We start from the raw sequence: 58,436 nt of genomic DNA on the forward strand, positions 1-58,436 counted from the left end.
AGCCCAATATGTGAGCTTTGTGGGCTGAAGTTGTGCTTCTAATATGGGTTTGGGTTTTATTGCATCACGAACTTTTTTGGAAGCCCAAAAGTTTTGTTTCTTCAAAAATATAGGAAAAATTGCAAAAAAAAGATTTCAAAAATTGAAAAGTTACATACAAAGACCTGTTCAGTGTTCCCAAAATTTTTTGTTATTTGCTTATCAATTTTTATCATATAATGGGTCTCTATTTCCAATTTTTATATTTTTAAGGTCTTTTTATTGTGATTTTCCCAAAATTATATGTAGGCCAAAAAAAAAAAACCTTTAAAAATATACACATACTTGTCTTTTAAAACAAAATTCCTCACCATCAATGATCAACATATGTCTGCCACTTGTTTTTTTTTTAAAAAATGTTTGTATGATTCTAAAATTGAAAATATTTCATGAAAAATGATAGGACGTGAAGCATCACAATATAAGAGAAATTTTGTAAGTATGATATGATCATGTAACAATATAAGCAAATAAAAATAAGTCGAAATGGATACATATTATTGAATCTCACTACGTATAGTTAAAAATCACTTGCTCTGATAACATAGGGTGCTTAGTATCATAAACTGTCAAGAGGTGCACTTTTGCTTTTGAAATATTAAAAAGGGAGCAATATTGTCCCTTCCTAAATAATATTTTGACTGTTAATTAATTGATGAAAAAAATTATGGACAAAGCCCCAAAAAATTACAGATAAGTACTCTAGAAAAATTAACACTATCTCTGGTCTTTAATATAAGACCTAATTGACTAATTTGAGAAAATTGAGGAAGTTAGGTTTGTTATTTAGAGTAAATAAATGTTGCTTTTCTTTAAACATCATTATTAATCATGTGTTTGAATTACTCATTGATAGTAATTCCTTAACATATGCAATTATTATAAGAATTACTTGAGGACAAAATTGATAAATGATAGAGACAAAATGTATTGGGGTCTTATATTTATGATTAAATTGAGAGTCAAACTAGCTCTCATATTAAGAAGCGAAGGTAGTATCAATTAAGTCTCAAAAATTAAAAATGTAGGGACTAATAATGTTATTTCTTATAGGGTAATATCGTTGATAATCACCCAACAACTTTTAGCATTTATCTGTAATTTTTAAGACTTAATTGGCATTCACTTCCTTATACGATACTTATGTGTAATTTTGGAGTCTGTTCTCCTGGTCAGCTAACACTCAAAACAATGGATGTTTAACCGGGTATAACATAGCACCCTTTCTAATATTTTATGTAAGATATTCCACTATTTGATAATTTAGGATTCCCATTGTTCTTGAGAGAATATTGAGAGAAAAAACACCATGTAACCCTTAGTTAAATAAATAACTAAATAGACAGAATGAGACCCTAACCTAGACTTGGTAATTGAAATATCTAAAAGATTCTAATATAATTCAGATATTATTCAAAATAAAATAAAATAAAATACTAAAACACATAAATGGGGAAGGTATTTGTTCAAGATCAGAGAAAATTAAATTCAAATTATTCTCATTGAAAAAGAAAAAAAATTAAGATGCATAAAACGATAGACAGAAGTTTGGTGAGTGGTCCTAGTCAGTCTTACGTGTCAACGCTCACCGTGGTACTCGTCATTTGTTAAACAAAGCAATTGGATCCTTTTTTTATTGGATGTCCATGTACCCTAGGCCAGCCAAATGGCCTTGAAAGGGGAAAAAAAGAAAAAGAAAAGAAAGAGGGTATTTGAAACATTTATGAATAAGGATATTCTGTGATTCAAATGGTATCTAACCAATATATGAGTTTGATGTGGATAACTTCTAACGATTCTTTTGTCGACTGGCATTTTGGCTTGTATAGTTTTAAAAGTGATGGATTCGATCGTCATTGTGTTAGAGACATATATAGTAATAGGGTTTTTAATGTACAAATTAAAGACGTGTATAGCAATGGTACAAAAAGATATTTTCAAAATACTGAAGTATTATTACTGTAATAAGTTGTGTGTTTCTGTTAACATGCATCCTGTTAAAAGATTCCCCGAAATATCAATTCTCGAAATTTCCTAAAGCCTTTACTACTAAAATGTTTACTTTTTTTTATTATTTATTTTACTTTTTTTAAACTTTCAATTTGGTCATAAATATAACATCTAAATCTGCTTTATTTTTCATATTTATTTATTTTTTTAAAATAATCCTTGAAATAGTTGCACATATCAAAGATTTTATCAAATGATAGTTTTAGTTAATGCACATAATTAGCAAAGGTATTTTAGGAGAGACAACATCTATTTATTATAAATAACTAACTTAACAAGGTAAACATTATATTGCTTCCTTTGTCACCGTACGTCAACCTTGCATTATTTTCCCCTTTTATGTCCAAACACTCTGGATAAATTTCTCATTGGCTAATAAAACATCCTTTTCAATACAGACATCCCCGAGGTTACATCTTATATACTCTTCCAATTTCCTAATTTATATTTATGTATTAATAACTTGTTTGGAGTATAGTTGTCATAACCAATATATATTATGTTGTTTCTGTTTCCTGAGAAGAACCACGGTTTCGGTCTCGGCAAACGTCCCTTCAAACATGTAAAATATGGGATACGATGATCAGACTTCGCTGACTAATATCTTTTTTTTTTTTTCCAAAAAAATTATAGTACAGATCGAGATCCACTGAAAAAAAAAAAGAGGTATGCTTCGTCTAAACAGATAATATACTCTCGAAGAATATGTTAATTTTCTTTCCAATTATATTGTTCCTTTGTATCAAGACAAGGACAGCAATTTTTTTAACCAAATGACAAGGAAATTAAAGCAATTAATTAACTTAAATTGTTAATTGTGATCATTGCTTTAAAAATATTACCAGTAGTCAACTTTTAAAATGTCTGGTTGTCATAAGAATTGCTTAAATATAGTCATATGAAGTGTTAATTAGCATTAATAATGTGTTAAAATAAATGTTCAATTTGCTGTCAAGAACATTCCACAACCGATATATATCATGTGCGGGAAGTATTATTATTGTTTACGAAACCTATATAATTTATCACAAAACGATAAGAACTAGACAACAAACACTAGTTTTATATTATCATTGGTAAGAACCACACCCAAAAGAAATTGAAAATGGTTGATGAATTCAAAGATGCAAAAGTGAGACAACGAAAAACTAATTCTTCAGATGACGAAGAAATAGCTATCTATAAAAGCAAGATTTGAAGAGGTGGATAATTATTCACACAGAAACACACAAAAGATGAGTAATATCGCTCGAAGATGGAGACTCCTAAGTGGGAAAAACCATTGGGAGGGTCTTCTAAACCCTCTCGACATCGATCTACGAAGGTACCTTATTCACTATGGACAAATGACACAAGCCACGTACGATACTTTTATCTCAGAAAAAGCTTCCAAGTTTGCAGGAGCAAGCAAGTACGCAAAGAAGAACTTGTTTGCAAGGGTTGGTTTGGAGAATGGGAATCCCTTCAAGTATAATGTAACAAAGTATCTATATGCGACATCACAAATCGCTGTTCCTGAAGCTTTTGTGGTAAAGCCATTGCCAGATGATTGTTGGTGCAAGGAATCAAACTGGATAGGGTACGTTGCTGTGGCCACAGATGAAGGCAAAGCAGTGTTAGGAAGGAGAGATATTGTGATTGCTTGGAGAGGAACAATAAAAACGTTGGAGTGGATTAATGATTTCCAGTTTCTGTTGGTTCCTGCTCCTATAGTGTTTGGTGGTAAGGGTTTGGGAGATCCTAAAGTTCATCAAGGTTGGTATTCTATGTACACTTCAACTCATCCGAAATCTCAATTCAATCCGACCAGTGCAAGAGACCAGGTATTTGTTTTCTTCTTTATTTCTTCTGTTTTTGTAGCAAACTACTTAGTGAATTACATTAGATTCTGACTAATAATCTGGTTGCAACGAAAGATAGTTCTTCAAAAGCGTTTTCTATTTTTGCATTCACACAAGCTACTCAAACCTGAATTATTATGCTTAAGAGGAATCTAATCCCCTTCATTAGGAGCAGCACCGAGTTTGTGGTGTTTGTTTTCTTTTGAATTGTGAAACTTGATTAATGTTAGTCTCATTGTCTGTCAGCTGATTCAATTTCCAGTTCAGATCCATTGAACTTATGTTAGGGGAAAAGCAAATTCAGTAAAATACACACAAATTCAACCCCTTCCAATTCATAGGATTTAGATTCGGCCATCTCCGTAATTTTAAATTTTGCAGTTTAAAAAGTTACAATTGATCTTTATAAGGATTTATGATTTCTCAAAACTGTTCATAATATTCCGTGTTACTTCTTACTTTCCTTATATGCATATATTATTCACACCGTCACAAGGGACAAAAGTTGAAGTTAGTTATTCACAATTCACACGAATATCGCACAAAATGAAACATGTGATCATACTAATATGGAAATCCCTTCATATGGAGATCCAAAATAACAAATCTTACAGATTACGAGGCCCAGAGAAAACACCTTGATGATGCTAATGAATTCTTTATGAGCAGGTCCTTAGTGAGATAAGAAGGCTTGTAGATTTATACAGAGATGAAGAAATCAGCATAACTGTAGTTGGACACAGTTTAGGAGGGGCACTCGCAACCCTAAACGCAGTGGACATAACTCGAAATGGCTATAACAAGCCAACAAATGCACCAGAAAGATCATGTCCAGTCACAGCCTTTCTATATGCATGCCCTCGAGTTGGAGAACTCATCTTCAAGAAGGCTTTCACTGAGTTGAAAGATCTGAGAGCCTTAAGGGTTGAGAACATTCTTGATATTGTTCCAAAGTATCCGGTTTTTCCTTACTTAGAAGTTGGTGAAGAACTGAAGATGAATAATCAGAAATCTCCGTACTTGAAGAGTCCAGGAACTATCAGTACTTGGCATAACTTGGAGTGTTACTTGCATGGCGTTGCAGGAACACAGGGACTTAATAAAGAGTTTAAGTTAGAGGTGAATCGTGATATTGCACTTGCGAACAAAAGCGATAATTCTTTGAAAGATGAAAATCTTGTTCCTGTTTCATGGTGGACTGAGAAGAACAAGGGATGGTTCAGCAAGAAGATGGTTCGTGGGAGTTGATGGATCATGAGAAGGATGCCTTCTGATTCGTCAAAGGTTAAAGAAATCAAACAAGAAAGCGTGGTTTCGTATTTGAAAGTTTTATAATTCTGATATTGTTCCAATAAATTATCGACAATGCATGTGATTTTTCTTTATTTTTAAATTTTAGAATCCATTTATATTGGAACCCAGAATGGTTCTTTATGTTGGAATAAAATACTCTATCCATATCGCATGTGGGTTCATTTAATACGGCATTATATTGATATTAATGCATCTTTTCGTTTTGTCTTTCATTAATGGACAAGTTCCATATATAATGTGGCTTACATGTTTATTTGAGCTTATTGGTTCCACAATGCATCCTTCTGTATTCATTTGACTTTTGCGTGCATTAATTATATATTAAAAGGTGGCTTCAGAATGGAAAGAATGGGTTTGTCTTCTAGTGAACGTAACCAGCAAGGATATACCGGTTCACCGACGTGGAACCTCTCCTCTCCCTTGCGGTCCTCTTACCATTGTCTTCTCTAATCTTCACCCTCCATTTGATCTTACGGTCATGACGCACCGGTGTTATTACAGGTGAGATTATAAATCAGTGACTTAGTTCTCACTTTTAAAAGAATTTTTTGTGCTACCAGACCATCAAATCTATCTCATAAATATATGCAATTTTTTATCAATAACAAAATTTTTGATGATTTAATTTGTCTCAGTTATAAATTTGGTTAGTTTAATTTGTGAATCTTTCCCTCTTCTTTCTCATCATCCTTTTCCAAATTCATTCTTTCTCTCTCCTCATTCTTCCTTCCGCCATTCTTTTTCGTTTTTCTAGAAACATAAATTGCAAGATTACAGCAGACCAAAGTCCTCAAGCATATATAATGGGTTTGAACTAAAAATCCACCCACATGTAGAGTTTCCTCAAAATTTTTAAAGCTCCCTGGCGCCATTTTAAATTTGTTGCTTCTTATAACTAGTTCATTGAAGGATGGAATATGAACAAAATTCCCGGATGCTCTACGACGTTTCATAAGCATGACAGAAGGCAGAAACCAGATGCAAAGATCAAGAGAAATGCAGTGAGGCACAAACTAGAAGGAGTCAATAGCTCTCACAATCTCGAGACTAATTAATGGAGCAGTAAGAAATGCAGTGATAGACCTTCAGAGTTAAATATGGTGATAACGAGAGAGGACAAGGTGAAAAAAAGAAGTAAAATACTACCTCCGGTTCTAAATATAAGAGCTAATTGACTAATTTGAGTAGATTAAAAAAATAAGTTAAGTTAGTTATTTGTAATAAATAGGTGTTGTCTTTCCTAAAATATCCTTGCTAATTAAGTTTATTGGCTAGAACTATTATGATTAGAAGGACTATCTTGGAAAAGAAATAGATAAATATAAGAGACAAAGTAGATTGGGGTTTTATATTTAGGATTAAAATAAAAATCAAATGAGATTTTATATTAAGTATCGGAGGTAGTTGTTAATTCTAGAAAAACATACGCGAAAGGAAGTATGAAGAGAGAGAGAGCAAATCTGATGAAGGATTAATGAAAGAGACGTGCCAAAATAAAATGGAGGGAAAGTTTGAGAGAGGTTTATTGGAAAATGGGAGAGAATATGAGAGTGCGTAGCAGAGTTTTTTTTTCCATAAAATATTCTAAATTGAAAAAAAAGCCACATGAGCTCACATGTAGGCTTACACCCACGGAGTAAGTAGTCTTATTTATTTTGACACTTGACATAGTACTTGCAGGTAATTACTACCCTTGATATATTGAGTATAAATGGGGGCTTGCTTAAGTATTCTCGACGTACGTACAAAGGGGAATAAATAATATGAAGCTTATTTGAACCCAAAAAAAGTCGTTAATTAATTTCAATTCTAAATTCTTACATCTTTTAACATCTTGAACTAGATTTTAGAAAACGAGTCGTCCTTTTAATTTTAATTTGCTCAACTTAGTTGAATATGGGATGTCTTTTGCTTCGCCATATTTATAATACAAATCTTATGAGAACAATCCTTTCTTATTATCATGCTTTGGGTGGTATGCTTCTCGTTGCTCCAATTCTGCAGGGCCAATAGGTTTATAATTTTGTCTCATACAATATATAGGATATGATCATCAGACTTCCCAAAGGTTAGGGTCTTTTGAAGCAATTTTATAGTTCAGAGCCATCAAAAAGAGCGTATTGATCTGCATCGTCTGAGCAAATAACTTGCTGTTGAAGATATATAGAGTTTGTTAACAAAATATTATATTATCTCTTGTTTTTAATATAAGAGCTAGATAACTAGTTTGGAGATACTAAAAAAATTAGTTAAGTTGATTATTTGTCAACAATGTGTGTTGCTCTCCCTAAGTAAACTGTCATCTTTAATAATGTCCATTGTAAGATTGGAATTATTTCTTGGTAGGAACCCCTTACCATCAATCAATAGTGATATTTCAAGAAAAGAGGGGAGAAAAAGCAGATTAAGTTCTTTTATATATATATATATATATATATATATTATATGTTAAGGACTAGAGGCAGTATTATCAACTTCAATTGTTTATTATGACCATTATTGCTTTAATATTGCCAGGAGCCAACTTTTACAATTTCTAATTGTCATCAGAATTACTTTAATATATATCTAGAATTGTGTTAGAATTAACTCTTAATAAATGTCCAATTTGGTCTCAAGATTTTAAGACTGAGAACTTGGAACATTTCTCACATACGGGACGTAGCATGTGAGGAAACCATTATTGCTTACGAAACCTATAGTTTATCTCAAAATGATAAGTGCTAAACATTAAACACTAGTTTTATATTATCATTGATCAGATTCAGACCCAAAAGATAATGTATTATATATTGTTAAAAATAGAATATTGATAAAATATGACAAATTAATTATTTGTAAGAAATATGCTTTGTACCAAAGCAAATCTCTTAAGTAGCTCTTATGTTTAGAAGTGGAGGGGGTATATTATAATCACCAATTAAAAAAACTGTTAATAATGATCATTGCTTTAATATTAATTATCGGGAGTCTTCTTTTACAACTTCTCTAATTTTATTAGATTTCTTCAATAACGTGTTTATAAATGTTTAATTTGCTGTCAAAATTTAAGACTGATAATTGGAACATTTCAAAAACGGCATGCAGCATGCGTGGAAATCATTAATTTTAATTATTTCTTATGAAAACTATAATTTACCTCAAAATGATGATAAGAACTAAACAATAAACACTAGTTTTATATTATCGTCGATCAGATTAACACCCAAAAGAAATCGACCTAAAGGGTTGATGAATTCAAAGAGGCAAAAGTCAGACAACTGAAAATTAATTATGCAAATGGAGATCAACAAGCTATTGGTTGAAGTGATAAGCAGCCTCACTTCTATAAGGAGGAGAACACAAGTTTGAATCCTGAGAAGCACACTTATTGGGAGAGACGGAAACCCTTTGCACTCTAAGCCTAGAAAGAAAAATCCTTGACCAAATTAAAAATAAAAATTTTGCACATGGAGAGACAACTACATCTACAAAGCAAATAGCATTGCTTGAAGATGGAGACTCCTAAGCTGAAAAGACCATTAGGAAGATCTTCTATAGTGTTTGGTGGTAAGGGTTTGGGAGATGCTAAAGTGCATCAAGGTTGGTATTCTATGCATGCTGCAAATCATCCTCAATCTCAATTCAATCCTATGAGTGCAAGAAACGAGGTATTTCTGAGTCATATTGGATGTTGACTAATTTAATTTGTTTAAGTTGTTGAAGCACAAACTCAGCCCAAATACAATAAGCCCAATAACACATCCTCAAAACCCAATCATTCATAATTCTTCTAGATTCATCTATTCTAGGGCTACGTGTCCTGTTATCTTTTTAACTTTTTCACTGCTTGTATCACGGTACACTTGTATAAATATGTAGCACTGTAGCGTCTTTATCAATGAAGATGAATTTAGTTTTTCCTTCAATGCTCTTTCTGCATTTATTTTCTTCGATGATGATTTCCCTGCCTTTTACTGTCATTATGGTATTAGAGCGGGCAAAAATTCATCACCACATATAGCACAAAAAATCTCTTCCGGTTCTGCGTAGTTTTTAACCATGAGCACTAATTCAGCTGGTTCTTTATCTTCTTTATCTCCTTCTTTACCTTCATCCCTTGCTCATTTTATTTCTATAAAATTAACAAATGAAAACTACACTATATGGTGAGCCTAGATGATTCCATATCTTCATGGGCAGATTTTCTCTTATTGATGGTACCTATCCTCAACCTTCAGCTAAGCTTTTTGATGGAGCTCCAAATCCTGAATATTCTAAGTGGTTTCACCAAGATCAGCTAGCACTTTCTGTTTTAATTTCTTAATTGTCTGAATCTATGATTGGTCAAGTTATTAGAAACAAGACAGCCAAAACAATGTGGCTTGCTCTTGAACGACTCTTTGCACAAAAATCTCAAGCAAGACTCCTACATCTGCATAATCAGCTCACATCTTTAAAAAAGGGATGAGAATCAATTTCTGATTATTTTAAAAAGGCAACGTTGATTTCTGATGCTTTGAACAGTGCTGGTGATCTTGTTTTTGATGCTAAATTTGTCAATTGCCTATTGAACGGTCTTGGATCTGATTTTGAATCTATAGTTGCCTCTCTCACCACTTAGATGCTAGCTTAACTCGTAAAGATGTCCTCAGTTATCTATTAATTCATAAGGCCAAAATTACAGAATACATCTCCCCTGCCACCCCTGATTTATCTGCTAATATGACCGTAACACAAAATCAATTTCACAGAGGTGGTGGCTCCCAGTTTTATCGTGGTCGAGGATGAGGGGGCCGTTTTACTAGAGGCCGAGGACGATTCAATTCTTATAGAGGGGGAGGACGATTTGGAGGCAGAAACTATAACTATGCCAATTTCATACCTCATCCAAGTTCCAATTAGACCAATGACTCAATTTGCCAAGTATGCCAGAAACCTGGTCATACTGTACTTACCTGTGCAAATAGGTGAAATCTCTCTTATCAGGCCCCTCCACCACGATCACTTATTGAAGCTCATCACTCAGCCGTTTTGAACATTCCTGAGAATACCTGGTACTTTGATACAGGAGCAACAAATCATATGACCTCTGATTTTTCTCAGCTCAACCTGAACGCAGCACCATATAGAGGAAATGAGCAAGTTCATATCAGTGATGGCTCTCCCTTACCTATTGCTCATTATGGATCAGGCACTTTTTATACACCTAATGGAGATTTTCTCTTATCTGATTTATTACATGTTCCCTTTATTTCCAAAAATTTACTCTTTGTCTCTCGTTTTTGTCATGATAATTCTGTTTTCTTTGAATTTTACTCTACTCATTTTGTCATGAAGGATCTCACAACCAAGCAAATTCTTCTGCAAGGCCCAGCTAAATATCAACTCTACCCTTCTCGCATCTCATCTCCCACAGCCTTTTTTGGAGTCAAAGCAACAGTTGATCAGTGGCATGCTCGATTGGGACATCTAGCTTATCGCATAGTTCACCATGTCTTATCTAAATATGGTCTACCAAAATTTTCCAGTTCTTCCACTTCTTGTTCTGCTTGTAACAAATCAAAAAGTCATGTATTGCCCCATCCCCCCACTCACCATCGTTCTCCCCATCCCCTGTTTCTTGTTTTTAGTGATGTATGGGGCCCTGCCCCAGTTTTATCCATTTCTGGCTATCGATATTATATTTCCTTTGTTGATGATTTCACTAAATTCACTTGGTTTTATCCTCTTAAACTTAAATCAGATGTGCTTCACGCCTTTATTACCTTTCAAAAGTAAGTCCAAAATTTATTTAATACCACCATAAAGTTTTTGCAAACTGATGGTGGTGGTGAATTTTAAAGCCTTCATAAATATCTTCAATCATCGAGTATTATTCATCGCATTTCATGTCCTTGCTCTCATGAACAAAATGGTTCTGTTGAAAGAAAACATAGGCATATTGTTGAATCTGGTTTAGCTTTACTCCAACAAGCTTCTTTACCTCCAAAATTCTGGACTTATGCTTTCTCCTCTGCTGTATATCTTATTAATCGTCTCCTATCTGTCTCTCTTAATTACAAATCTCCTTTTCAGCTTCTTTTTAATTATAATCCTGATTATTCCTTTCTCAAAATTTTTGGATGTGCTTGTTGGCCCAACCTTCGACCATATGCTCGCAATAAGCTAGATGCTCGATCGACTCTTTGTATTTTCATTGGTTATGCTATAGAATATCATGGTTATCTCTGCTTTGAACCCAAAAGTAGTTGTGTCTTCATCTCTAGAGATGTTGTGTTTGATGAGAGTATTTTTCTTGCCATTACCCACTTTGTTGAACCCAAGCCCAACATTCCTTCTTCCTCAGCCCAAATAATTTCCTTACCCTCCCTTCGCCACTCTCAGACCAATTTTCCAGGCCCAGTTACTGTTACTCCTTCATTGCCCCAACCCTTAGCTCCAAACCCATCTTCTTCGGATTCCCTACCCACTTCCCAACCTGATAGACCTTCCTCTTTGCCTTCTCTACCTGCTTTGTCCTCCTCTAACACATCTTCGTCCCTATCACCTCTTTCTCCTCTGCCCAAATTGTCCCCCATGTCTATCACCTCTGCTCGCTCTCTCTCATCTCCAACAGTGCCTGATCATTGCCATTGAATGGTCACAAGAGCTCAAACCAATTCCCTCAAGCTGAAGACATATCATGATGGTACTATTCACTGGCCTCTACCTAGAGCGTTGCAAACTACTGTTGACGGGATTCCCGAAGCGCCGACCTCTATTTCTGTTGCTCTCAAATATCCGCAATGGCGTCAAGCAATAGAGGTGGAACTCGCTGCCCTTCTACAAAATCAGACGTGGACTTTAGTTCCTCTTCTATCTCCCTCTCCCAATATTATCGGCTGCAAATGGGTATTTCGGACCAAGTACAAAACTGATGGCTCTATTGATTGCTACAAAGCTCGTCTGGTGGCTAAGGGATTTCATCAAGCACCAGGTATTGATTTTCATGACACGTTCTCTCCAGTCATTAAACCTGCCACTATTCAATTGTTACTCTCTCTGGCTGGACTATTAAACAAATTGATATTAAAAATTCCTTTCTTCATGGACATCTTGAAGAGGAAGTGTATATGGTCCAACCTTCGGGGTTTAAAAATTTCCAGTATCCAAATCATGTCTGCAAGTTGCATCGATTTATTTATGGTCTCAAACAAGCTCCTAGGGCCTGGTTTTCGAAGCTTAGCTCCTCTTTGACTTCCCTTGGCTTTGTCTCTTCCAAAGCCGATACATCTCTTTTTTCTAAGATCTCTGTTTCCTTTGTTCTTCATGTTTTAATTTATGTGGATGATATTCTAATTATGGGCTCTAGCAGCACAGGGGTTAACAATCTTATTTCGACTCTTGGCACATATTTTCCTGTTAAGGACCTTGGCTGTCTGAGTTATTTCCTTGGTGTTGAAGCAACATTTACTACTAATGGCCTTTTTCTTTCACAACGGAAATACATTGTTGATTTGTTAAAAAAGGTGCAATATGATAAACTGTAAGCCAGCTGAAACTCCTATGAGTGCCAAAGAAAAATTATCTGCTATTGTTGGTCAGTCCTTTGAAGATGGTTATCTGTACCGTTCTGTTGTTGGTAGCTTGCAATACTTATCCTTTACTAGACCAGATATTTCCTTTGCTGTGAACAAAGTATGTCAGTTTCTTCATAATCCTTTGGACACTCATTGGATTGCAGTCAAGCGTATTCTGCGCCATCTCAAAAATACATTAGATTATGGCATGGTCATTAGAAAAAGTCTCACTTCATCCTTGGTTGCTTTTTCTGATGATTTAACTGCTTACTCTGATGCTGACTGGGGTGGATGTATTGATGATAGAAGATCCATTGGTGGTCATTGTGTCTTTTTTGGACCAAATCTTATATCATAGAGCTCAAGAAAATAGCTAACTATTGCTAGATCTTCTACAGAGGCTGAGTATAAATCTCTTGCTATCGCCACTTGTGATCTTATTTGGCTTCAGTCTCTTCTTGGTAAATTAGGTATTTATCTATCTAAACCACCTGTTTTGTGCTGTGATAATATTGGTGCAACCTATTTGGCTACTAATCCTATTTTACATTCAAGAACCAAGCATGTCGACCTGGATTATCACTTTGTTCGGGGACGTGTGGCCTCCAAATTACTGACAATTACAGTTTTATCTTCCCAGTATCAGTTGGCGGATTTGTTCACCAAACCTCTTGATGGGCCCAGACTCAAGTTCTTGCGTTCAAGCCTCATTGTTGGTCCTGCATAGTTCAGCTTGAGGGGGGCTGTTGAAGCACAAACTCAGCCCAAATACAATAAGCCCAATAACACAGCCTCAAAACCCAATCATTCATAATTCTTCCAGATTCATCTATTCTAGGGCTACCTGTCCTGTTATCTTTTTAACTTTTTCACTGCTTGTATCACAGTACACTTGTATAAATATGTAGCATTGTAGCGTCTTTATCAATGAAGATGAATTCAGTTTTTCCTTCAATGCTCTTTCTGCATTTATTTTCTTCGATGATGATTTCCCTGCCTTCTACCGTCATTATAAGTCATGTCAGGCCCTAACTGTTGCATAAGTCTTCTAAAGTTGGTGACACAATTATTGCATAGAATAGAGAAGATACAATAGAGAAAAGAAAATAAAAAAAATGTGATCATAGTAATGGAAAACTTGTGGGGCATACTTTATATTATTAATTAAAGCTACACGTAAGCACATAGAAATCCTACAATATCATATTAACAGTGGACGACTGAAATACCTCTTGCCATTGCTTAGATAACTTGAAGCAGAGCAATTAATCAACAAGGTTCACGATACACAACTGAAATTAGAGAGACACAAGGAATATTCTGACCAGTGTGTAGGCATGGTAATGACTATAGAAGAAAGAGCATAAGGGAAATAGGTTTTCTAAATATGCCATATGCTCACCCAATCTGTCATCACTTATTACCACCAGGTTATTAATTAATTTAACAAATAATTAAAAGCGAGCAAAACTGTAAACCTAGACTCAATCAAACTAACTAATAGATCACACTCAGGATATTTTAATATTTAAATTATTATAACTAAATATTGGAATATCTAACATAACAACTTAAATATTTCACTATAACAAATAAAATAATATCAACAAAATATCTAATAAAACAGCTTCTGAAGGAATTAAAATCCCTTCGTGTGTAGAGATCTGATATCTATCTGAGAGCCTATGGGGATTCAAAACCTCTCCATTTCCTTACTGTCCATTTCCCCTCCACTCCCTAATCTTGATCGTTCATCAAATTGAGTGGCTCATGTTTTCACAACACACTACAAACTCTTTCTCTCTCTCTCTTCCTGCCTCTTCTATTTCAATTCAGCTTCGCCCCCTTCTATTTCATTCTGCAACAGCCAATAGAGGTCTTAGTAAATTAAAAAATTAGGATCTTCATATTTGCATTAGATTTCAGCATTCGTTTTCAATTAAGCTTCGCCTCATTCAGATCTCATTCTGCAACAGGGGCGAAGCTGAGTTGGAAAAGAAGGGGAGACCGAACGAGGGGAGGGGGAGTTTTGAAGTGTGTTTTAAAAACATGAAACATTTCTAACTTTTCACTTAATAAGATCTCTGTTGCAAAATGAAATGGAAGGGGGAGAAGCTGAAGTGAAATAGGAGTGGCGGTGGGAGAGAGGAGAGGGAGTTTGTAGTGTGCTGCCAAAATATGAGCCATTGGATTTGATGAACGGTCCGGATTAGGGAAGTGGAGGGGAAATGGACAGTAAGGGAATGGAGAGCTTCTGAGTCTGAGCCTACGAGACCCAAAGTAAACATCTTGATGATATAGCAATTACTGTTCTACGTGCAGGTCCTAAGTAAGATAAGAAGGCTTGTAGATTTATACAAAGATGGAGAAATCAGCGTAACTGTAATAGGCCACAGTTTAGGAGGTGCACTTGCAACTTTACGCGCAGTGGACGTAGCTTGAAATGGCCATAACAAGCCAACAAACGCAGCAGAAAGATCATGTCCTGTTACAGCCTTTTGTTGGGTGCCCTCGAGTTGGAGAACTCATCTTCAAGAAGGTTGTCACTGAATTTGAAAGATCTGAGAGCCTTAAGGGTTGAGAATATTGACAAACTCAATTATTTTTATATATTTTGGTATCTTTTATATGAGTTTTGTTAGCTTAATTGGTCCCTTTTTGCCTTAATTGATTTATTTTATTTTATTTTGAATTATTATTTTATAGGGGCAAAATTGTCATATTTTGGTTTAATTGTGAGTAATTGGTTTTTTGAGGACAATTAATGCTACCTTATTTTTGAATTTTGTTTGCAGGTTTTTGGAAGAATTAAAAATAAAAATAAAAAAAGAAAAAAAAGAAAAAAAAATATAACAATAATAAAAGGGGAGAGCAAAACGCAACGTTTTGCCCTCCCCCAACCTAATATTCAATAATCACTCACGCACAAGGGACCGGGGGAGAGAGACGCGAGCGGCGCTGAAATAAGGAGATGAGCGCTGGTTGAAAACGGGGGACACGCAGAGAGAGCGAGCTGGGTGGCGGCGGTGAAAAATAAAATAAAATAAAAAGAAACACACACACCCACGAGCTGAAGGAGGCACAGTGGGAGAGAGCGAAGGCACTATTCGGGTCATCATCTTCTTCATCTTGACGGGGCTGGATGAGACAGCAAACAGAGTGAGGAGACGTGAACCAGATTAGCGAACAGAACAAAGAGCTTGAACGGCGAAATGATACCTCCAGCTTTCATCTTCCATTGGCTCCTTCACTTCTGCTATGGTTGAGATTATTGAAGCATACGGTGGAGCTTCAGTGATGCAGGACTTAGCTAAATCCTTCCAATTCTCTAGAGCAATGGCTATGGCTTGAATTTAGAGCTTCAAAGGGGAGTTTCAACTCTTCCAATCTTTACTTCTTTCATTATAATTGTGATTTCTAGGTCTTAGAATGAATTTTATAATGTTTGAATGGGCTGTGATGGTTTATATTTGTATTGAGATTGGTTGTAGTTGTTGGAATCTTTGATTAGCATTTAACATTATGCTGTGATTAGCTTTAATTTCTTTACATTGTACTGGGTCAGACTATGTTTTGAAATTATTGTGAACATTCAGTGGTAATTCAAGGTGGCTTGGTTATTGGACTAAAAATGTTAATTGCTTTTCTTTGATTTTCTTTTTAGCTAATTGTGCTGAAACAGTTTAATTGTGAATAATTAATATGCAAGGTGGCTTGGTGTTGATTATTCTAATTAAACCGAGTCTAAGGGGTAGCCCTTAGAGTCTTTTGAATTTAGCTAACTCCCAAATTAATTGAAGTAATGATAGCCTTAATCATTGTGTTAGAGGATTGCTTTTCCATTTGCTGTCACTTGTTTACTCACTTTGCTTATTTTATTCATATCCATTTTATAAACTAAAAATCCAAAAATTATTTACTTATTTTGCATCCTTTTAAATTTTGCCAATTAGTCAGTTAAAAAGAAAATCAATCCCTTTTCAAGTCAATTCTTTATTTTTGATACTTAGTTTGCTTAGGATTTCAAATAAAGGCTCCTTAAAGTGAAACGACTCGAGTTTTGCACTATATTGCATTGCTTGGATTTATTTTTGATTGGGAACCCCAAGGCGAATGACAAAGGCTCTCATCAAATATTCATGATATTGTTTCAAAGTATCCCTTAGTGTAGTTAGAATCTCACAATTCGCGATTTAAATCGTGCGATTCAAAGACAAAATAGATAATGGGACATTCGAATCTCTTATTGTATTTTTGTGTGGCCTAAGTCATGCGATTCACACCAAAACCATGCGCTTTAGGAAGTGTTAAGTTGCACTGGATTTAACTACATGACCTCACACATTAAAAAACTTTTTATTTTTATTTTTTCTGATTTTATTTTGGTCATTTTTAGGGAGTAATCTGCTGTATAAATACTCCCTAATGCATTTATCACTTTCAGCTTATCAAATATCAATCAAAACCCTAATTTTTTATGCCTTAACTAATTTTGGAGACTATTTGTCATTGAAATTTGATATGTATTGGCTTTTTTGATTTTTTTTTTGGGAGGTGTATCTACAAACTTTTAATGTTCTCTTATATGAAATTACTCATATGTCATCATTAATAATTATTCATGAATCTTACAATTCACGATATGTTTTGATTCAAGATCCAAAAAATAGACTTTCTGATTCACAATTTGTATCTTGATTTAATGACCTACTATCCCCTTTTGCCCTATTTAGAAGTTGGTGAAGAACTGAAGATGAATACATAGAAATATCTGTATTTGAAGAGTCCAGGAACAATCAATACCACTTAGCATAACTTGCAGTGTCACTTGCATGGTGTTGCTGGAAAAAAGGGACTTGATGGAGAGTTTAAATTGGTGGTGAATCGTGATATTGTCCTTGCCAACAAGCATTTTGATTCTTTGAAAAATGAAAATCATGTTCCTGCATCGTGGTGGGTTCAGAAGAACATGGGAATGGTTCAGCAAGAAGATGGTTCGTGGGAGCTCAAGAATCATGAGGAGGATGTGAAATAATGCCATTAATTTGTCGCCTTAGGGTTACTCCAAAATTAACCGAATTAATACAATATAATGCATGATCAGGGTCGTTTTTCTTTGAGGAGCTGAAAATAAAATTAAATCCTAGCAAATAAATACAAACAACCTAAACTACAAAAAGGATTTTGATTTGATGAATTGCTAACTAAATGCCAAGAATTAAATTGAAATTAAAAGACTTGTTTTTGATGTTTTTGCATGAAAATGATTTTAAAGCAAATGATGGTAAATGACTTGAAATAAAACACACAAGTAGACGATGACTATAATCAATTCTCCAATTCACCAGTGCAGGCAATCCTCACTTCAACAGATATGGAAGTTAAAACAATGAATTAAGAATTATAATTAGGCCTTTAATCTAACAATTGAGCCATCTCGAATTGCTACAAAATATTTTACAAAATCCCAACTTACTCACTACAACCAGAATAGTAAAATGGAATTAAGGATGCTAAAAACAAATGCTTAATTATAACTCTTAAATCCAAAATCATAGAATTAAAACTAGCAAGAGACAACATAATCTAAGATTCTAAATAGTAATTGAAATTGAAACTATCAAATACTAAATAAATCCAGCCACAATAATATGCAAACATAATTAGATTAAGCAATATAAATTTCCCATTAATTAGAAAAATTATCCTAAGACCTAGGAATTGTTAAACAACTATTGGGCAGGAAATTATAGTAGCCAAAACTCTCCTATGAAGACCCAAGCTCCTGCTATTGCTCTTGAATCAGAGGACCATGAGGATTTACTCATGGACAGCCATGAAAAATGCTGCTACCAGCAACCTTCCACGTCCAGCCATGAAGAACGACAGAGAAGATGATGACAATGATGAAGAAACGATACTGGTGACGGTGATTAGTGGGAAAGAACTAGAGAGGTGGTGGTGAATGGATTTTAACAATGATGGAAGAAATGGCAATGGTGGTGGATTCGAATATTTGGATTCATGGGAGATGATGGAATTGGCCGAGAGTGAGGAGTATGGAGAATAAAGAACGATTGAAGGCGCCCGTCACACTCCTCTGGTCTCTCATGCTATCGCCCTCTGGTCCCCCACTCTCTCTCCCTTTGTTCGCTCACGCCTTCCTCCGGTCCTTCATTTTGTCAAGAAGAAGACGATGATGGTGAATGAACATGTGTCTGGGGCAGGTAGTAAAACGCGCTGTTTTACTACCTTTGGTCCTTTTTTAATTCTCCCAAAAACCTACAATCAAAATTTAAAAATAAGGTAGCATTAATTGTCCTTAAAATCAATTAATCACAATTAAACCAAAATATGATAATTTTGCCCCTATAAAACGATAATTCAAAAAAAAAATATTAAATCAATTAATAATCAAATAATGTAAAAAGAACTAATTAAGTTGACAAAAACCCATAAAAATATCAAAATATATAAAAATAAATGAGTTTGTCAGATGCCTTTTGATTCATCAAGGTTAAAGAAATCAAAAAGTTGTTATGATTCTGTGTGTTCAATTAGAAGATCAACAACGCGTGTGATCTAATTTTTCTTGCTAATTGTGTAATAATCCATTTATATCGATCGGATCCCAAGATGATTCTGTGATTTGGAGTAAAATATCTATACTGCATCAGTTTCTGTTCGTGCCAAATTTACGCAAGTTTGAGAAATCCAATGTCCAATCATACTGTTCATAATGAGGATATAAGTGTAATAGCTCATATGTGTTTTTCTTAACATGTGACACGAGTGATTTAATTTTCTTTTTAACGGACAATTAACTAAGCTCTTTGGAAGATGATCTTTCCGTGTTTTGATCAGCTTGATTCTTCATACTTTTTGTATTCTTCAATTTGATTATTTGGAGAGGGATCCTTCTCTATTTTCCAGAAAAGCTTTCGCATTCCTTTTCCTTTTCTATTCTCAGGCATTTCACTTGTTTCCTATTTTGAGATCTCAATGTCCAATTTTTCTTTTTCTTATCTGTGTCAATTATTCGTTGAATATTTCTAATCCACGTTTCACTCAAGATTTCTTGCATAAACAATTTCCTTAATAGTTAAGAGATTTTTTTTTAATTTCCTTCAATACCCAATCACCAAGTCAACTACCATGTTACTCGAAATAATTGTGCGATAATTTGTTATCATCAAAATAAATAATTCATTGGCTAGGAGTTTGATCTCAACAGAATTTACTCAAAACCAGCTTTTGTCGTTTATTTATACAATAATGATATACTGAAATTCAATTATCAACTTGCTCTGTGAAATGAAATCTATAAAAAAGATTTAATCAAGTGTTGAACTAGATATATAAAGAGATGATTGCTTGCTATATATAGTAGAGCTATAATAGAAAACTTCAAATTAAATAAATAAAGTAGTATACGTCCTTACTTCATTTCCTGCAGCACTAAAGTTGCGAAAATTAAATTTGGAATATTTATAATATTGACATTATCATCGTGCCCGACTTGCATTAAAAAAAAAATCCATAAATGTACTCACCCAAAAAAGGAAAAAAAAAAATCCTTGAATGAACCTTACACGGCTTTAATAGGGATATGATGAGTAGGACAATTATGAATTAATTAAGGTTACATATCACAGCACATGCATAAGATGCTTGTATCTAGAACCGGCCTTAAAAAGAAAATATTTCATGGAAAACGATAGGACACACACACACCGGAGAAAACGATGGGATATCAAACACAATACAATAGAAAATTTTGTAAATATAATATGATCTTGTATTATAAGCAACTAAAAGTCTGTCAAAATATATATAATATAATGGATATGTTATTGAATATTTTCCCAACATTTATAATTGCTCAGTAAAATTTGGGGAAAATTAGGGAAAAAAATCCCCATTAAAAATTTTATTGACGAGCGGACCTAAATCAAAGTAGCGGTACTATGTGTGAATAAAATTTGTGGGTGCTAATATAGTTTTTTTGTATAAAAATTTATTAGGTCGTTCTTACCTATAAATTTTTCAATAAGAGAGTTTTTCCTAATTTTTCGTAAAATCTATAGTCCAGTTTGATCCCTCTTGGTTAAAATACAAGTCTTTAAAGATCTCACCATGCATATAAGAAATACAATTAATATACTCAAATTTATTCTTGGTTCATTTTAAAATTGATAAAAAAATAAAGAAAAAGTGCATCAATAAATGCTCCGTCAAACTATTAAAGGAACATAAAAAAGAAAATTCTATAGTTCCGGGATTCAGCATTTTTTATATGATATTTGGATTTGGATGATGGCAATAATTCATTCTATATCATTGTTGTTCAATGTTAAAGTCCTTAATTTGATTAAAAATTAACTAATATATCACCTCATGTCCTTAATATAAGAGCTAGTAGATTAAGAAAATTAGTTAGGTTAATTATTTGTAATAGGGTTAATACGAATTCTGATCCCTCAAATTTGGACCCGATTTGGTATTAGTCCCTGAAATTTAAAACGTGTGGTATTGGTTCCTCAAATTATGTTCGTTTCAGACCGTTGGTCCCTAGCATCTTGGCACCATTAAATTGTACTAATATGGCATTAACACTGTTAACTAGAGCCGGTAATATGGGGCTCAACCCACCAACCCGCCAACAAGTGGCGGGTTGGGTTGATAAAAATTAGGACCATTTTAAAATGGAAGTTTTGAGCCCATAACCGCCAAGCCCAAACCCGCGGCGGGCTAACCCGCAGGGTTGGCGGGCCAACCCGTTTAACCATTTTTTTTTTTTGGCAAATTTTTCCCTTTGCCTCTTAGTCTCTACACTCTTAGCCTAGTCCACAGTGCAATAGTGAGCAGTCCATGTCCAATAATCTAACACGGCAACACCAACACGGTCCCATTTTCACATTTTGCTTGCGTGTCGCACTCCTTCCAGACTCCCAACTCTCCCAAACCCAGTCTCCCAATCGCCCTCGGCCAGTCCTAACTCCCAAGTTCCAAGTCCCAAGCCCCAAGCTCTCTGCTCTTTGTCTTTGCTTTGCGCCTTTGCCCTAGCTCATGAGTGATGATTGAGCACTTGATAGTTGATACTTGATAGTGATTTGTGTAGTGACATTGTGTTTGTGACTTTGTGGTAGTGTTAATTTGGATTTATGTTTTAATTTGAGATGTTTGTTAAATTATTAAGGACATATCATGTTCATTTAATCATATGTTTAACATTTTAATATATTTGAAACTTGAAACTTGGAACTTTGGATGGGTTCCATGTTTTATTTATGATAATTTCTATTTGCATGTTTTATTTTAGATAGTTAGGAATTTGGGACTTTGAGTAGGTTTTATTAAAAAAAAGTTAAAAACAAAAAACAAAATTTGGCGGGTTGGCGGGCCTAACCCGCCAACCCACCCTAGCGGGCTGGGTTGAAAAAATTCCAGCCCGTCAGAAAACGGTCCTAAAAAGCCCAGCCCGCCAAGCTTCAGGCCCGCCACGAGCCAACCCATAATCGGCGGGTTGGCCCATATTACCGGCTCTACTGTTAACCAATGAGTTGGACATATAGGTCGCATATGACCTGGACATGAACCGGAAAAAAAATGACAGGTCAAGATTCAGATCAACAAATTATTTCTGTTCTTAAAAAAATTGTCAGATTCCATGTAATGCACGGGTATATGGACCTATACTTTTTTGTGACAACATCCATTGTTGAGATTGCACCTCGCACTGATGATGTGCTTTGACCTAACGATGAAAGACATGGGTTTGGCCCGGTGGGTATTTGTTATGGCCGCTGCCTCCGGCAAAGTTGAAAGTCAAAAGTTCTTGCCAATTGAATCCCATTACCTGGTTGGGAAGCAAGGCCTGCTAGTCAATGTAGGTGGTGAGTTCTTTTCTAGCATCCATGAGTTCACTACCCAGCTGATTCAGGCGGTGCTGGAGGACGAAGATAATGCCGAAGCAGCCGTACACCGGGTCTTAGAGACGGGGCTTAGCTTCATACGCTAAGGATCTGACAGCGTCTTCATGCTACGCCATGTTAACATCGTTCAGAATCTTGGCCACATTGCTTGCCCCAAAAATCTTGTGTATGCAAGCAAACTTCCGAGGGTTTTCTGCCAGAAAATATGGCGCAAACATGCATCCCGGCATGCATTTCCTCCTTTGCTTCTTGCAGGCCGCACACGATGGTGGGTTCGTCAACGATGACATCTCTCACTCCCTCTCTCTCTACACCTAATAATAATCCAACTGTTGCAAAATTTAGTAGTAACAAAGCAACTCATGAAACAACAATATAGAATCATCAAGCAACATGAATAAACTAATTTCCATGGCTAGGGTTTGAAGCGCACATGGTTTAAGTTAGGGTTTCAAATAGTTTAAGAGCCTTTCATACCTAGACATTGATTCTGAATCTTGACTTGTCATTTTTTTTCCGGTTCATGTCCAGGTCATATACCACCTATATGTCTAACTCATCAGTTCATGTCCAGATCATATGCCACCTAAATGTCTAACTCATCGGTTAATGGTGTTAATGCCATGTCAGCAGAATTTAACGGTGCCAAGATGCCAGGAACCAATGGTTTGAAACGGACATAATTTGAGGAACCAATACCACACGTTTTAAATTTCAGGGACCAATACCAAATTGGGCCCAAATTTGAGGGACCAAAATTTATATTAACCCTTTGTAATAAATAGGTATTGTTTTTCTTAAAATACGCCTGCTAATCATGTGTATTAATTAAAACTACCATTTAATAAAACATTTAGCATGTTACAAGAGCTACTTTGAAAAAAATTGAATAAATATGAGACAAAATAGATTAGGGTTTTATATTTAGAACCAAATTGAATCTCAAACTAGCTTTTATATTAAGTACATGAGGTAGTATAAAATACTTTTACCCCACCCCTCCCACATGCGATAATATGTAAAATTAATTTTTTTCGTTCCATTCTTAAATATTTAAATGTCATGAGAAAGAGTATATTTCTAAATATTAAGGGTGATATAGGTAGTTTAGATTCTTTATCATGGGTATTTTTGGAAGCATATACGTTAATTACACTTAGAAACCTGTATTTTTCTTTTTCTTTTGCCGGCTTAAGAACCTGTATTGGTCTATTGGGACTTATATTCAGGGACAAAAGAAGGGGTTGATTTTTTTTTTCGCCAACCAAAAAGAAGGGATTCATTTAATATATGATCCAATTTCCACTATCGTTAGGGATATGTTTGGCTGCTAAGGGGTTAGATGGAATGAAATGTTCCATTATTGTTTGAGTTTTCCCCCTGCCTGCCATTGTTTGATTTACTCCTTTTTGTGATGCTTAAAGTTTTTCGACAACCAGGTTAATTTCTATATGTATTAATGACTCCATTTCCTAGTTGGGACAAATTAATAAATTCTAACTCTGGGATTGAAAACAAAAGCGAAAAGTAAAAAAGAAAATGTTTTTAATGATTAAGATTCAAGAATGTTGATTTAAGCAGAAGCATGATTTGATGATTAAAATTCGTCTAAGTCTTTTCCTTCCCACGTCCAATATGTATCTTCTCTGGGGAGGTTCCATCCCTTTCCAGTAAAATGAACCAACAATGCATATGGGGAATGTATTTCTTCATCAATGCCATAGGAAAATAAATTAGGATTAGACCAAGTCAGTTCGCAATAAAAGTGTTAAGTAACTAATTTATAAATATTAAAAAAATTATTAAAATTCGTAATTTGCAATAAATGTATGTTGTTTTTCTTAAAATACCCCTCATTTGCTTTGAATCATTCATAATAAGGACTGAAGGTGTATTTATCTTATCACGTATGTTTGTTTGTAAAAAGACACCACACCACACATAGTAATTAGATCCTTGGGTGGCTGGTCCTTGTCAGCCTTAGGTGGCAATAATTTGTAAAATACTCCCGAGCCAGAAACAATTGGGAAAAATATTGATTAGATCCTATGTATTTTATAATCTGGCCCAAAAATTTTATTTTACCAGGTGTCCTCTGCCAAAAGGACAAACATGGGAAAAAATGTATAATGATACTGTGCTACCACAGAAAGAATTTAAAAGTAATGCACTATTAATAATAATAATTAAACATTTCTGGTCACGTCACGCCATCCCTAAAAAGATTTCCTGAAGTCTAGTTTTCTTTCTTCAAATTTTGTGAAGTCACTGCTAACATGTTTTTTTTTCTATGTTTATATCTTTTAGTCAACTATATTTGTTCATTACGAGTCTAAAAAACACAACGCTTGAAGAAGTTTAGGAAAATTAACGTTAACCATTGTAATATTTGCCCTTTAGTTTTGTCCGTTTACACTGTGGATTTATTTCTTTCTCGCAATAAAACTTTAGTCACCCAATTAAATTTCTGGATGCACCATCCCTGAAAACATCTTAGAATTCTTAATTTATAATTCTTTGTCAGATAATTCTATGGGATATGATGATCATATTTGGTAGAGATCAGAACTAGTTTCAGTACCCATCACAGTGAATCACAGTGATGTGCACTGTGATGCTTACCGTTAGAGTGAAATATAAACCATTCAACATCGGTTTTAATAGTCTAGATTTAAACTTTTCAACTAATAACTTTTAAATAAAAAATTTATGTTTTAAAAAACTTACAGTTAAGAGATTACATTTATTTTCAATTATTTAAATATTAAAAAAATATTTTTTTTTGAATAACAAAAACATTAAATATTAAATCTCAACCATCTATATTAAATTTGAATGGTTGAGATTTGATGAGCATCATGATGCTTGCTATTGCGATGAGCACTGAAATTGGTTCCGGTAGAGAGAAATCTGCTTCGTTTGAATAGATAATATAAACTATATTGAATATAGAATATATCACTAGAATATTCCTCCAAATTATTGTTCAGTTTACATCAAGACAGCTATTAATATTGGTGAATATATACCTGTTTGTCACCAAAATTTCTTTACTGTAAATTATTGAAGTGTTGGCGTTTGTTAATAAATGCTTAATTTGCTGTCAAGATCTACTAATTAAGAGTGGCAATTTGTAACATTTCAAAAATATGCATCATGTTTAATTATTGCTTACGGAACCTATTTGTTTATCTCAAAATGATAATAACTAAACAATGAACACCACTTTATATGCGACCAGCACCCAAAAGATATTGAAGTAAAGGGTTGAAGAATTCAAAAGAGGCGAAAGTCAGACAATTCAAAAATAATTCTTCAGGTGAGTAAATACCTATCTATAAAAAGCAAGATTGCAAGCGGTAGATGACAAGTATTCACACAGAATCACAAAGATGAGCATTTCCCAAAGATGGAGAATACTAAGTGGACAAGATCATTGGGAGGGTCTTCTAAACCCTCTTGATATTGATCTCCGAAGGTACATAATCCACTATGGAGAAAGAACACAAGCCACTTATGATACTTTCATCTCAGAAAAAGCTTCCAAGTTTGCAGGAGCAAGCAAGTACGCCAAGAGGAACTTGTTCACAAGGGTGGGTTTGGAGAATGGGAATCCCTTCAAGTATAGTGTGACCAAGTATTTGTATGCAACAGCACAAATCGCTGTTCCTGAAGCTTTTATAATACGATCATTGTCACCGGAAGCTTGGAGCAGGGAATCAAACTGGATAGGGTATGTTGCTGTGGCCACGGATGAAGGCAAAGCTGTGTTAGGAAGGAGGGATATTGTAATTGCTTGGAGAGGAACAATAAAAACGTTGGAGTGGATTAATGATTTCCAGTTTCTGTTGGTTCCTGCTCCTATAATTTTTGGCGGTTCTGGGTTAATCGATCCTAAAGTACATCAGGGTTGGTACTCTATGTACACTTCAGACAATCCTGATTCTCCATTCAACACGACTAGTGCAAGAGATCAGGTATTTGTTTTCTTTCTTTTTCTTTTGTTTAGAGAACTACTCATCATCGTAATCCATGTTATACTCTAACTAATCTGAAAGTCAAAACGCAACATGAGAGTAGCTGAATCTGCTTGGACCAATGCCTATTTGTGATACTGAGTTATACTAATGATTTGTGGAGATTAAAAAAATTAGTTAAATCAGCAATTTGTGAAAAAATATTTGTTGATTTCCTTGAAGCATTCTTTTTAATTATTTGCACTGGAAACTACTTATTTGATGGAAAACCCTCTTAATATGTGCAACTAATTCGGAGAGTTTAGGAAAAAAAATATAAATTTGGAAGATAAAGTAAATTGATATCTTACGTTTGGGGTCGAAGAAAAATACCCTACTAGCTCTTATATTTAGGATCGGATTGAGTATTTAATTTGTTTTTTTTTTTGAATTGTGAATCTTAGTGTTAGTCTCAATTTAAAATATGTTGTCAATTGGTTGAATTTCACATAGATTTAGTTTCAATGAAGATAGCTTGGGACGTAGTTGGATGGAGTTTATTAAAATTTTGTAAACTCATTCAAATTTTCAACCACTTCAAATTCATAGGATTATTCAGATTCGACCATCTCTTTATAGTTTTAGATAGCGCCGTCGATAAGGGCCAATCTGGCCCTAAAGTATTAGCCCTTGAAGGGCTAGGGCCTAAAAGAGTTGGCCTTTTAAAGCCTACATACCTTAAAATCATCAAATTATTAAAGCTCAGCCCTTAGACATGCAGGTTCGAGGCTTAAAAGAGCCAGACCTTTTATTTAGTTTTTAAATTTAAATTCTTTTCAATTATTTTGAAATAAAAAATAAAAAATTTAAATTTTTTTATTCAAATTATAATATTAGTAACATACACTAATGATGTATAAAAAAAACAAACACTACTAAACTATTATCCAAACTCAGAAAAAAAAAACAACCAAAACCAAATAAAACAGGAAAAATAGAAATATAAAATGCAAGCAGCTAAACATTAACAACATTAGCATCATTATTATCTAACAACATTAGCATCATTATTATCTTCATCATCATGACCATAATCAAGATTAATAATATTTGATTGTTCTTCACCACAAGTGGACTCTTCTTTAGTGATAAAATATCAAAGTTTTTGTTTTCATAACCCTTATTTAAGGTAAAACCATGCAGTAGTTACGAGTGCAAATGAGAGCCTCAACATTTGTTAGAATAAAATAAAAGACATGTAAATTGATGATAAAGAAAGATTCATAGGCTAATGTGGTGATTAAAATGTTCAGAATATCAGCTGCTATCCTTGAAAGAATTAGATAATTTTCTAGTTTAGACTTATCTATAAAAGAGTAATCCATAATTATATAAATATCTTGATAATAATAATAAAAAATATTGGTCCTCGGCCCTAATGAGCTAACTCTTTTATTTTTGAGCCATAAAGGGCTAACTATCTGAAGCCCAATTTTCTTTTGAACCTCTTAAAATACAAGCCGGGCTCTTCACTTACAAGGGCTTAAACATGTTGGCCCGATAGGTTTGGCCTATTTTGACGGCTGTAGTTTTAGACATGTTGATGATAGTAATGAATGCTTTATGTGCAGGTCTTAAGTGAGATAAGAAGGCTTGTAGATCTATACAAGGATGAAGAAATCAGCATAACTGTAGTTGGGCATAGTTTAGGAGGTGCAATGGCAACCCTAAACGCAGTGGACATAGCTCAAAATGGCTATAACAAGCCAACAAACGTGCCAGAAAAAGCATGTCCTGTCACAGCCTTTCTATATGCCAGCCCTCGAGTTGGAGAACTGAACTTCAATAGGGTTTTCACTGGCTTGGAAGATCTAAGAGCTTTAAGAATTAAGAATATTCTTGACATTGTTCCAAACTATCCCACTTTGCCCTATTTGGATGTGGGTGAAGAACTAATAATGAATACTCAGAAATCACCGTACTTGAAGAGTCCAGGGAATATCATTACTTGGCATATGTTGGAGTGTTACTTGCACGGCGTTGCAGGAACACATGGACTTGATGGAGACTTTGAATTGGAGGTGAATCGTGATATTGCACTTGTGAACAAGGATACAGATGCTTTAAAAGATGAAAATCTTGTTCCTGAGTTATGGTGGGTTGAGAAAAATAAGGGAATGGTTCAACAATTAGATGGTTCGTGGGAGCTGATGGATCACGAGGAGGATGACTTTTGATTCGTCTCAAAGGTTGTATATAAAATGTGGCTTGTTGTATTTCTGGATGAGTGTTTCAATAAATTATCAACAATGCTTGTATTTGTTGCTTCAAATATGGAGTCTGTTTATGTTGTAACCCATAAAATATTGATTCTGTGTATTCGAATAAAATATCCATGTCGTAAGAGAGTGATCTGTTCATTTAGCTGATTAAACCTCTTTGTCGTGTGCTTGGGAGTCAAATTTGAAATAAGATTTCCAAGTTATACAATATAGCATAATTTGAGTTGTTCACTTATTGAGAAGCCTTTTATTTAAAGTTTTAAGTTAACTGAGTGCTAAAAACATAAATATAATATGGTTTGATATGATTACCATGTGCTAAAAACATAAATATAATAGGGTTTGATATGATTTATCAAAAACTGATTCAAATCCTAATGCTACTTGTTTTTTATCTTTTGTTTAATAAAAAGGGAATGATATGGAAATTGACTGGATTTAGGGAATGCAATGAATGAAAACCTGTTGAGAAAGAGACTTGAGCCATCCGAGTTCAATTGAATGATATGGGAGTTTAAATGATGCAATTTGGATTGACAAAGTGTAGTTGGTTCCTTTAGCAATAGTCACATCATCAAACAAGAACATGCCAATAACATAATCATCAAAGAACTCAAATAGGAGACATATATTAACATATATAGTTCAAGCATCCAATCTACACAAACCAATTCCAAATCTCAAAGATGCTAATCCATGAAGTAAACCGTGAAAGGAACTCAAATCTCAACACAGTACAATGATAAATCTAAGACTGGGAAAAATTAGAATGCATAAGGAGAAGATGAATCAAGCTAGGATAACTCCCCATGATAAATATGACAATTTTACCCTTTTAATGTTATTTTCATGCGGTTACTCTTGGATCATAATAAAGCATATATGATGTAATCATGGCCAAAATACATAGTAAAAACCGCACCAAAGACATATAAAATGCTATACTATACAAGATAGGAGCACGTCAATGGCATTGACTTTGTCCGTTTCCTCATAAGTTCTATGCTATATGTTTCTGATGCTGACTCCTCACAATTTATATTCCTCAATTTGCATCTTGTGAGAGGACTCCTCGATTTTCCAAGCTAGCTTTAACATACTTTTTCTTCTTTTAGGTTCAAGCTAGCATTTCACTTGTTTCTTTTTTGACATCTCAGTGTCCAATTTTCTTTTTGTAATCTGCGTCAGTTATTCGCTGAATATCTCTAATATCCGCGATATGCTCAAGATTTCTTGCATAAACAATTTTCTTAATTAAGATATTTTTTTTATTTCTTTAAATATTCAACCACTAAGTCAAATATCATGTTATTCGAAATAATTAGGAGATAATTTTTTATTATCAAAATAAATAATTCATTGGCTGAGAGGTTGATCTCAACGGCATAACTAAAAAACGTCTTGCCTTTAGTTTGTGATTTATTTGTACAATAATGATATTTAAATGCAACTATTAACTGGCTCGGTGAAATTAAAAAAAAAAATCTAATCAAGTGTTCAACTAGATACACTATCCTTAGTTCTTAATATCAGAGGTAATTGGGAGCTTGATTTGGTTTTAAATATAAAATTTTAATTCACTTTATCTATCATATTTATCATGTTTTTCTAAACTATATCTATTGATTAAACATATTAAGAAAACGTGTATTGAGGAGTAATTTTAATGCAGATGATTTAAGAAGATATTTTAAAGAGATTAATACACTTTTTGACAATTTATCCAAATTAGTTAAGTAGATTTTATATTAAAGATCAGAGGTAGTATATAATAGAAAACATCAAATTAAATTAATAAAGTAGCTTAGCATATGTCCTTCTTAAAATAATTGAAACATTGCTTGCAGCACTAAAGTTGTAAAAATAAAAATTTCGAATATTTATACTATTGAAGCCGACGTTATCATCGCATTCAACCGGAAGGAGCACAAAAAAAAAAAAAAAAAAAATCCATGAATGAACCTTACACGGCTTTAGTAGGACAATTATGTTGGAGTATAAGTACGAGTGTAGGACAATTATGTTGGCAAAAAAAAAAAAGGACAATTATGAATTAATTAATATTAAATAATATTAATGTTATATATCACAGAACATGCATAGGACGCTTGGATTTAATTAGAACCGGCTTGAAAAAAGAAATATTTCAGGGAAAACGATAGAATACAAAAACATCATAGTACGACAGAAAATTTTCTAAATATAATATGATCTTACAAGAAAAAGCCATTCAAATATATATATATATAATGGATATGTTACTGAATTTTTATTCTAACATTTATAATCACTCAGTAAAATTTATAGTCTAGTACTTTATTTTACACCCTCTAGTTTAAAATACAAGGCTTTAAAGATCTCGCCGTGCATACTAAGAAATGCAATTAATATGTATGAATTTTTTTTTCCACATATCATCAAGGACTTGTATTTTGCAATGAAGGTGGTGGTTTTTCTATAAACATAAATTGTTTTTAGTTCTTGGGACACAGCAGATTTTACATGATATTTGGATTGGATGGTGATAATAATCTATTCTATATCGTTGTTTAAAGCTCTTTGATTGAGAAATCTTTTATTGATTCAAACTCCAGTTTTTAGTATATATAAGAACTAGCTCAAAATTATATTCAATCTTAAATATAAAACTTCAATCTAACTTGTCTCTTAGGTTTATAATGTTTTTTCCCCTCCAAAGTGTCCATATTAATTGTAAGGGGATAATACATTTCTTCAATGTCATAGGAAAATAGATTAAACTTATATCAATTTTTTTGAAAACACATAGTAATTAGATCCTTAGGTGGCTGGTCCTTGTCAGCGTTAGGTGGCAATAATTTGTAATAAAATACCCCCGAGTCAAAAACGCTTGTGGAAAATAGTGATTAGATCCCAAATATTTTATAATCTGGCCCGAAGAATTTGTTCTATCCTGTGTCCTCTGCCAGAAAAACGTGTGCTATCACAAAAAGAATTTCAAAATAATGCACTATTCATAATAATAATTAAACATTTCTGTTCACATCACGCTATACCTAAAAAGATTTCCTTAAGTGTAATTTCATTTTTCAAATTTTCTTAAGCCACTGCTTACATGTTTTTTCTATGTTTATATATCTTTTACTGTTTTTAGTCAACTACATTTGTTTATTACGAGTTTAAAAAACACAACCCTTGAGGAAGTCTACGAAAACATTACTTCCTTTGTTAACGTTAAACTTTGTAATATTTGGCCTTTTGGATTTATATCTCTCTGGCCAATAACACTTTAGTCCACCAATTAATTTCTGGATGCACCATACATGAAGAAACATCTTATACACTCCCAATTTCCTAATTTAGAATTCTGTCAGATTATTATATGGGATATGATGATCAGATTTGGCAGAGATCTGCTTCGTTTGAACAGATAATATAAAGTAAATTAAATATAGAATACTACCTCCAGTCCTAACTATAAGAGCCGGTTGACTAATTTGAGTAGATTAAGAAAATAAGTTAAGCTAGTTATTTATAATAAATATGTATTATCTTTCCTAAAATAAATATGAGAGACAAAGTGGATTAGAGTCATATATTTAAGACCAAAATAAAAGTCAAACAAGGTTTTATATTAAGAACTGGAGATAGTATATCACTAGAATGTTCCTCCAAATTATTGTTCATTTTGCATCAAGATAGCTATTAACTTTAATTGCTAGTTATGAGCAATTGCTTTAATACTGATGATGAATGCATACCTGTAGCCCGATATTTACATTTTCTAATTGTTACCAAAATTCTTTAATATAAATTATTGAAGTGTCGGCGTTTGCTAATAAAAGCTCAATTTGCCGTCAAGATCTACTAAGAGTGACAATCTGTACCATTTCAAAACTATGCATCATGTGTGGTGCAAACCGCATTATTATTGGTTACGAAACTAATAGTTCATCTCAAAATGATAAACTATATTATCATTTATAAGATTCGCACCCAAAAGATATTGAAGTAAAGGATTGAAAAATTCAAAGAGGGGAAAGTCAGACAATTCAAAAATAATCCGTCAAATGAAGTATTAGCTATCTATAAAAGGCAAGATTGCAAGTGGTGGATGATAAGTATCCACACAGAAACACAAATAAAGAAACACACAAAGATGAGCATTGCCCAAAGATGGAGAATCCTAAGTGGACAAGATCATTGGGAGGATCTTCTAAACCCTCTCGACATTGATCTCCGAAGGTACATAATCCACTATGGAGAAAGAACACAAGCCACTTATGATACTTTCATCTCAGAAAAAGCTTCCAAGTTTGCAGGAGCAAGCAAGTACGCCAAGCGGAACTTGTTCACAAGGGTAGGTTTGGAGAATGGGAATCCCTTCAAGTATAGTGTGACTAAATATCTGTATGCAACATCACAAATCGCCGTTCCTGAAGCTTTTATAATACAATCATTGTCACCGGAAGCTTGGAGCAGGGAATCAAACTGGATTGGGTATGTTGCTGTGGCCACAGATGAAGGCAAAGCTGTGTTAGGAAGGAGAGATATTGTGATTGCTTGGAGAGGAACAATAAAAACATTGGAATGGATTAACGATTTCCAGTTTCTGTTGGTTCCTGCTCCTATAATTTTTGGTGGTTCTGGGTTAATGGATCCTAAAGTGCATCAGGGTTGGTACTCTATGTACACTTCAGCTAATCCTGATTCTCCATTCAACACAAGAAGCGCAAGAGACCAGGTATTTGTTTTCCCTCGTTTTTGATCGTTAACTACTCGTGATAGAGAGCCATATTAGATTCTAACTAATCTGAGGGTTAAATCCCCAAATAAGAGTAGTTTTCATTAAAGTATATTTTGCAGGGCTAGTAACGCGGATTAACCCTCTCAGCCAACCCGAGGCCACTTACACATGGGTTGGCCTACCTATACCTTTTCAAAAAAAAAAAAAAAAAAACTAATTTTTCATATTTTTTCTCATACAATATTCAAAGAAATGTAACAAAATCCTTGTTTCTCCTTCAAATATTCTGTTGAAAGCACCAAATAAATGATCTAGGTGCTTTTCTCTAATTTTTCATGAGAGATGGCAATGTGGCATATAATAATATAATTACAATAATTAATAAAATTTTAAAAAAATATGGATTAGCCTATAGGTTGGGGGTTGACCTCCACGAGTATATGGGCTAAAAAAGGCCTGCATAAAAGCGGTGTTGCATCTCACCTACTCAAACCTGCCATTTTTTGTGAGTTGAGCCTGCAAACCCAACTCATATTTTCAACTATAACATTTTATATGCATAGAGACTCGAACGCAGGCCATTGTACTTAAGCCATACCAAGCGCTTATTGGTGATATTTAGTTTATGCTTTGAATTGTGAACTTTAATGTTAGCCTTAGTTCAAATTACTTTGTCAATTGATTAAATTTCAGACTTAGGTCCAATAATAAAGATAGCTTTAGTGAAATGGATGAAGTTTACCAAAATTTAGTAAAATTCATTCAAATTCAGCATAACTGTAGCTGGACATCTTGAGATTGAGATGGTGATTAATGAATGCTATTTTTTTTTTTGAATGCTTTATGTGCAGGTCTTAAGTGAGATAAGAAGGCTTGTAGATCTATACAAGGATGAAGAAATCAGCATAACTGTAGTTGGACACAGTTTAGGAGGTGCACTCGCAACCCTAAATGCAGTGGACATAGCTCAAAATGGCTATAACAAGCCGACAGACACACCAGAAAAAGCATGTCCTGTCACAGCCTTTCTATATGCATGCCCTCGAGTTGGAGAACTGAACTTCAATAGGATTTTCACTGGCTTGGAAGATCTGAGAGCTTTAAGAATTAAGAATATTCTTGATATTGTTCCAAATTATCCAACTTTGCCCTATCTGGATGTGGGTGAAGAACTGATAATGAATACTCAGCAATCACCGTACTTGAAGAGTCCAGGGAATATCCTTACTTGGCATAACTTGGAATGTTACTTGCACGGCGTTGCAGGGACACATGGAGTCATTGGAAATTTTGAATTGGAAGTGAATCGTGATGTTGCACTGGCGAACAAGGGTGCTGATGCTTTGAAAGATGAAAATCTTGTTCCTGAGTCATGGTGGGTTGAGAAGAACAAGGGAATGGTTCAACAATTAGATGGTTCTTGGGAGCTGATGGATCATGAGGAGGATGACTTCTAACGATTCGTCAAGGTGACTAAATAAAACGTGGCTTGTTGTGTTTCTGACAAGTGTTTGAATAAAATATCAACAATGCGTGTATTGTTCATGGAAGAAAAAACCGGACCGGACCGGCCGGTTCAACCGGAAAACCGGTGAACCGGTCTAGTGTCCGGTCTGGTTTACTAGGTGAACCGAATACTGTTCAAATCGGTATTGAACCGGTTAAATCGGTCAAAACCGGTGTTAAACCGGATAAACCGCCAATTGGAGTGGGTCAGCCGGTTCAGTGATTTTTCCCCTCCTTCCGGTGCAAAACAACATCGATCGGTCATTGGAAAAAAAAAAACAAAGAAAAACCCAAATCTGGTTGATCTCTAATATGATCTGGAGAAAGAAATGAAAAGAAGAAAAGAAACTCCATATTTGTTTGCCTGTCCGTGGAATCTATGCTCAGTCTTCTAATCGAACTTTGCCGACGCTCGTGGTCATTGTTTTCACTCTGTGTCTTGCTCTATCGCCGTCTCTTACTGCATGGCTGTTGCTGCTGGACTTCATCTCAGTAGTTCTCTTCCAAGACGCAGCTCGTGTTGTTGGAAGAAAAAGAGAAAGAAAAGGAAGAAAACACCCTATGCTGGTTGAAAGTACCGTGAAAGAGATGGGAGAGGGGTGCCTCGGGGGAAAATGACGAAGCAGAAGTGCAGAGAGAGAGAAGTGAAAGTCAAATAAGCAAATAATATGATTTGATAGATCAACATGGAAGAAGGAAAGGATGGGACAAAAGGGAAGCCTTTCACGTGCTCACGCAGGAAAAAAAAAGGAGAGAGAATGAGAAATAAAAGTAAAAATGTAAACTTGGTAAGAGAAAAAGTAGAACTGATATATAAAATTTAATCGGCTGTGAATTTATGAAAAAAAAGAGAGAATAAAGAGGAAAAAAAAGAAAATAGAAAGATTAAATATATTTTTCTTATAATTAGAATATGAATTTTTTTACATATTTAATTAAATTTGGCCAAAAAACATATTTTAATTAAATTATATTATTTTAATTATTACGGTTTAATCCGGTCTGACCCCGATCTGACCCATTAACCCTTGAACCAGTACATCAACCGGTTCATTGACCGGTCCGGTTTTTTGTTCCTTGGTATTGTTGCTTCCAATTATGGAATTTATTTATGTTGTAAACCAAAATAATGATTCTGTGTGTTCGAATAAGATGTATCTATCTTGTACGTAAGTGTTTTAATAAAGCATTGACTTTGTCTCTTTCGTCATAAGTTCTATACTATATATATGTACATTGATAAAAGCTTATTTTATCATTATTTTTTATATCTTATTTGAGGATTTTATCATATTTATTGGGCTCAAATATATTAATTATGATTAATTTGAATTAAATTTATTGCATGAAAATGGAGATAAAAAGAACAAAAATATCACATTTTTATGATTTATTTTAGTTGACTGATTTTTCAAAAATACGATATTACGTTATCTTGAATTTCACTGTGGGAAAATTAAACTTAAAGCTGAAAGTGAAAAAGAACAACTGAGTGACTTAATGAATTGCAGAGAAAAACCAACAGATTTCAAAATTTACAAAGGAGGACCAAGAGGATTAAACTCACCATTCGGTTTAGGGCTCTCTCCTTCCTCTTCTTGGATCGATTGGAGACAGGGACAGCAACCTTCACCTCGTTCCCTTTCATCCTCACCATTACCCATCGCATCCTCCATCTTCATCTCCACTGCAATAGACGACCTCCATCCTCCTACAACCCATCAAGCATTGTCGACTTTCCTTTTCTTTCATCACCACCGACGATTTCGTCTTCCTCCCATTCCGCCCCCGCGACCTTCACTTCTTCATTCACCACTGCCACTTCTCTTCCAACCTTCATCACCATCATCTTCTTCCTTCCTCTTAATCCATCTTCAACCTTCGACCTTCACAACCACCAGCGATCTTATTCTATCTCCACGATAATCATAATCTTCAAGTCGCAGCTTCCGCTCTTGTAACACCTTGAATTTTCTAACTCAAGATGAGTACTAAAGAAAAAATTCATTAAAATTATTAATGGCTAAATAAAATTAGAAAAAATTATGGAATGTTGATCTTTAGAGTTTAAAAATATTTTGAAAAACTTATTTCTCCAAAATTAGTTTAAATAATTTTAAGAGAAAAATGGCTTATTTTATCAAAAATTTATGAAAAAATACTTAGAGATTTATATTTAATTTGAAAATTTTAGGATAATCATTTGAGATAGCAAAGAAGGTAATTGAGGTATAAAATCTGTAAAATGGATTAGAAATTAATTTCTAGAATTAAGGACTATTTTCTAAAAAATTCAAGAAAATAGTTAGGAGTTGACTTTTGACGTGAAATTTTTGGAGAAATTATTTTATAGGTTAAAGAAGCTAATAGATGAGGAAAATCCATATAAACTACTGTGCAATAATTTCTGAATATATTTATATTTTAGGAAAAATAGGAGAAAGGGTGGAAATGGAAGAAAGGAAAGAAATGAAGGGCCTAATGGTCCTTTCCGCTTCTCCTATTTGATTAAAAGCAGCAGCTCCATCTTTCTTCTTCATTTGCGTCTGAAACTTGAGAGAATAGAAAGAGAGAGAGACGTGAGGAAAAGAGGAGAAACGGGGAAGGAGAAGCTGATAATCGGAGGCCGTTTTCGTCCATGCAAGCTTGGATTCTGAACAAGGTGAGCCTCCTAAACCTCCTCCTATTTTTGTTTTCTGGGATTGGTGACCGGCTGGAGTGTTGATGATGAGAGGAGTTCTAGTAAGAGAAACTCCCAATCAAGGCTGAAACTTGATGATGATGAAAGAGTAATGCTTGTTGATGATAATGGAGTATTATTTTTAGTTTGCAAGTCGATTATTGTTGCTGCAAGTGAAGGGTGGCTCTGTTTTGTGATAGCCGAAATAGAGATTTTTATATTTATGGTTGTGGCTTCGCTATCCCTAGGTAACAAGCTAATAAATCTCCGTCCTTGTGTTATAGAAACGTTAATACGATGCTGTTAGGAGATGGAGTTGTTCTGTGATTTTCGAAACTAATCTCCCTGTTCTTGGTTGTGAAGTGTAGAGTTTGATGAGAAAGCTGTGTGCTATAAAATAAAGGAGCAGTGGCTGTTTGATATTTGTGAATGCTAGGGAAGAGCTTAAAATGATTAAATTACAGATAAAGGAGGTATAAGTCATGTTTAGAAGCAATAGAATGATGACTGAGTCTTGATATTGATGCTGGAAAATTGTACAACAGTGAAGATTTCAGAAAAGAGAATTATGTTTGTCAAAACTAGTAATTCTCTTTGATTAATTAATTGTTAGCTATCTAAATTATGTTTCAAGTTGTGAAATGATGGATTAAGACTAGTTATAAGAGTTACAATCTTAAAGGGACCCATTTTGTGCAAACCGAAATGGGTAAAAGATTTAAAGGAAGTGTGTATATGGTGATGTAAAGCTAAATTTTCTAGATTTAATGAGGCAACTGATTGAACAATTAAGAAGAGATAAAAGGTTCCTTAGAGAGTTATGAATAAGATAAATACATAGATTTAAGCATATATATTTAATGTAATGAATGTGGGGCTGTAAAAGTGATGATAACTCACTGATTTGGGACTTCTCTATGTTAAATAACTATTCTACTTTGTTAAATCAGGTTTGAAAGCAATGGAATAATGATTTAAATAATACATGAATGTGGGAAAATAATTTCGGATTGAGAGTAGGACTAGTTGAAGCATTATATGGGGTATTAAGCAATAGGTAGGAAAGTGAATGGAAGCTGGAAGTTGATTTGGTTTTGATGATTCATGATTATGAACTATGAGTCATTGTTTAAAGGTGATGGAGATCACTAAGGGTTGACTTGTGAATGTTCAAGTATGCTGGTAAATCTGGATAATATTTCCAGATTAAGTGTAAGGTTGTTTGAACCATTGGAGATATAAATATATGTGTGTATAGGCATGGAATGCCAGGAATACTAAATATATAGTTACTGTTTAGTAGCTTTAGATGATGAACAAGTATTCTAAGTTATTAAATTGAGTTTAGAAACTTTAAAAGAAAGGTTCAAAGTTAAAGGATGGTCTTAATTGCTTTAAATTGCTAAGTTATGATTTTGAATTTTAAAGGATAGGCTTGAACTGATGACCTGAAGTTAGGAATAATTTTCTGACTATAAAAGATAGCTGAGATTGATTGAAATTCCAGTATAAAGTTCTAAATTTTAGTTAGATGCCTTAATTGAAACTAGCTTGATATAAGATTTCAAAGTTATGGTTCAAAGGTATTTTGGAGGTACTATATAAAGGTTTTAAGAAAGGATTAACAGAAAAGTGAGGAATCGACTAATAGTTATTGAATGAAAACAACAGAAAGGTTTGAAGATTTAGTGATCGTGATTAGAATTAAACTTGGTGGCTGCTTTGGGGATCAAATAATTTAAGCTAGAAATTGATTTGAAATTTATTATTGAGGTTTGTTTGAGGTTTCCAAATGGTGGATGGAAATGGTAATTGGATATATTGACAGTCATGGTGTTTGGTAATTATTTAAAGGTGTGCGGTCAGGAAATTCTCAATGGCACAATCATTGCTTAAGGTATGGGTTAAAGATTGGCAATTGATAGAGGTTACTGGAAAGGTTGTTGGAGGAATGTTATACCAAAGATTAAGAAGATCAATAGATGGTTAGAAACTGAAATTTCTTTGTTTGGATTTAAATGATAAATATTAAGTTAATTGTGAATAAAATCTAAGAGAGCTCATAGTATTATTTTGAAAAAAATGAAATAAATTCAATTAGTGTGATTATATATATATATATATATGAATATATTTATTTGCGTGTTTTGGTCATGGGTGCAAAATTAGTGAAGTTGGATTTTAATCAAATTTACTTTATTGGGATTGAATGATTGAGGTATGAAGGGCACCATGTTGTCCTCAAATGTGATATATATATATATATATATATTTATATATAATATTGTTGACCAGAATGATCAGTTACTAAGTAAAGCAACTATATGAATTGCGATAAAGGAGATAACCCTCCAAAGAGAATGGTTCGAATAAGAAAAATTGTCCAGGATGATCAACTACTAAATAAGGCTAGAGTATAAAGAATATTTGGGATTTAAAAAGAGTTATTTAATTTATGAATTATAGTTTGGATCAAGTATTGATCTACTCTTATGAATATAATTAGTTTTGATATCTACTCAAGTCCATAAAGGAAGCAAAAGAAGAAGAAATTTGTAAGGTTTGATTTGTAGGGAAGCAGACCAGATAGTGGTTCTTTCCTACCTTACATTTGTGTATGATTGCTACATGTCTATTTTTGTCATGTGCTACTCCAAAGTATGAGAACATGTAATTTTTAATTCTTTGCATGAGTTATTAATTCACATGCAATTGGAAGATATGGGGCCTTATGTGCCTTCATTTGCCTGGCCTTATGAGCCATTATTTGTACGAGCTTACATGCCATTACAAATGTGACCTTATGAACTATTATTGACACAACCTTACGTGCCATTGTATGTCTAGCCTTATGTGTTGTTGATTACACATTCAACTATTCAATCTATTTGTCATTGCACTTAAATGCTTTATATGCATAGCTTGCAAGGTTATGTTTTGCATACTTTGTGCAATCTGCATGTGTTTGATGGAAATTACTACTGTGGGGGTTCTCCAAAATCTCACCCTCCTTTTCACGATGTACAGCAAGTGCAAGTAGCTCCAAGGGTAAGGACGTTGTAAGAGCTGAAAGTGGGCATGTATGGAGAGCAGGAATACCTGCTACTTACCTATGAAGTCAATTATTTTAGTAGTTAACTAACTAACTTATTTATATGTTTATAGGCAAGTAACCACTACTTGCTTGTGTATATACCATTTTGTATCCTCCATAAGGAGGTAAGCACTACCAGCGTACAGGTAAGTGCCATTGACCGAGATGGCTAATGTATATACCTTTGTATATAGCGTTATTATTAAATATGTGCACCTACATTATTAGTAGTACAGGCAGGGTTTAAATGTGAATCACTCATAAGTTTTCAGTTAGTATATGATTTGAAAAAAGAAATTTACCTACTTTTTTGCTGGATAGAAACTTGACGTTTAGTGATTCACAGACCTTAAAATGACCCTATAAGAGTATTAGAAAGTTAGGGGTTGCAGTTCTAACTTCTAGCATCACTAACGATGGCATTTGTCTTCCTCTTCCATGGCTGCCCATTTGTTGCAGTAGTTTGGAACTATGGTGGTAGCATTGTCTCTCTTAATGTGTAGCTAATTTCATTGTGCTTCTTGCAAATGGAGCAGCGGCTGGAGTTCCAGAGCTATCATAGGGAGTTAATTTTGTTCAATTCATTTTCTGTTATCTAAATTTGGATTCTATAGTTGTAGATTGTTGTTTTTGTAATGTTAGAGACTAAGATTTGATTACCTTTGTTGAATTGAACAATTGTGATTGTGATTAGATTTTATAGGCTTGAATGGGATATATTCATATATCCCCTATTTGAGGTCATTGCTATTGTACTGTTTGGCATGTTAGTGTGGATGATACGGTTGAATTGAGCTTATTGTTGAGTGCTTTGGTTAGGCACTCTGTTCAATGTCTCGGTTGAGCATTATTTTTAAAGCAGAATGAGCTATTTGATTTAATCACAATTGCATACTAAGTGGTTTTCAATAGTAATTTAAGAGTTGTTTATTTAACTATGGTAGTAGGAGTAATCACTAATTAAAATTCCTAGACTCAAACGATGTCTTGGGGTTTTTTTATTAAGACTTAGTGTATTGTTTTAACTCCCAAAATCTTTTGAACAAGGAAGGTCACTAATCCTTCCCAAGGAGCATTCTTATCATACATTTTATCATCCCCATTCCTATTCTACCTTTGTGAAAGAAAATATAAAAAACAGTAGTTTATATTCTTAATTCATTGCTTCTTTAGTAGTTGCGAGAGTAAAATTAATTTTCAAAACCCAAAAAATTTTTCCTTATCAATTTATTATGTTGATGTTTAGTTAATTTATGGTTTCAAATAAAGGTTCCTCAAAGTAAAACAACATAAGTTTTGCACTATACTATGTTGCCTGGGTTTATTTTTGATTGGGAATCCAAGGCGTAGGACAAAGACTCTCATCATACATCAACTTTGAATCCCATAAACTATGGATCTTGCATCATGTCGAGGCTCAATTATTCATTAAGTATATGTTATAAAATTCATGTTTTTCATTAAGTGCAAATCTGAAAGTGCTTTTGAATAATTCGTACAGACACAAATCACTGTTGTTAAAATCACATTTGAGATGAAGCATTTAAACATAAATCACATTACAACAAGAACTGTTTTTGATACAATTAAGTTTGAAAAATTAATCTTACCCAAACTTAGCTTACTGAAATCTAACAAGGAAAGAAATATCTTACACACTCAAAATTGAAACAACTATCTCGAATATTCTGAATGAAATGTTAAGTCATCTATTCTCTATTTCTTTACTCTTTTTTTTTTGGGGCTAAGCATATGTATTCTTTTATTGGAGGCGAAGCGCTGTTGTGAATGACACTTTTCTTAATGAGAATTTAAACCTTAGTTTATTATCTTGTAAAGGATTAACACATTTTGCTAGATCCAACCAATGTTGGTTCTATCTTCAGTTTCTAATACTGAAAGGAAGATTATTTGGCGTAGTGGATACATAATATTGAGGAACACGTGTTTTCAAGGAAAATTACTAGCACTCATATTACTTTTCTATTTCAACATTTGAACACACTATCGTTTTCATCATTATTTAACATCAATCCTCATTAAATCTGAAAATTTTCCAGCTTCAATAACAGTGCTTAAATCTGAAAATCTTTATTTGTGTTTGATCGGATAATATAAACTTTTTTGATGGCATCAAGATAGTATAAACTTAATTAATGATAGAATGTGCCACTAGAATATTCCTCCAAATTATTGTTCAGTTTGCATCAAGACAGCTATTAAATTTACGCGTTAGTTATGAACAGTTGCTTTGATGTTATTGAATATATAGCTGTAGCTGACACTTCCATTTTCTAATTGTTACCAAAATTTCTTTAACATAAATTATTGAAGTGTTGGCGTTTGTTAATAAATGTTCAATTTGCCATCAAGATGTACTGAGAGTGACAATTTGGAACATTTCAAAAACATGAATCATGTGTAGAGCAAGCCATTATTATTGCTTACGAAACCTATAGTTTATCTCAAAATGACAAGCACTAAACAGCTACACTACTTCTATATTATCATTCATAAGATTCGCACCCAAAAGATATTGAAGTAAAGGGTTGAAAACTTCAAAGAGGCGAAAGTCAGAGAATTCAAAAATCATTCTTCAGGTGAAGTATTACCTATCTATAAAAGGCAAGATTGCAAGTGGTGGATGATAAGTATCCACACAGAAACACAAATAAAGAAACACACAAAGATGAGCGTTGCTCAAAGATGGAGACTCCTAAGTGGACAAGATCATTGGGAGGGTCTTCTAAACCCTCTTGACATCGATCTACGAAGGTATATAATCCACTATGGAGAAAGAGCACATGCTACGTATGATACTTTTATCACAGAAAAAGCTTCCAAATTTGCAGGAGCAAGCAAGTACTCCAAAAGGAACTTGTTCACAAGGGTGGGTTTAGAGAATGGGAATCCCTTCAAGTATACTGTGACTAGGTGTCTGTATGCAACATCACAAATCGCTGTTCCTGAAGCTTTTATAATACAATCATTGTCACCGGAATCTTGGAGCAGCGAATCAAACTGGATAGGGTATGTTGCTGTGGCCACAGATGAAGGCAAAGGTGTATTAGGAAGGAGAGATATTGTGATTGCTTGGAGAGGAACAATAGAAACGTTGGAGTGGATTAATGATTTCCAGTTTCTGTTGGTTCCTGCTCCTATAATTTTTGGTGGTTCTGGATTAACCGATCCTAGAGTGCATCAGGGTTGGTACTCTATGTATACTTCAGATAATCCTGAATCTCCGTACAACACGACGAGTGCAAGAGACCAGGTATTTGTTTTCTTTTCCCTTTTGGTAGTTAACTACTCGTCGTGAGCCATATTAGATTCTAACTAATCCGAGGGTCAAACCTCCAAATGAGAGTAGCTTTCATAAGGGCATATTTTTTACACACATAGACTAGAACTCAAGTTGTGCTTAAGCTGAATCTCGTGATTTTATATTTTGAATTGTGAATTTTAATGTTAGTCTCAGTTTAAATTACCCTATCAATTGATTGAATTTCAAATTAAGATCCAATAAAGATAGCTCTGGTAAAGTTTATTGAAATTTAGTAAAATTCACTCAAATTCAACCCCTTCAAATTTATAAGATTATTCAAATTTGACAATTTATTAGGTCTTAGACGTGCTGATGATACTTACTAATGCTTTATGTGCAGGTCCTGACTGAGATTAGAAGGCTTGTAGATCTATATAAGGATGAAGAAATCAGCATAACCGTAGTTGGACATAGTTTATGAGGTGCACTTGCAACATTAAACGTAGTGGACATAGCTCAAAATGGCTATAACAAGCCAACGGACACACCAGGCAAGGCATGTCTCGTCACAGCCTTTGTGTATGCGTGCCCAAGAGTTGGAGAGTCAAACTTCAATAGGATTTTCACTGGCTTGGAAGATCTAAGGGCCTTAAGAATTAAGAATATTCTTGATATTGTTCCAAACTATTGAAGCCCATAATCAAGCCCAGCACACTGTGAAGCCCAATACATCCAACAGATAACTCTTTGAATATTTGATTCTAGATGGTTCTCTATAGATAAGCACGTGTCACCCTCTTATAGGTCTTTTACTCTTATTTATAGGAAGTTACTGTACACTCAACAATTACAATTGTGTGAATAATACAATATTCAGTGCATTATGATTTCTCTGCCGTGCTTTGTGTCTGTCCGTTGTGCTCTGCGCTCCAACATGGTATCAGAGCAGTAGCACTACTGCCGAAATGTCAGGCTCCTCCTCACCAAATCAGTCCTCCACCACCACGCCCCCTCAAACACTTGTCTCACCAACCATCACCACCACCGTTCACCCCACACCACCGTCCACCTTATCCCACTATGTCACCACCAAACTCACCCAAAACAACTACCTCGTCTGGAGAGCCCAAATTCTACCTTATCTCTATGGCCAACAATTGTTCGGCTACATCGATGGCTCCATTGCCCAACCTTCCCAAAAACTTCCCTCTAGCCTTCCAAACAAAGATTATATTACCTGGTTCCAACAGGACCAAATGGTTCTATCCATTCTTATCGCCTCCCTTTCGGAAAAGATTGTTCCTCAGTTCCTCCGTCATCGCACTTCCCGAGCCATGTGGACGGCTCTTGAAACCTCCTTCTCACAACAAACCCAAGCGTGTTTGGTTTTTCTTCATCAACAAATTACAAGTATCAAAAAAGGAGGAGAAACTATTCAGGAATACCATCGTCGCGCAACAATCTTAGCTGACTCTCTTGCTGCTGCTGGTAAACCCATCTCTGATGAAGACTTCATCACCTATTTTCTTGCGGGACTTGGACCAGAGTATGACACTATTGTCACAGTTCTCACCACTCAACGACAATCTTTGACTGTCGAAACTGTTCTCAGCCATCTACTCACCACCGAAGAACGCATGTCTCATCACAACTCCATTTCCCTACCTACCGAAATCACTGCGAATGCAGTAACTCTGCGACGCACTCCTTCCGAAAACTACTCAACCTTTCGTGGCAAAGGAGGACGCTTCTCAGGTTCTGGTCGAGGTTTTGGACGCAGCTTTGGTCGATTCTTTCAAGCAAACACTCGTGGTTCCTTTCGTGGCAGAGGCGGAGGACGCTCATTCCGTGGAGGTGGTCGCACTACCTACTTTCAACCAGACAACGATGTTCCATGTCAACTATGTGATCAATTCGGACACACAGCACGCACATGTGCTCAGCGACCAAATCACGCATTACAAGCTCCGCCTCCACCATCTCTGTCAGCTCACTGCTCTGAATACTCCACTGCGAATGATCTTTTATGGTACCCGGACACTGGAGCCACCCATCATATGACCAGTGATCTTTCCAAGCTCAATCTGAGTGCTGAACCATATACAGGATATGACTCTGTTCGAGTGAGCAATGGCACTCCTATGCCCATTCAGCATCAAGGATCAGGCACACTTAACACCACTTCTGGCAAATACTTCCTTTCTCAAATTTTACATGTTCCTGAAATTACCAAAAATTTACTTTCCATTGATCAATTTTGCACAGATAATAATGTTTACTTTGAGTTTCACTCTGGTTATTTTTCTCTGAAGGACGAGCGAACCAAGAAGCTTCTGCTTCAAGGACCCAGTCTTAATCGTCTGTATCCAGTTCACTCTCCTCAAGCCCATTCATCAGTGTCTCCTTCGTTCTTCCAATGGCATCAACGCCTAGGTCATCCTGCCTTCAGAATCGTCCAACAAGTCATTCTTCGCAATTCTCTAGCATCATCCTCCAAACTACCTGCTCATCAATGTCCTGCCTGTCGCACCAGCAAAAGTCATCGTCTCCCCTCACCAGCAATTCTGTCTCGTTCTCACTCTCCCTTCCAACTTGTTTTTTGTGATGTTTGGGGTCTGTCTCCCACAGTATCTGTCGATGGTTTTCGCTATTATGTGTCCTTTGTAGATGATTATTCTCAGTTTGTCTAGTTTTATCCACTTAAATCAAAGAGTGATGTTCGGTCTGTTTTTCTACTGTTTAAATCCCTGGTTGAAACCTTTTTTAATGCAAAAATTCGTGCCTTCCAATCTGACTGGGGAGGAGAATTTCGGGCCCTCCATAAGGATCTAATTAATTTTGGCATTAATCATCGTATTACCTGCCCTCACACTCATACTCAAAATGGTGTTGTTGAACGACGTCACAGGAGCATTGTTGAACATGGCCTCGCTTTACTGCATCACGCATCTGTCCTGCAGAACTATTGGACCTATGCTTTTGCCACTGCTACCTATTTACTCAACCGCCTCCCAAGTTCTGTATTAAAGAACCACAGCCCATATGAATTACTATATCACACCAAGCCCAATTATAAGTTTCTCAGAGTATTTGGATCCGCCTGCTGGCCCAATCTGAGACCCTATACTCCACATAAACTAGCACCACGATCCCAGCTCTGTATTTTTCTTGGCTATGCACCACATCACCAAGGATATCTATGTCTCCATAAAGCCACTGGGCCGACTCTACATCTCACGGGACGTTATTTTTGATGAGCTCCTTTTTCCCTTTTCACAACCACAATCACCACCCCAGCCCAATTTATCCAACCAACTCCTCACCTTACCTCCCATTTTATCCCAGCCCGTACCAAGCCCAATTTCAGGCCCATATACCAGCCCTTCCTCAAGTCCACACCATCAACCCTTTCCGTCTCACAGTCTGTCTTCCCCTTCTCCATCACCATCAGCCGTCCCTCCCTCTCCGTCAACCTCTGTGCCGTCACCCTACCCGCCTCCACCTGCTCCATCCCATCCTATGATTACTCGTTCCAAGGCACAGATCTTCAAACCCAAACCCCTTCCACCTGATTTTGTCTCTACCTTTTCTTCTTAATCTCACTGCACTTTGGGACCCGAGCCACCCATACCCTCTTCTGTCACCCAAGCTCTCAAAATCCCTCAATGGCGCCAAGCCTTACACAATGAGTTTCATGCTCTTACATCCACTAACACTTGGGTCCTCGTCCCATATTCTCCGGAGATGAATGTTGTTGGATGCAAATGGATTTTCCGCACCAAATACTTACCTGATGGCACAGTCGATCGATTCAAAGCACGCCTTGTTGCCAAAGGCTTTCATCAGCAACCTGGCATCGACTTCTCCGACACATTCTCCCCAGTGGTCAAGCCTACGACCATCCGCTTAATCCTCTCTGTTGCAGTCTCGCGAGGATGGGTTATCAACCAACTTGATGTCCAAAATGCCTTCCTTCATGGCTTCCTCAACGAAGATGTCTATATGCAACAACCGCCTGGCTTTGTCCACTCTGAACACCCTCACCATGTCTGCAAGCTCCGTCGAGCTATCTATGGCCTTAAACAGGCCCCACGTGCCTGGTTTGCTCGATGAAGTTCCACACTTCTCCGACTTGGTTTCTCTGCTTCAAGGTCCGATTCGTCCCTCTTCATTTGCCATAACTCTCGTGTCACTATTTATGTTCTGATCTATGTTGATGACATTCTTGTTACTGGCACTTCCCCTGAGGCTATTTGTGAACTCATTTCTGTTCTCAATTCTTCCTTTCCCATCAAGAATCTCGGTCCCTTACATTATTTTTTGGGCATTGAAGTTCAGTCCTCTTCCTCTGGGTTAATATTATCTCAGCATAAGTACATCCAAGACCTTCTTCAAAGGGCCAACATGTCGCATGCCCGACCAGTTTCCACACCCATTGCCTCTAATTCCACCATCTCCACCACCTCCAGTGCTCCATTTCCTGACCCTCATTTTTATCGCAGCATTGTCGGTGGCCTCCAATATCTTAACTTCACTAGGCCTGACATCACATTTGCTGTTAATCGGGTCTGTCAATACATGCACAATCCTAGTACTCAACACTGGACTGCTGTAAAGCGTATCCTGCGCTATCTTAGGGGCACCTCTCATTTTGCCCTGCACATCAAGCCCAGCAATTCCCTCACGCTATCTGCCTTCTCCGATGCTGATTGGGGTGGAAATCCTGATGACTTACGGTCCACTGGTGCCTTTGCCATCTATCTTGGACCAAATCTAATCACCTGGAGCTCTAAGAAACAACCCTCTGTAGCCAAATCCAGTATAGAAGCTGAATACAAGTCCTTAGCCACTACAACCAGTGAACTCATTTGGCTCCAAAATCTGCTATATGAGTTAAATATTTCTCTTTCTGAAGCACCGTTCCTCTACTGTGACAATCTGGGGGCTACTTACCTGGTCGCTAATCCTGTCTTACACTCCAGAGCCAAACACATTGCCCTAGACTATCACTTTGTCCGTGAACGTTTGGCTGCTGGCCTCCTTCACATTCTCCATGTCTCCTCAAAAGATCAAATAGCTGACATACTTACTAAACCATTGCCCTCTTCACCGTTTGCCATGCTCAGAACGAGTCTCACAGTGCTTCCTACACAGTTCAACTCGCGGGGGAGTATTGAAGCCCATAATCAAGCCCAGCACACTGTGAAGCCCAATACATCCAACAGATAACTCTTTGAATATTTGATTCTAGATGGTTCTCTATAGATAAGCACGTGTCACCCTCTTATAGGTCTTTTACTCTTATTTATAGGAAGTTACTGTACACTCAACAATTACAATTGTGTGAATAATACAATATTCAGTGCGTTATGATTTCTCTGCCGTGCTTTGTGTCTGTCCGTTGTGCTCTGCGCTCCAACACAAACTATCCCGCTTTGCCCTATCTAGATGTGGGTGAAGAACTGGTAATGAATACTCAGCAGTCACCATACTTGAAGAGTCCAGGGACAATCCTTACTTGGCATAGCTTGGAGTGTTACTTGCATGGCGTTGCAGGAACACATGGACTTGATGGAGAGTTTGAATTGATGGTGAATCGTGATATTGCGCTTGCGAACAAGCGTGTGGATGCTTTGAAAGATGAAAATCTTGTTCCTGTTTCATGGTGGGTTGAGAAGAACGAGGGAATGGTTCAACAATTAGATGGTTCGTGGGAGCTGATGGATCATGAGGAGGATGACTTCTAATGATTCGTCAAGGTTACTGTATAAAACGTGGCTTCTTGTGCTTCTGATGAGTGTTTCAATAAAATATCGACAATGCGTGTGGTTGTTGCTTCCAATTGTGGAATTTATTTATGTTCTAACCCAAACTACTGATTCCGCACGTGTTTTCGAATAAAGTATCTATGTTATGTGTCAGTGAGTTCATTGAATAAAGCATTGACTTTGTCTCTTTCCTTTGTACCTTTCATAAATAAGTTCCATGCTATGTACAGTTACTTTGAACCTGATCACCTATGTATTCATTTGCAGGCTCAATTTGTCATTAAATATTAGTATGTTATTAAATTCATGTTCTTCAAACAATTACATATCTAAAAATGCTTTTGAATAAATCATATACACACATAAATTAATTTTGTCGAAATCACATTTGACATAAAGCTTTTAAACATAACTCTTGTTACAACCAGAACAGTTGTTAATATAATCTAATTCGAATACTTAGTTTTATTGAAATCCAACGATGAAACTGATATCTTACACGCTCAAACTTGAAATAACTATCTGATCTTAAGGGAAAACACAACAACGAAACAACATCTGAGACACCCAAATAGAAACTAAAACTCATTAATGGAATCATCATTCTTCAAGTTCAGGATCTGGCAAGAGCCAAGAACCATCAGGTTGTTGAACCAATCCTTTGTTTTGATCCACCCTCCAAGCCTCAGGAATATGATACTCATCCTTCAAAGCAGCCATGCTTTTGTTGACAAGTGCAATGTCTCTTTTAGCTTCTAATTTAAAGCCTCCTTTGCTCCCTTGTGTTCCTGCAACTCCATGCAAGTAAACTTCCAAATTATGCCAACTCTTCAAATCACCTGGTTGTTTTAAGAAGTTTGATTCCTCAGTATCGATCTCTAACTCTTCTCCCACTTCTGCATAACCCAAGAAAGGATGCCTTGGAACAATATCATTTTTATTTGTAATACGTAACATACGAAGATCTTTTTGACTAGAGAAGAATTTTTGAAAGTCTCTTTCTCCTACACGAGGGCTTGCAAATACAAATGCTGTGACTGGACAAGCTTTATGAGATTCATCTTTTCGAATGTTGAAGTCATTAGCGACTATGTCAACTGCATTCAGTGTTGCAATTGCTGCACCTAAGCTATGGCCGGTAACTGTTATGCTTATTTCTTCATCTTTAAATTTATCCACAAGCCTTCTAATTTCAGTTAAAACCTGCATAATAAAATTAATACAATTAAAAAAATGTGTTTAAAAAAATAAAAATATGTTAGACAATATTTATGCATATTGTCATACATGCTAATTTTATAGGCGACCACACCAACATCACATTAAAAGTATTTTTGTCCTCATAAATCACAGAAATCACAAAATATACTAGATTAATTGTCCAACCGAACTAGTACAAGCTTGTGTGATTAACCAAAACCACCAATAGAATTATTAAACATATATAACATTAAAGGAAAAACCAACCAAAAGATAAATAAAAATAAAAAATAATATAGTTTTGGGTTATTGGAATATGGGGAAAAAATGGGGTAAACTTGTTCCGGGGTGTTTTGAATCGGACATATACATTGCTACTTTTTGATCCAAGGGTTGTTTGGATTTACGTTTGATAAGTGCTCATAGATACTTTCACATAAATTAAGACAAAACTTTTCTCACATACTTATCTCATATTCGATAAATTATTATTGAAAAGCTGTTTATAAATCATTTTAAAGAAAGTCCCAATCGGTTGAATTCACCAGTCCAGTTCAGTTTTAACATCTTTGCCATTATGGTTGGGGCAAAACAACAAGTTATGCTTCATCCATGCATATTATCATCTTTTTGCATCTTTTTCTCTCCCTCATGCATTAACAAAAACATATGTTACCTGGGTTCTCGCGCTTGCTTTATTGAAGACTGATTTCGAGTGGGTGGCTGTGTAAATAGAGTAAAATCCTCGATGTACTTTACAATCAGATCGATGAGGACCAAAAATGATTGGAGCATCATCCAATAGGAACTGAAAATCTTTGACCCATTCCACCATCTGCACAGTTCCTCTCCAAGCAATCACAATGTCTCTCCTCCCTAACACAGCTTTGCCTTCATCCGTGGCCACAGCAACGTATCCTATCCAATTTGATTCTTCAACGTCTTCTATTATAAGAAAATCCTTTTCCGAGGTTCCATAGAGGAACTTTGTCACCTCGTACTTGAAAGGATTTCCTTTTTCCAAACCCACCTTGGAAAAGAAATCTCTTTTCCCATAACGGCTCATTCCAACATACTTTGATGGTTCATCATCATTAAAAGCATCATAAGTAGCTTGAGCCATTTCTCCATAGTGTATTATGTACCTACGAAGATCAATATCAAGTGGGTCCAACAAATCCTTCCAATAATGTTCGCCACTAAGTTCCCTCCAGTTTGTTGCAATGCTTCCAGGTTTGACCATCTTCTTCTTGTCTTCTTCAAGATGATCAGCCACAGTGTTAGAATTCACGGTTTTGCTCTCACTGCTGCCCATCTTCTTCTTCTTCTTCTTATGAACTGCTTTATGAAACAATTGAAGTTCGTATGAGTGATGATGAAGATGGGTTAATTTGAATGCCTACTTATACTAGCAAATGATGACTCCGTCCGTTTCTGGCATGCTTAGTCTTCTTGAATTTGTTCAAACTTTGTTTCAAAAAGTATTTGGCTATGTTGATTCAGTCTTTTGTTTTAGAAAATGTATGTAATTGATATTAGTGTTGGAATGTTAGGTTTTAAATTCAATTTTCTTGGTCTATACGAAATTGATTGGACAATTAGAATTTTAGGCTTCTAAGTTTACCGTTTCTCAGTATTTGAAGCCGCCTATAGGTTGACTTTGCTTCGCAAATGAATGCTTGCTATCGAGCAATTTTTTTTGAATGATTGCTATCGAACAATTTAATGAGCATGATTGAGATTTTCGGGATTTAGCCATGATAATTTAAAACAATAATCAAGATATTTTATAAAATTATTTTATATACTAAGAAATGGATAGAAATGGACGGGATAGGAAGTGGAGAGATTCCTTTCCTGAGATTTTCATACTTTAAAGCCTCAATTATTCAGACCGAGAAATGGATCACAGAAAATACGTGTACAAGATATTAAAAAAATGCATTGTACTCTTTAATACGTTGGCTGGGAAAAAATTAAGGAGACTTTTAAATTATGTTTGCGAATCCTGTATTAAACATTATTCTGGATGAAACATGAAGTCGTGAATCTTCATTAATACTTGAAAAAAAAATATTTTATTCAGCGTGGATATATATAATATCGTAAAGCATACGTGTCCAAGAAGTCCAAATATATCTTACAATGGTATTTGCTGCTTGAGGAAGAAGAAATTTTAAATTATGCTTGAAAACGGAGAGAAGGAAAACATTTCATTTCACTTCTTCGAAATGAACGATTTGTGTGTTGAGGAGTCTAGCTGAAGATAATTTTGTTTTATTATTGAAAACAGAGATATGTTAGTTAATCTTTGTTTTTTTTAAAAGCAAACCAAATTTCTGAAATTGATTGCGTATTTTAAAAAGCTCAATTATTATTCTGACCACAAAGAGAAAAAGAACTACTTAATTCATTATGGATAACGGAAGAAACGTGCACAAGATTTAAAAAAAAAATGGATTGTATTAATTTATGATAACATTATGGAAAAAAAATTTGGAAGCCGTACTGAAAAAATATTTTTATTCCGCCTAGACATATATATAATATTAGGGAACATGCGTGTCCAAGAAATCAAAATATATTTTAATCTTTGTTATACACTAATTGGGAAAGAAGAAATTTTAAGTTATGATTGAAAATAGATAGATGGGAAGCATTCCACTTCTTCAAAATGTATCAATTTATTGACAAATTAATTATATATTGAGAAAATGACATGTAAATTAAGAGGATAACATATTCTCTTCAATTTCTCAGCTTTGATCAATGAGTGTTTGTCATGACCTTCCCTATATTTTTTAACGTTCATCAAAATTTTTGGTGCTAATAATTTTTTTTAATCATCAATTATCTCTCCCTATACTTTAATTTGTTGATTGATTAATCGCTGTAATCTTATTCCAACTTAACGCAAGTAAGTTTAATTTTCACATCATCAACTTCACGTAACGTAACGTTCTATAACTAACACTCACCAAGCTTAATCAGTTGAAATTTCAAAGTAAAAGGGTTTAATTCAAACGCAATAATGATCACTCGTGGGGTATATTTTATTAAGCAATTTGTATTCGGAATTTTTCAAACGAAACAATTTACTATGTTTAAAAGGCTCAATTGGTCTTTTCGATCTATTTAATCTGACTTGAAAGATTAAACAATTAGCACGTGTGAGCATGTTCCAACAAAAAATGAGCATAACATTATAATATTTTACATGTTGATCGGGAGAAGAAATTATTTATATCTTATTGCAAACCAAATTATTAAGAAACTAGGAAGAAAAGTTGACACGGAAACAGACGCTAATCGCCCAAGAGAAAGGTAAATTAGATCTTCCATAACTCCCCATTTTTAGTATATTTAAAGAACATTTTGAGTATATTTGGAGAGGTATCAGTGCAATTTTGAATGAACTATAAGAGGTAATTAGAGAAATTAATTTCAAACATCATTTGGGGGGATTTTAAGGAAAATATAATAGATTTAAACTAAAATAAAAGTGGTTAAGTTCTGGGTTAAAATAATTTTAAACATTAAAAATATATTTCTTTCAGATGAGGATGACACCGTTTGAGAGCTGGAATATGACGAACTCGTCGTCCCCCCTCCATGCACACTGTTTTTGAATATGTTGAAATTTTACTTTAATAAGTATTTAGTTATTGATTCAGTCTTGTTTTTACGCAGTTGACAAGCAATTACACTGTTAGATTGGTTGTTATAAGTATTATAGGCTTGATTTCTCCTTGGATATGAATGGTTGTTATCGACCAATTTAATAAACATCATTCACTTTTCATATGTTAAAGGCTCAATTAGTCTGACCGAAAAAGAATTCGGTATGGCGAGTTTAAATTTCAAATTACGTTTGCAAATACTATATTGAATATTCTGAATGAAAGTTTAATTAAGTCGTCTATTCTCAATTCTTTTTTTTTTTGGACTAAGCATGGATATCTTTCTATTGGAGGATCAAATGTGAGTACCTCTCACGGCATAAATTTAAATTTTAATTCGTCAAGTTGTAAGAGACTAACTCCTTTCACTATACTTGTTATTGGTTCTGCCTTCAATTTTTGATATTGAAAGAAAATTTTTTTTCGGTGTAGTGGATATATAATATTGAGGAACATGCATGTCCAAGATATCAAAATATATTATAGAGCTAACAGTTCATGATTTGTTTCTAAGGATTAATTTTTGCTAGACAAGTAATTTTGATATATTCTAAGAGGTATTTTAGATAAAATGATATTAATTACCGTTAAGATTATGTAAGATGGCATGCATATTGAAATATGGGACTTTAATGCCTTGTATTAGGATTCGGAAGGAGCACATATGATGAAGGAATTTGTAAAGATAAAAATCACAACGGCAAATAGAAATTTAACAAATAGCTTATATAGTTTATGGATTCAGCTAGCTAGTTGAAAATTTAAATTATTAGTGCATAGATAAACAAAATAAAATATATAAAAAATGCACTGAGAAAGTTTCCCAATTATTTACTCATGATACAAATGTTTCCTTGCTCATCTCAAAATATATTAAGGTTTTCTATCTCAAATGAAAACCGATTGTAATAGATTTTTTTTTTTTAACCAGAGATTATAACAGATTCACTACCAAAATTTTATGATCAGATCTTCAAAAATCTTCGTAAAGAACATGATAATATGGATGATATATGAAAACAAAGGTGTTCAGAACTTGATTGTATTGGTATGTGAAGGGTACTGGGCAGCTCACAACACCCTTTCCTAATTAATATTTACCATAAGTTAATTGTACAGATTAAATTTAATATGGCCTAAAATATATTTTGATTACTCATATATTATTCTCATACAACAATAAATTGGACAAAGATGAAAGGAAAATAAGTAAGAAAAACATAAAAAGGAAAATATTATATGTTTATATCGACCGATCGACTTGATCATAGAATAAAAATCTATAGCCTACATACACTGCAAAAAGAATTAAAGTTCATATATAGTTTGAGATAAAAATACATGATACTGGGTTGATGATTGCCTAAAAACCTTTTTGTGAAAAGAAAACGATAGCAAAAATAATTTATCTTTTTGGCGGGCAAAACAGTTTTCTCAAATTAAGTTGTGTTTTATTTTGACCAAAAAAAAAATTTATTCGTTATGGATAACGGAAAATACTTTTACAAAACGTAAAAATGTATTGAACTCTATATATTAGTCATTATGTTTACTTTTTAAATTACGTTTGCAATTGCAAATCCTATTAAAAATTGCGGATGGAACATGACGTTGTTAATCTACGCTTTCAGATACCGGAAAAACAATTTTTATTCCACACAAGTGGATATAATATATTGAGGATCCAACGTGGAATCCTCATTCCCTGATCATCGAATCGATGAGCGGGGAATGCTCCTCACGTTTCCTCTCTCTCTCTCTCTTTCTATTTTAAATAACTTTTATTAACTTATTTTTATTTATTTTGGTTAACTTGTATCTAGTACTTTAAAATATTTTTTCTAGTAACACTTAGTGTTCAAAATTAATCATTTTTTAATAAACTCTACATCATGAAGTATTTTCTCAGTAACACCCAGTATCCTAAATTAATTATTTTTTAATGAATTTATCATACTAAAATATTTTTCTAGTAGTAGCCGCCCAGTATCCTTATTAATTAATTATTAGTGTATTCAGTATCATCAAATTTTTTTCAGTACCATCCACTATCCTGAAAAATTAATTAATTTAGGATATTAAGTGCTATTAGAAAAAATATTTTAGAGTGTTACATACAAGTTAACTCAAATAAATAAAAAAATAAAATTAATATAGAAATTATTTTTCAAAAAAAAAAAACAGAAGAGGCGTATCTCATAGAACCTACTGGCTAGTTGGACTTTTATTTGAGGCATATCCATTAATTCGTACATTGTTACGTAGTTTGCGGTTGTTACAATTAATCTGAGAATTTTTATATTAGTTGTGTTCTCCAGGCGGAATCGTGTATCTCTAAATCACGTTAAACTTGAGACTAACGCCTAGTAAGTATATTTTATGATATTTAAACTTATATTTTTCTTTTTATGGATCGGAACGAGGCTACTCCCACATGGAAGCAGCTTCTCTCCCTTTCTTGTTCTGTCCGCTGCCGTCTGCTCTCTTCCCTCCCCCCCCCCTCAGCCTCCAATCTCCAATGTCTTGCTGACACGCTGCCTCTGTCCCTCCTTCCCTTTCTTCCTCTCAACACAAGTGTTTCGTCCATGTTCTAGGACAAAAAGACAAAACTGAAAAAATGGTATTTCTATTGTTTTTATACAGCTTAGTTTTGTAAGGAAATATTATTATCTTTATCTAATTTGAACTATCTGAATTGATTTTGTATGATTGAGATTCTATAACAAATAAATTTTATATAAGCATTTTATTCTTAAAATTTTTTTTCCATTTTTTTTGGTAAAATATATTTCATTTGGTTTTGTTTTGACAACTTATATGTTGTATGGTCAATATTTACATTAGCCATAACAGATTATGGGTATAGGAAATAATATTTATGGTTGACAAAAATTGACAAGAATTAGCCAATTAATTTTTTTAAAAACAATAAAATCATCATTATGTTCATTTTAATCTGGACCATCCAAATTGATTTTGAATGGTCCAGATTCAATTTTATTTTCCTATTTTTAAATAAATTTTTATCTTAATGTACAAATAATTTAAAATAAGGATAATTTTATAAATAACAGATGTAAAAAATTAATTTATTATTGAAAAATATATTATTATATTTATCTTAGTTTAAACTATCAAAATTTTTTTGACTTCACTAAACCATCTAAATTAATTCTGAATGGTCCAAATTCAAAAGATAATAAGTAAATTTTATTTAATTATTTTATTTTTACTACGTTTTATTTTTCATTGGGTTTTGTTTTGGCGGCTTATATGTTTTGTAGTTGATATTTACATTAGTCATAACGGATTACGGGTGTAGGAACTGATATTTATGATTGACAAAAATTGATTAAGAATTAACCAATTAATTTTTTAAAACAATAAAATCAACTGTATAAAAATAATAGAAATACCTTTTTTTCAGTTTTGTCTTTTTTGTCCTAAAACATAGATGGAACCCCTGTGTCAAGAGGAGGAAAGAGAGGGAGAGGGGCAGCGTGTCAGCAAGGCATTGGAGATTGGAGGCTGAGGAGGGCAAAAGAAGGCTGAGAAGAGATTGTGTCAGTATATTAGAAATCCTTGAAACCGGAAATCGG

At 34.6% G+C, this 58,436-nt stretch overlaps 3 protein-coding genes and 2 pseudogenes across 3 annotated transcripts; 4 read left to right on the plus strand and 1 right to left on the minus strand.

The window, feature by feature from the left end:
* Positions 1-3,274: 3,274 nt before the first annotated feature.
* LOC114731808 (phospholipase A1-IIgamma-like) lies at positions 3,275-5,348 on the plus strand (annotated as a pseudogene).
* A 20,708-nt stretch (positions 5,349-26,056) lies between these two features.
* LOC114731814 (phospholipase A1-IIgamma-like) lies at positions 26,057-29,157 on the plus strand. The gene is made up of 2 exons (XM_028919067.1): positions 26,057-26,657; positions 28,268-29,157. The coding sequence occupies exons 1-2, from the start codon at positions 26,073-26,075 to the stop codon at positions 28,871-28,873; spliced, it is 1,191 nt and encodes a 396-aa protein (XP_028774900.1). The 5' UTR covers positions 26,057-26,072; the 3' UTR covers positions 28,874-29,157.
* Positions 29,158-33,016: 3,859 nt separating this feature from the next.
* Positions 33,017-35,179, plus strand: LOC114731817 (phospholipase A1-IIgamma-like). The gene is made up of 2 exons (XM_028919070.1): positions 33,017-33,641; positions 34,496-35,179. Exons 1-2 carry the CDS (start codon positions 33,057-33,059, stop codon positions 35,099-35,101), a joined length of 1,191 nt encoding a protein of 396 aa, XP_028774903.1. The 5' UTR covers positions 33,017-33,056; the 3' UTR covers positions 35,102-35,179.
* An 8,434-nt stretch (positions 35,180-43,613) lies between these two features.
* On the plus strand, positions 43,614-49,936 carry LOC114731787 (phospholipase A1-IIgamma-like; annotated as a pseudogene).
* A 568-nt stretch (positions 49,937-50,504) lies between these two features.
* On the minus strand, positions 50,505-52,515 carry LOC114731811 (phospholipase A1-IIgamma-like). Its single transcript, XM_028919064.1, has 2 exons — positions 51,834-52,515; positions 50,505-51,160 (listed from the first exon to the last, which is right to left on the minus strand). The coding sequence occupies exons 1-2, from the start codon at positions 52,470-52,472 to the stop codon at positions 50,558-50,560; spliced, it is 1,242 nt and encodes a 413-aa protein (XP_028774897.1). The 5' UTR covers positions 52,473-52,515; the 3' UTR covers positions 50,505-50,557.
* Positions 52,516-58,436: the final 5,921 nt, after the last annotated feature.

Source organism: Neltuma alba, unplaced genomic scaffold (assembly GCF_004799145.2).
Source record: "Neltuma alba isolate B1F8T4 unplaced genomic scaffold, ASM479914v2 tig00012846_pilon, whole genome shotgun sequence".
Lineage (NCBI taxonomy): Eukaryota > Viridiplantae > Streptophyta > Magnoliopsida > Fabales > Fabaceae > Neltuma > Neltuma alba.

Coding starts and splice junctions, on each gene's coding strand:
- LOC114731811 (XM_028919064.1), bottom strand. CDS start 52,472: ATGGGCAGCAGTGAGAGCAAAACCGTGAATTCTAACACTGTGGCTGAT. Junction 51,161..51,833: donor AAGCAAGCGCGAGAACCCAG/GTAACATATGTT, acceptor TTTATTATGCAG/GTTTTAACTGAAATTAGAAG.
- LOC114731817 (XM_028919070.1), top strand. CDS start 33,057: ATGAGCATTGCCCAAAGATGGAGAATCCTAAGTGGACAAGATCATTGG. Junction 33,642..34,495: donor CAAGAAGCGCAAGAGACCAG/GTATTTGTTTTC, acceptor CTTTATGTGCAG/GTCTTAAGTGAGATAAGAAG.
- LOC114731814 (XM_028919067.1), top strand. CDS start 26,073: ATGAGCATTTCCCAAAGATGGAGAATACTAAGTGGACAAGATCATTGG. Junction 26,658..28,267: donor CGACTAGTGCAAGAGATCAG/GTATTTGTTTTC, acceptor CTTTATGTGCAG/GTCTTAAGTGAGATAAGAAG.